We start from the raw sequence: 72,089 nt of genomic DNA, 5'->3' as shown, positions 1-72,089 counted from the left end.
ACAGGAATCACTGTTTAGTCTCCATTGTGTCCCTTCCTGGTCAACAAAGGAAATCAGTCTGTTTAATATCCCTGCTCAGTGGCTTAGGGCTAGATCAGGGGTCGGCAACCTTTCAGAAGTGCTGTGCCAAGTCTTCATTTAGTCACTCTAATTTAAGGTTTCACATGCCAGAAATACATTTTAATGTGCTTAGAAGGTCTCTCTCTATAAGTCTATAATATATAACTAAACTATTGTTGTATGTAAGTAAATACGATTTTTTTAAATGTTTAAGAAGCTTAATTTAAAATTAAATTAAAATGCAGAGCCCCCCGAACTGGTGGCCAGGACCTGGGCAGTGTGAGTGCCACTGAAAATCAGCTCGTGCGCCGCCTTCGGCATGCGTGCCATAGATTGCCTACCCCTGGGCTAGATATTTAAAGGTTTTTTGGGCACCTAAAGTTGCAGAGAGGTGATTGGTGGGATTTTCAAAAGTGCCTTGGAATCAATAGGAGTTAGGTGCTTAGATGCTTTTGAAAAACATCACTAGGCACCTATGTGTTTTGGGCACCAAACTACCTTAAAAAATCTGGTCCTTAGTCATTTAGCTCAAGCCATAGAGGTTGTGGGTTCCTTCTCTACTGACAACCAAGATGAGAGATGTTCTATATTTAGCTATGTGTAGCCTTCTAAAGCTGCTCTCTTGTGCCTGAGATCTGCCAAAAGTGAAAACATTTTGACCAATCCTTCCCCCCTGTGCCCCAGTTTTTGGTTTTCAGTTTACCAGGAACAGCTGAGGAAAGCAGATAATTTCTATGAGAAATGTTGTTTAGTTTAAAATCCAATTTTCAACCAAAACCCCAATTTTCCACCAATGTTTGTCACTTCTGTCTCTTTTCCTGTTTCCCATTTTCGGTTTCCATTTTTCCTTGTCTTCTTTCCTTCCACCCTTCCTACCCTTCCTCCTTCCCTCTCTTCCCCCTTCTCCCACTGCATTCTGTAACCTCTCATGTCTTTCCCCACCCTGTGCTTTCCCTTTATCCCCTGCCCTTTGTTTCCATCACTCTGCCCCTCAAATATTAAAATCCCCAAACATTCTATATTTTAGGCAACAGTGGGGTAGAGATGCAAAATGTAGATCCAGATTTGGAAGACCCCAAAATTCAGAGGTGTTCAATTTGATCCTGCGAGAGAGCTGGGTAGTTGAATAATACAGTTATTCTTTAGTTTATTGAAGGGTCTAGCAGTCCTTCAGGGCCCCACCATGTTGGATGCTTTGCACACACAGGGCTGGCCCTAAAGGAAAAATGGATATACATATATATAGATTCACGTGAGAAACGAATATGACGAAGTGAGTAATCTATATATATTATCCACCACCCCTCACGGCCCGGCGGGATCGATGTCCGGCTCTCTGTCGTCCGCGCCCGCCGCGCCGGTGGTGTGTGGTGGAATCGTTCGAGAGGAGGAGGGGGATATATATCGCTATCTAGATGAGAGATATATATATCCCTGAAAAAAAATCGCGCGCCCTACCATACGGACGGGGTAGTGAAGACGTAGCCACATAGTAAAAGACAGTACTTGCTGTGAAGAGCTTTCAGTTTACATAGATAAAACAGACAGAGTGTTAGAAAAGGAAGCGTTCTTACTCCTGTGTTACAGATGAGAAACTGAGGGAAAAGAGATCGAGTGACTTGCCCTCGGTCACACAGCTAGTTGGATCCTAGATCATCCTAGATTTCCTGAATCTTGTTTAGTACCTTATCCAAATCTTTTCTTTCCTTAATGTGGATTCTGCTTAGATTTGGGGCTTTGATGCATACCCATATCTCCACTCAGGGCACCCTGTCCCTATTAATTGGCCAAACATGCTGCGGGGAGAGCTCTTCATGGTGCTTCCAAACAGCTAGTTCCACCCCTCGAGCACTCTTTCGTACTGCTCTTCCACTCTGGATGCTGCAGGGAAATCCTAGCCTCACGGAAATCAATGGCAAAACTCCCACTGTCTTCATTAGGTCCAGGATTTCACTCTGCATATCCCATCAGAATAGTGGGGAGCTCGAAGAGCCCACTGCCAACGAGAGCAGGGTCTTCTCGGGAGACCCTCCCACAAGAGATAGAACCAGACCATTGCTCTAACTTGTCTATACTGACTTTTGTGCCTAAAATGCACTCCACATTAACGATTCACTGGGCAAAGCCTTCTGCCCACGTTAATGTCTGAATCAGACAATTATTCCTCCACAGATTACAAATTTAAAATCAGAGAAGCAGGCATTCTGTCAATGGTTTAAATGACTTGACTTGACAGTAGGCTATTCTTTCAAGATTAAAATGCTCCGAGAGAAATCAGTGGGTTCAAAGGGAGACAAAGGCTACACTCTATGCCAAGAACTAGACGTGTCTCTCACATAAATATGTTACTCTATTAACTATGTTAATAGTTACTCTTAATACTTGGTTGATAGGTCATGAACTTCCGACAGTAAAAGAGCAGAGATAATGAAACAAAGGAGGGTTTTAGAAATGGAAAGCCAGGGCATTTTTCCACTTTTTTTTTTTTTTCAATTTACAGACCTATATTTCTCTTTCTCTTTGTTCAAGTTCTCAAGCTTGCCAGATTTCTGAATGAAAACTTTTTGTCCACATCCAGTAAATATCTTGATAGTTCAGTAATATGTAAAAGGGGCAGAAGTGGAAAACATCAACACAGTTAGATATTCCCTGTGCCCCTCCACTGGAAACGGATTCAGCTATGGGATAACACAGAGACAGGATGGGACTATTTAAACACAGATCTCAAGTGTCAAGTAACAAAGGGCGCAGTACCTTTTTAGATAGGGATTTTACTGTAATAGTAAGGGAGAATGGTTCCATTCATGTGTTATCTGTTATATATTAGTTCTCCCTTACTATTACACTAAAATCCCTATCTAAAAAGGCATATATAATATGGTATTTAAGGAGCCAGATTTTCAAAAGAGCTCAGCACATTGTGTGTTGAGTTCTCTTGACAAACTGCCCATCGGTGTCACAATGGGGTTTGGAAATCTGACCCTTATTTAGGTGCCTAAAAGGGAGCTGAGCGCTTTTGAAAACCTAGCTCTAACACTATATTATAAAAGGGCCCGAACCACAAATTTAGATCCAGATCCAGATCTTTCAGAGACGATAATGTTGGGATCTGTTGGATCCAGGGTTTGGATTTAGGCCCATCCGTATGGTATTACTAAATTTTAGGGCATATATAGGCAAATTAAACTTCTGAGATGCATTGGCTTGCACTGTCTTATAGGTAAGGCCTTTTGTTCTCAGTGTTTACTGATTTTTACTAAAAATGTCCTAGGTGTTACAAAAGCTACCAATTTTGGGGTTTTACTGATTTTTTTTTCTTTTCACCTCAGCTTTGGCTGTGGCTTGAAAACTGTGACAGACCCTGTGGGACCTGAAGGGGCTTCCCTTGACCAGCTGAAAAGGAGAGATGTTGGATAGGGAACCTTGGCCACTCAGGTTACTGAGCTACCATCTCTTCTTCCGGCGTGGGCCTGGAAGCGGAAGACATGGAGGAGGCAGTGTGAAGAGATGGTGCCCTCACCTCTTTATTTAACCTTACTTTTCTCTATGTTTTGCTTTTTTTTTCCATCTTCCCCATCCCCCCAGTATTCACTCCAGGATTTACTCAGAAAACTGTGAAGTTAATTTTTTGCACCTACTTTAATCTGTTTTAAAATGTTTGTAATAAACACTGATAAATTCCTGGTAGATTTTAAACACCATAAAACAATAATGATAGCAAGCTGGCAAGTTCTGGCATTGATCTACCTGAAGTATTGCCAGCCCCCTAAATCTTGACTCAGACTCCCCAAAGATAGAGATTTAAAAATAAATAAATATTGGATTCTTTTTATTTGCATACTGGTTTCTATGCCTTTAGGAGACCCAAGTGGGTCATGTTGTCAAGCTTTTCTCCACAGCTGTGTGGGCTAGAAACGTTGGATGAAAACTGAGATTCTAAAATAATCATTGAGCTCCAGGAGTTGAGGTTTAAGATAAACACTCAGGGTGAAATCCTGGCCCTATTGAAGTTGATGGCAAAACTTCCACTGATTTCAACAGGGTCAGGATTTCACCCTCAATTTACTGAGACTCACCACAAGATTTGGTAAAAATGTATTAGCATTTTTTCTATGATGTATATGTATTAACAAAGAAATAAAACAACTGTCTATGCTGTCTCTAAGGAGAGTGAATACATTTAAAGAATCAGAGCTGCTGCTATGTCAGAAAGCATTTGCAACTGGCACGGTGCTGTCCCTCAGCCTAATATAGTTCCAGGAGCTCATAAGAACAGGGATGAATTATTTCCAGGACTCTTGCTAGTCTAATCACTTTAAAAAACATGAATTACTGCTTGGTGCATTTTTCGAATGAGCTATAATGCAGGCTGTTCCTTGCTGGGATACATTTCTCTTAACAGCAGCGGAAAGATTATGAATGGGCTTTTCTAGAGAAAATAATTGAGTTAGATGTCCAAGTCTCACTGAAAGTCCATGAGAGTTGGGAACTCGCAGGAACACCTTCTAAAAAATCTCATTGTTTATTTTTTTAAACTGGTGATTTGAGACACTTCTAATTAGCCTGGCACTTTGATTTCTTGGTAAGCATATGGAACCAGTAATTTCTGAGCTGGGAGGGAGCATGCTCTAGTGGTAGGAGAGTCTACAAGGGACTCAAGAAGCTTGGGTTCTAGTCCCAGCTCCAACACTGACTCTTTCTGAGTCTGGGCAATTCACACACAGCCTGAGTGCTCAGTACTTTTGAACATTAGGCCCTTAATATCAGGTGCCGTACTTCCCTGTCTATATAATGGGGACAATAATACTTATCTACCTGTAGAATACTATGAGATTTTTGCACCGAAAATGCTTTATGTATAAGTGTAAAGTATTGTTCATGTTTTCAAAAGTGACTGTGATTTTGGATTTCTTACTTTTTGGGTGCCCAGTCAGAGAAACCTTAAAGGAGTCCGATTATCAGAATGTGGTGGTTCAATAGCTTCAGAAAATCAGGTCCTAGGAGTCTAAATTCCACTGACTTTCAATGATGTTTAGGCTTCTAAATTCCTAACTGACTTTTGAAAATGGGATGTAGGCTCCTAAGAGACGTAGGCACTTTTGCAAATGTTATCCTTGGACTGTCTTCGAAAGCCCGTCCCAAAAGGTTTTCAGGCTTGACAGAGAATCTGTTCTAAGGCTACAAAGAGTTTTGGTAATGACTATGGGACTTTGCAAAATTACAGATAATCCCACATCGAATTTAACGAACTTTTCCACCACATTTTAAAACCAGAACTGCACGGAATTCTAACAGGTGCAGTTGAAGTTTAAGCACTTCACAGATGGCTATTAAACCACTCAGCCAAAGCCACAAACTCCCCAAAACAGCTATAAATACAGAAATGCATTCCAGTACTTTGTCTCTTGGCACTAAGAAAAGATTTCCAAATTCTTCTGATTATGCTGCAGTCTGTTGTTTTTTAATTTCTTTGCAGAGTCCTTCTGAGCAAGTCTGAATGTTTCCAGCATGAGGACACTGGTCTTGGATCTCAGTTGAGTTTATCTTTGTAAGCCCACACCCTGAGCACAAATTAGTGTTGAAGATCACTCCCCTGTTTCATCCTGCCAAACGTTAACATTAAAGAGATTTGGGATGTAGATGTTCTTTTGTCCTGCTCAACAGACCCCTGCCTGCGATAATATCCTTGGGGTTATGAAGTATTATTCAAAGGCCGCACAGGAAGGAACACTATGCTCTAGTTCTCCTGCATGTGGCTTTAGTTACAGATTCTGATGAATCCTTTCTTTTCATACCTGTTAAGTTTATATACTGCAAGTTCTTCTCGATAAAATGAGTTGATAAGATCCTGTAGGAACAAAATTAACAGAAACAATTGGTCCAATGCTTTATCTGCTTGTTTCTAATGTGACCTGCCAACTTTTTCTGCCTGTGCAGAACATCTTGTAGGATCAGGGCTTCTTTCAGCTTCTGTCGGTTGATGCTGTTCCCTGTAAAGCCATTATATCAGCAGCACTGGGGTTTCCTGCCCTTAGCAAACCATGGATGCCCAATCGCTGAATTTTCATGTTGCACATCCTGTGCACTCATATTCTTTAGCACGATCACGCTTTGGGAACTTGTATCCTTGTGGTTTATTTAAAGGAAGTAAGTAACAGCCTCCTTTCCATTTTAAAATAAACAGTTATATCAATGCATGCTGCATAACAAACTAGCTTATTGTTTGGCAGCTCTCGAACGGAAGCGTCTCTAGTTTCCATGATGAATTCTTTACCATGCAGTTTGGTAAAAAAAAACTACCAAGGTAGTTAATGTTCAGGAACTTTAAAAGTCTGTGGGTTAATTTTTCCCCTCAAATGGTCTGCAGATGTGATTTTATTCAATGAGAACTACATACAAGCATCTGAGGGCAGAATTTTTGCCTCCTGTAGAAGGCAGAGGTAAATTAAGCACTAAGACAGAACAGAGTGTCCATTACCAGGCATGCTGGAGGCCAGATTAAACTATGGAGTAACTTACACTAAGGATTACTTTGATCCCAGTAAGCTAGTACAGCGTGAGCAGGCAACATCTTGGGCACCTAAAGACAAGGGAGGGAGGGCAAAATATGTTTCAAATACTACACGAGACAATTTGAGATGCTAACTACACATTAGCTTGAAGGCAAAAAATCACACTCTTTTTTATTGAAAAATACTTGTTTGGAGGATAAGATTGTTTGTTTTAAAAACACTACCTTGCATCCAATTGTTACACGATGGATTGAGCTAAGAGTTTGAAAGGTGATTAGTGATTCTGAGTGCCTTAATTTTGGAGTGCTCAGCACAGGACAACTTGAGGGGGTCTGACATGTCAAAGATCCTGTGGTCAGCAATTTCTGAAAATCAGGCCCCCTTTACGGTGTCTTCTTTCAGGCAATGAAAAATTGAGACAGCCAGAATCACTAGTTGCTTTTGAAAATATTAGCCTCATTAAAAAGCAGGTGACTTGTTAGTTCTTTTTGGGGCAAAGCAGCTGTTGCCAAAGGTGTCTCTGAAGATCAGCGGGGAACTCCGTCCTCCTGGAAGCTACCCGGACACACAATTATATCTGGATTGTTTTAATCTCTTTTCAGTGATGAGGTTCCATTAATGAACCATGGCTTTTGCTTTGCCAGAATAGCTGGACAGTCAGAACAAAGGCTATCACCACATTACAACCCACATTTCTCCATGTAAATCATGGTGCATTCAGCTCCTGTTCTTGTCATTATTCCGTTGGCTTTTGAATCATAGGGCAAATTCTTCAGCATTAATGATGGGATTTTCTAAGGAAGTTAAGTGCTCACTTCCCATGGAATTGGGCATCTGTCTCCCAGAATCACTTTTAAAAACCCCAGTCTAAATCGTTTTCTGAGGACAAATCCAAGCAGTTGACCACCCAAATAATACATGCAGGCCCTCTTAGGAGTGGATGACTGGTCCAGTAATTAGGGCATTAGCCTATGACTTGAGAGACTGGGCTCAATTCCTTGCTCAACCACAGACTTCCTGTATCACCTTAGACAAGTTAGTTGGCCTCTCTGTGCCTCAGTTCACCATCTGTAAAATGGGGATAAAAGCACTGCCCAGCCTCACAGGGGCATTGTGAGGATAAATATATTAAAGGTCCTGAAATAACAGGGGCCATAGAAGTACCTAACAGAGTCATTGTGATGATAATAATACTCCCGATCCCCATGAAACTTTCCTTTGCTCTCAGCTGGGTTGTAAACCAGTTGTAGCAAGATGGCAGCCCAGACCCTCCTCAGGGAATTAATTGTTTTGGTTCATTGGAGTATTCCATCCTCATTCATGTCTGGATACCCCTACTGTTGAAGGCAGAATCCCATTTGGCTGTTCTCCTAGAATGAACACTCCTTTAATTTCAGACACCTATATTTCAAAAAGTGAAAAAATCCCACGAGACTTTTGACTGTTTTTTTAATCAGTTCTGTTCTAAAAGATTGTACTGCTGTAAGTAATAACCCAGGTGGGTAGCTTCTTTACCTGCATACTTTGAAAGTAAAGTAAATCCTTGTTGAGAGGATTTTTTTCTTGGTTCGTTGTAATTGCTATTTTTATTTATTACAATAACACCTAAAAACCCCGGTTGAGATCAGAGCCCTGTTGTGCCTGGCATTGTACAGACCATCCTCTTAAAAGCTTATCCTATCTAAATAAACAAGACAGACATAGGATGGGAGAAATGAAGCATTATGATGTCATATTTGCAGATGGGGAACTGAGGCATGAATCCTTTTGAAATCAATGGAGTTACGGGCCTAATATCTCTGGCCAGGCCAGAGCGAAACTTAAGTGACTTGTTCAAGATCACACAGGAACTGTGTGGCATAGCTGAGCACTGATCACAAACCTGCTGGACTGTGGACCAGTGGTTTAACCACAAGGCTATCCTTCCGAGTGGTGGTGTGCTAGTTACCTGGACTCTTTGGGAACACTACAGACAACAATTGCTTTCTTACAGTGTGATTACCAAAGAAGAGATGGGTGTTGGGGCAAAACCTTATGGTTGTATTCTATAGTTGTTTGGGAATGGAATTCCCATTGGATCCGGTCTGAGATCTTGTACAAAAATTAAGGGCCATGCACAGCTCTGTGTCTCTAACGATGTATCTGCTGCTGTTAGACATTTAAGGGAATTAAATTGTCAACTTTGGAAAAGTATTAATTATCCTTAAATTAGAATGTGTTCCTGGAGTACAGCATAACTGAACATGCGGACTTGTCAGATTGCAATAGACTCTTTATCCAGGTTGCCTACTGATGGTTAGGAAATAATGCTATGAAGTAGAATATAAGTGGCGAGGTGTGTAGCAATATGAAGGTATAACTTGCTTGCTTGCTGCTTTTTTGCCTTTGAATGGGTAAATCACATTAGTATTGACGCTTTGGGTAGTGGGAGAATAGTATTTCCAATTTGTTTGCTTATACTAAAAGGCACCCACTTTTTGACCTATTCTATTCTATTCTATTCTACCCTCCTCCTCGCTGTAGTATCTGAACACCCTCCAGTAGTGCATTATAAGTGCTATATAAAAGCTAGATGGTGTTAGGATGATGACTATCATGCAGCATGACTATAATCTGTCATGTGAAATTTGTGCACTCTCATTCTCTTGACCAAATTGACTACATTTGGTTTTACAAGATCTTAACTCAATTTAGGGTTTAGTCCCCACTGTCACAGCTATAAATCTCTAAAGTTGTTTATCTCTTGCTAAACTGCAACCAGTATATTTTGGATTACCTGCAATTCCAACTTCCCTACGGGTGGATTGGCCTATATGCAGATGTAGCATAGCCTGTTGGTTGGTACATAGGATACAAAGTGTACACTCAGTAGTATCACTGACTATAACCAGGTCATAATTCTACAGGGAAAAAACCCAGACAAACATGTTGAATCCTAAAAAATATATGGTTTTTGTACTCATTTAAGAAATTCTTCATCTGCAGTGAATTGCAATATGCACAATGCTACATCTATAGCTCCTGGGTGAGGAATAAGGACTAAATTAGTGCATTCAGAATGGAGTAGTATATCCACTGTGAACAGTCAAAACATCAAACCAGCAGAGCTGTGTAGAATCTGGCACCTTTTAGTTGGCAGGATTTACATGTACATTCTCTTCAGTTTTGATCTGGGTTGTGGTTTTGACTCAGTTTAGCTCTGGGCTTGATCCACAACCCGGGACCCAAACACCCAAGAAACCTGGTCCAAATCTAATTTTTTCATCTTGAGCTCATCTCTAATTCAAACAATCCCCAAAACTCAAGGCAAAATTTTATCAAAACCACCCAATTTCACTGTTTCAATGCCAAACCACAACTCAACTCAGGTTTGTTTGAAACTGGCCCTAAATTCATTCAAAACAGGTCCCAGATTGACTTGAACTTGGTCCAAAGTTGGCTCATAACGTTTACAAACTTTAGAAAATCTGGGCTGAGCTTAATGTTTTCAAGAAAACCTGAAATTGAGAGCGAGCTTTGGGAGATTCAGGTTTTATTGTGGCCATTTCACACAGTTCTGCAAACCAGTCATGAGAGCTGTGCTGGTTCAGAGCAATTGTTCAGAGAACTGTTCTGTTTCAGAGCAATTCTGAAAAAGCTGAAAGATCTCCTGCAAACTTATAAGTTTTCCTTTCTTAGACTTGTTCCATTTTTAGTGGAGTTGCTAGAGCTCTGTTCTGCATTTTGCACAATTAAAATAAAAGCCTTTGAAGTGTCTGAATTTGCATATTTTATTTTTTTCTGCAGACTTTGTCATAGTCTCTTATGTAAGTGATAGCATCAAACTGGGGCAGCAGAATGGATTCTAGGGACACTGTAATCTTCATTAAGCTTGTTTATTTGCAGGAGCGCCATTAAATTAAAAATTCCTTATCAGGATACCTCTCCACTGATGAAACCAGCCTGGTTGTTTGAAGGAGAGGAGGCAGGAGTGGTGCTATATCCTTGCACCCTAGGGTACTTGGATCTTAATCATGCCTTTGGGGAGCACACAATGCACCACTAGTCTCCAAGATCACATTAAATCTATCCGTCATGTGGCAGCTATTTCTGTTGTAACTGAGGCCCAGATCCCAGACTCTGCTCAACGTTGTGATGACTAACTGCTCGGTGCCTTGCTGCCTAGCAAATCCTCAGCCCCAAGCTGGGTGACTAAGCTCCCCATGCAATGCCCGGGGAGAGTTAGGTGCCTAAGAAAGATCCTTAGAAGACAGCAAGCAGAGCAGGGAGCTGCCTAAGCTAGCCAGGAGTGAAATGCTGAGGGAAGGTATGTGGGGGAGGAGAGGGGCATAGGTGCCTAAGCGGATGACCTGGTACGCCTGGCTAAGGTAGGCACCTTCCTCCACTCAGGATCCTCAGCTGTAAATCCTCCACTCAGGATCCTCAGCTGTGAATTCTCTCTGAGAGTCAGGCACCTGGGCTTAGGCATTCCGACCCCTAACTTTTAGGTACCTTGAAAATCCCAGAATCCACAAATGTGGTGAGAGAGGTTCCTGAGACTTCATCCACAAAAGCCAGCATGCTAGGCAGCCACCTAAGCTAGTCCATGGGAGACGCCAACAAGAGGTGTGCGTCCTCTGTCCTGCCTCCCCCTCCATTTTGTGTGGAGTTAGGCATTGTCATGTGGCGGAGTGGGGGCGGGGGAGGAGCTGGAGTGGAGGAGGAGGAGGAAGAGGAGGCCATGGGGGCTTTTGTCCAGTTTTGGCTTAGGATGCTCTGGGGCTCGAGGCTTTCTGGAGCCACTCAGGTCCAGAGACTGTGAAAAGGGAAGAGGGACTGGGGAAGCAGAACTGAATCCCCTTGCTCTGGGAGACTGGAGAGGGATAGCCCAGTCAGCTACATTGGCAATACTGGGGAGAAACTAGGAGTTCAGGGTGTGTGTGTGGTGCCTGGGAGGATGCAAGGGCTGGGTGGTGGGTGTCTGTGGGTGGCAGGGGAGGATTTATATGGGAGGCAGGCGCTGATGGGTGGTGGGTGTCTCTGGGAGACAGGCAGTGGAGGGTGGATGCCTGCAGGAGGCAGGGGGTGGTGGGTTCTGGGAGAGGCAAAGGGGGGGGTTCTGGGTGCCTATGGGAAGTGGAGAGGAAGGGGCATCCCTGATTCACTATAACCCCCTCCCTCAGCCATACCCCTGGTAGGAGGAGGTACCAGCTGCTGCCACCTCTTACTTGGAGAGCCCAGTGACTCAGCAAGACTACTTGCAGCCAGGAGGCTCCTTCGAGCTGCTGTAGCCTGCTTCCTGACAGCAACTGTGACACCCTCCCTCGCAGTGCCAAACCTGGCACCCCTGCCCGCCCTAAGCCACCTCATCCTGCTCTATATGGATTGCTGCACGTGTGTGCAGTTCCCAGAATGTGTGCGTGGGGATGGAAACATAAATGACCCCCCTACAATATTTCCACTGAGGCGGCACTAGTCCCCGCTGCTCTCCCAGTTCTGCCACCCCTGAGATAGGATCCCACACCTAGTTGAGAATCCTACTTTGGGGCTGCCGGGGCCGTGAGCTGCTCATTAGCTGGGGTGGCATTGGGGCTTAGATGGCTTTGGGAATACAAACTGGCAGCTAGGGGATGCAGGTGATTATGGAGTTAGGTGGCAGCTGAGCGGTGGTTTTGATAACGGCAGTGACACCTAAATAGTGGCTGTAGGTGCCTAAAGAGGCAGATAGATGGCTAAATACCGTTGAGGATCTGGGCCTGGGTGCCTCTGTATCATTGTCCCTGTGTTCCAGATGGAGGCACAGACAGACTTGGTGAAGTGTCACACACAGCTTGTGTCAGAGCTGGGAAGTGAATGCAGATCTCCTGAGTCCCAGTCCACTGACTTCACCCCGTGGCCCTGATGTAATTAAACCAGCAAGCATCATTGCTGCTCGGGAATGCGGTTCACTGGCAGAGCGATGTGGGTGGGGAAGCTTGCATAGCACCTGGCTGCCACGTGCTTTGTTCTGGTTGGTGCGCTAACTTTTTTACTTTCTGTTGGTACCCAGTGCACAAATTGTACCTGTGTGACTTGCAGTAGGTGGATATTAAAAAAACGACCACAGATGTTTTTTTGAACTCAGAAAGGTTCCTGGGCTCATTTGTGGGCAAAGGCTTATCAATTACTTATTTTATCTAAATTTGTTTTCTAGTCACAACCAAGTGGGCACAATGAACAAAATACAGTTTCACTGAGGTCAGCAGCAAAACTCCCACTTATTTCAATGAAGCCGGAGTTCAGTCAGATATATCAATCATCCAATAAATGATATTAAATAAATCTGTTGCATTATTTAATTTATGCTCTAGCCAAGATGGGGGACCCAGTAAAAGTGGCCTGGGGTTCGATGGCAGGCCAGACTGGTACTTCTGTTTCCCATTGTGCTGACGTGGCTAAAAAGAAGACTTTTTAATCCAGGACTTTCAGCCAACAGCTGAAACTCCTGTTGTACTCAGATAGGAGCAGTGCACATCAGACATTTACCAGATTCTGCCCCTAGTATTTCTTTGCTGGCAGTCTGACACCTGGCACTAAAATTGGAAGGTGTGGGAGAAAGAGAGAGAGACCCTCGCATGCCTGGCTATTTTTAGTTCTACACTGTTGGTTCCAAAATGGTAACATTACAGCTTGGTTAACAGGTGCTGTCTTTACATATTTGATAGAGATCCAAAGTGTACTAAACTATATTAGAGATGTCTGCCTTCAGCAATCAATAGCAAAATAAAATTACATCTCATTTACACAATCCTTTTAGATACACGGTAGGTCAGTTATATTGAGAGGTCCCTTTCCCCAGTAAGTTTCCAAACAGAAGACTTATTTTGCTCATTAAATTTTTACGTTAAGCATTAGCTAAAACATCTATGAGTTGTGAAAAGCTCTAAGCATTGAGCCACTTAGGTAAATCAATGTGTTCTAATGTCAAGTTTTTCAAATGTTATGAAGGTTTCTAGTTATGAAATCTTAGCTAATGGTGGTGGATCAGTGAAACTTCCTTGCCTGCTGTTTTATCTTGACCTGATTTGCTGTGTTCTACCACTTTAAGAGCTATTACAGTTATGAAACAGAAGAAAAATATGTTGTCAGCCTCTGTGAACAGGTGGAGAATGAAACCTTTAAAATCACACTCAACTATGAAAGATGAATAAATTCTTGATGAAGCAAATCAAAACCACTCCATGTCAGAGTTCCAGGGATAATGCCTAGAAAAGGAACTAATAAAATAGGTAGCCAAACTTCATTTCCCACTAACAGTTTTAAATGATGCCAATAGGTCATTGGTTGAACCTTCATTTTCCTTCAGTTGATTATGGCAGAATCAGACATTTGCCCTTCTCCAAAATACCCAAGGAATTGTTTTGATATAGTTAAACTAAGCTTCATGACCATACAAATAACCAGAAATAGTCACCCCCAAATGGTAATTGTTGCGGTGAGAAGGACACTTTAGCAGCCAGATACAAGAAGCCCTCAAAACCAGGAACCCACTTAAAAGGCATTTCTGCTCTCACTTAATTAACCAAGTGACATCTGGTGCCAGTGTAGCTATCCTGCTGAATAACAAGAAGAAAAATGAGATATTAGTAAGGCAGAGATGACCGCACATCTGCTTACATTTGCCTTCCTGGCATGACCCATCATGTCGGCGTTTAGGGCTCAAGATAAAAATGCAGGGAGCTGAAAAAAGCACAGCATTCTCCTAACAGAAAATGTATAAGGCTTAATAGAGAGAGATTGAACTCTCAGATACCTGGGTGTTTGCATTCTGATCACAGAAGCTGTGTGTGTATATCCCTCTTACAATTTAGGGGTATTTTAAGGCAGACTCAAGAGCAATTTTTGGTACCAAACTGCTTGAGCATAAATGCATAGAAAACAGTGACAGAAAGGTCAAACAATCAGATTCGATTCACATGTTAGGTTGCTATTCCTGCTATATACAATATAGAGTGACTGCAAATGAAGGCTTAGCCAAGTTCAGAATGAAAACTGCAGGCTCTAGAAGGGAAGGGTTATCTGCTGCTGCACAAGTTTAAAAATGGTACTGAAACAACTTCCAAAGGGGCTTATTATATCTGAATTGTTGAAGGATTTGTAAGGCTTGATTTTTAGCAAGAATTGCCTAAGGCAATATTAATTTGATATGCATCTTCTTTCTGATAAACACACTGTACTTCTAAAATTGTTGTCATCAGCATGGTAACAAATAAGCATGGAGGAATAAATTTCTAAGCAGGAAGCATGCTAGCTGAAAACGTACTGAGAAGGGCAGAATTTAGCCACTGTTTTGCAAACAACTAAGCCCATGTGACCACATCAAATGGGCATTGCTAATGTGTAATATTTATGGGATCTCTATTTGTGTCATAATAAAAGATGTAAGAAGATTAAAAATGAAGGGAACAAATGAAGGTACAAGAAAGAAGGAATTTGAATCCACGGGAGGGCAGTAAGTCCAGGAACTTGATGTGTTTTGTGGGATGTGCTTCTGCCTTTTCAGAGGTACTTGGGTAGCTATGCTGCTAAATCACCTGATGTGAGCACTCAACAATATGGACATATCTTACTTACGGGGAAATCTAATACCTCAGTACAAAATAAAAATATCTGTTCCTTGAGAACCTGGTTTTGCAAACTTCCTGTGGAGAAACTCAACAGCAGACTAAAACACAACAGGAAGTGTTCATAGAATAGCAGGGTTGGAAGGGATCTCAGGAGGTAATAGAGTCCAACCCCCAAACAGATTTTTGCCTTGGATCCCTAAATGGCCCCCTCAAGAATTGAACTCACATCCCTGGGTTTAGCAGGCTAATGCGCAAACCACTGAACTATCCCTCCCCCCACATATGTTCTAGAATATGGCCCCATCTCATAAATTACAATGAATATACTAAAGCAGCAGCTAACCTATCCAAAGCTTTAATCTCTCATTCTTCCTCTGTCTCCAATTTTTCTACTGTGCCTACCACCATAATATTAAGTCTCCAGAATCTTTCTACCCTATTAACAGATGCTTTGCAGTACCAGGAATTATTTGTCCCTCTCATGGCTGTTGGATTCTGTGTTCAAATACTAAAGCAACCAGTACTCATGGGGGAGAAACTATTCCTAACACTCACCCACCCTGTTCATTATTTGCATGCAGTGCTGTTGGGCACATTTTGAGCATGTCTCAAAGACAGCCTCCAAAATTGTATCAGCAAGTTTTGCACACATCAACTCTGGATTTCTGGGTGTTTCACTGCATGTGCAAATGTGAGGTTTGAGCAAGCAACTGCCTTATTGTCCCAGGCTTACATGTTCCATCGAGGAAGACAACCAAAGAAAATGTTGCTCCTGTGGGCCTGTGAATGCCATGCAGTAAAGCACAAAATATATTTTCTTTCTTTGTTTCTTTTTTAGCTTAATGGATCCTTTTCATTTTTAGTCCAGGCCTTCAATGGCACATGTGTGTGCAACTGTTACTAGAGCTGAGCTAACTTTTGGAGAGCAAGTTTCCATTTGGATGAAAGCTGGTAATGCTGGATTCTGGTAGCTATTCATAAAGTCACTGACAACAACAACCTAATCCAAATGAGGAAAAAAGCCTCATCCTTCAAGCTCTGTAAAATGTATTAGTGTGGCCTTTACAGACCTGAGGCCTTTTCTCATTTAGAGTAGGCACTGCTCTGGCAATTTGAAAGTTTAAAGGGGTCTGTGGGTTAATGAGAAGCCAGTCCCTACAGTTTAGGTGTATCTGAAACTGGGGCAAGTGAAATTTGCATATTAAAAAACCAGGCTTTTTTTTTTTAAATTGAAATTCTGCTTGAAACAGAATATTGCCTCCTTATAACCTCTTAGGAGAAACTGTCACACCCATAAAAGGAGAGATAATGTTTGACTTGTCTCTGAATTGATTTAGTGGGAGAAATCTAGTTCTTTCAGTGGTGGTTTTCATTGGCTGAGACAAAGCCTGAAAGTTTAGTCCAGGCAGAGTTAAACTCCCTGGAGCTGAGCTATCTTTTCACCCACTGTTTGCTGGGGTATGGTGGGTCAGGCCCTGCTAATTGGATAGGGTGAAGTTGAAGGGCTTTGCAAATGGAACAGGTGAGAATACACCTGGTTATTAAGGAAGGCCATGATCTTCAGCTGCTGATTGGTCACCTGGGATATGAGCCACATAAGAAGGAGAGACTAGGAAAGCAAATGGATGGAGGGATAGGGTTTGTCTATGTTTTAAGCTTAGTAGAAGTCTTTCTAGGGTTTGTTCTATTTAACTTAGGTAAAAGCAAATGGGTGAAGGTTTGGGGGGTTTCCTAGGAGAGTTCTTCCTAGAGTCTGTTCTATTTTATTTGTTTAGTTCAGGAAAAAGCAGATAATGGGCTATTTGAGGGGTGGAGAATGTTCTTATTTGCATTCTAAGCCCAGGAGAATTCTTTTTAGAGTCTGTTTGATTTTATTTTCACTTAACTCAGAACTTGAGGAGTTTTCCTGAAGTGACTATACTCAGGAGAACAGCATCATTTGCAACCTTTTCTATTGTCTTCACGTAGCATAACTGATGTCATCTGTTAGACATCCCCTTTCCTTTTATCTCCCGGTGAAGATGTTCCTCTGTTAGTGCTTTACCATCACTGATACTTTTTCCCTTCCAGTATGGATCTCAAATCTTCTTTCATCAAGGCTATAAAGAGCCACATGAAATACTGTAGCTGAGCAAACCACTCTTATAAAGGCTTAGATTTCATGCTCCACTGATACTTTTCAAGGATTTGGTTGAGCTGAGGGTCCACGTCCTTGTGATTGTCTGGAAAATGTATGATCTATTGGAAAGAAGATAGAGAAATACAAGACTCAACATTTTAGTTGAATGATGGCTATATTGAGTAACCTCATGATAACCGGAATGAATTAAAATGATGTATTTCTCCCTTTTCCACCTCCATGCAGATGGGTGTGCTGTAAATGTTATTTATAGGATTCATTTAAATTCCACAATTTTCCCCCAACACATTTTCCACCTTCTTTTTACAGTACGTACATGTAGAATCAATGCTCTCAAACAGCTTCCTCTCTCCCTGCCTCTAAAAACTGCCTCATGAGGCTTAATGTGCTTCTATGGAGCCACTTTTTAAATACTTCTAGACAAACAAGCACAGAACTGCATTTAAAAAGAGCTTAGTGCCATTACATACCACAGTGGGTGCCTAATCATAGTGAGATGTCTCCTAAATCTTTGAAGTTTTAAATAAAAAAAAAATGAGTAATCCAAATGTCCTTAGCATTATTTCACCCTCAAAAAATCATTATGTGGCTGCAATGATTTATTTATTTATTTACAGTACAAGTAAAATAGTGTGGAAAAAGTGCTTTAAATTACACTGCAGAATTTTTTCATATTCCCCTAGTTTCTTAACATATCTGTACTCACCAGAGTCTCAACAACTATCATAATTATTATTAATAATGAAGTAGCGAGGCACACTTTAATCCTGCAGTTCCAAATTTTGGAAAATGGATACTTAAAAATAGGTTCATAGATCCAATAGGTTCATAGATCCAAATTTAGGCACCTAAATACGTGTTCAGATTTTTCAAAAGTGCTGAGCACCCAGCAGCAAACAGTGTATGTATACTTGATTGCTTTATTGTTGATGTATTAGGATGATTGGGGCTTTGCATAGGTGTCTTTTTTATTTTAAATCTAAGCATATATATATATATATACAGAGAGAGAGAGAGATCCTGCAGACCTTACTAATGCAACCCCCCCAGTTACTTAACTCTGCAGGATGAGCCCTACAGATTAAAAGGTTAACACTATGTATAACATACAATACCATGCAGTGATGCAAAACGTTACAATGAGTCAGTTGCAGTGTCTGTGGGAAGTATAATTTGCCTTGATTGACCTTTTGTGTATTTGAAATCTCAATCATCCCATTCCATTTGTGTTGAATATTGTCTTTAATGATAGACTAGCAAGCAAGCATTACACCGAATTCTAACAATGTTTCTTTCTGACTTCACCTAACTAAGCTTCATTATGCCCCTGTTTATAACTCTCATGCTTTTGTGGGCTTCCTGAATTTTAATTGCGTCCCTCTTGGTTCTAGGACTCTTCCTGTTATTATCTAAACAGGTTGGGCACCACCAACAGGACGTGACGTTATCATTTCATAGTGCCAGGAGAATGCCGGATGCCATTGTGCTGAGCCTGCTGAGTTAGGTTTTGTTATGAAATTTTTGGCTCAGCTCTTAAAAAGGAAACAATTAACATGATGCAGTTTTGTGTTTTCATTTAGCAATACAGCCACTGTCTTTCACTGTTTTTGTGTTTTGCAGTTCTATAGCATCTTTTATGTAGGATCTCAGAGTGCTTTGCAAACATCAGTGAATTAAACCTTACAGCAACTCTGTGATGTAGGTAAAAATTAGATCCATGTTAGTTTTGACCAAACAGGTATGCCTTAGAGATTGCACAAAACAACACCCCCCCCCAGATCCAAATACCTTAGATCAGATGCTACAGATGGGTAAACTGAGGCACAGAGTTTGGGGTTTATTCCAATGTCATACAACAAACCAGAGGCTGATCCAGAAATAAATTATGAGCTTCCTTATAAAGAACATAGTATTTGCTTTATCACATCAGACTATTGGTTCAGCAAGCCTGGTATTCTGTTTTCAAAAGCAGCCAGTGCCTAATGCTTTAGAGAAAGGAAAAAATATTTCATAATGTACCTAGTTAATAATACAGCCTGGTCTCTACCAGCAAACACTCTAACAAATAATCTTCCTTTTACATAACAATTCCAATCCATTACACAAAGGCAGCATTGTACCCTGACCCTCAAGCCATTAGTTTTCATGATGAAGCTTGAAATTCGATTATTTTTATATTAATGCCATGAGGAGCTATTGATGATAAAGCCAGTGTGCAATAAGAGAGCCTTGAATATTTTTAACCTCTCTCTCTAATTCATGGGGCCTGGGTGTTGTAGCTTTGTTTTATTCTAATTATTATTTGACCACAGCACAGATGCTTTCAACATGCAGCACCTTGTGTTGTCAGGTACAACTGACTTAAGCAAAGTATGTTTTGCAATTGAGAATTTTTTAGAGCAACCCCATTTTGTCCTGCAAATAATACCTTTTTTTAAAAATCAGCTAAGGTTGAGAAAATAAATTTTAAAACACTCCCCCACTGAGATCACAGGGATTTTCTATAAACATCGTGCAGCTAACATTCTGAGAAACAAAAAAGTGCTCTCATGACAAAATGTTCAGAAATCCCCTTTTCCCATTAGCTTGACAATCAAATCCATTCTCTAGCAGCAAACACTCTAACAAATAATCTTGCTTTTATACAACAATTCCAATCCATTACACAAAGCAGCCAATATTACAAGGAGCCTGGAGAGTGTTGCTAGGAGTGGGTTAATTCTGTCAATTTCGTGAACGTGTGGCATAAACAAAAGCAATTTATTCAGCAGCTCATTCACTGTCTGGCAGTCTGGGTTTTTCTTACACCTTTTCAGGCCACTGGTGGGGAAAACAAGCATGTGGAGCCAGATTTCCAGAAGAGTTCAGCTTTCACTTAAGTACCAGAATAAGTCACCATTAATGTCACAATGGCATGTTCTGAGTGCAGAACAGTTTTGAAAATCTGGTCGTTATATAAGAGCCTAAACAGGAGCTTAACTCGTTTAAAAATCCCCACGCGTCCAAAAGGATCTGAGCACAAAAGCCATGAGGTAGACAGAGCATTCATTAAAACAACATGAAGATTAATTATGAAGCCTAAATGACATTTAGGAGTCTGTTTGTGGGGAGAGCTGGTCCAAACCCAGTGGGCCAGATCCTCAGCTGGTGTAAATCAGTGAGAAGATAGTGGATCTGGGCTGATTTATACCCACTGGGGATCTGTCCCATTTTATTCAGAGATGCACATGATCTATATTATTTTCTATGATGGAGATGAGATTGTAAAGTTGAGGTTGTCTCAAGCCAGAAAACTGAGATCCAGATGTAGTTTTCATGCTAGCCAAAGTTTGGGTTTGGACATTTGGTTCAGTCCACTATAAATATATGGGCCATGTTCATAGTTCATCTCCGGATGTGGACTGGGATTTTGAACAATCCTGAGGATTGGAGCTGCTCAGGTGTGATCTCCAAATTTAGGCCTGTTCTCCATAATGAACTGAAACAGAGCAAGGAACAAGAATCCCTCTGCAACTGTCTCTTTCCTCCCCTTTCACAGGAGGAATTTTGTAAGGTTTTATCCTACATGCCTGATTTGCTCCAAAACCTTTGAAATTTGTCAGGTTTGAGACTTGTGGCTTTAAACTCCACACAGTGCCCTCACCCAACAGCTCTTCAACGAGCCCAGTGGTGGGTTTAAAAAAAACAAACTGTATATAACACACAGCACTGGGAAAACTCAACGCACAGAGAAATGATCAATCTTGGTTGCTGGGGTTTTGGGGTTTTTTTTGCAAATCATCTTTATTATTTGCTTCTGAGTCTCATGTTAATTCCCTCTTCACACTGCCAAGGTTTTTCCATTGGAGTGGCTGGGGCTGGAGATTAAATAGCAGGACAGACATCAGAGAGCTACATTTTCAACATAGACTCAAACTTGGGGCTTGTCTACATGGTCCCACAGTGCAGGCTATGGGGTGTGTGACTTGCAGTGCACATTAAAGTGCTGCATTGTAACTGTCCTGTATAGACCCTGCTAGTGTGCACTAAAAGGTACCCATAGTCCACACTGCGGGGCCATGTAAACAAGCCCTTGCCTCTAATTTTGGGGGCAATATTTTGCATGCATAATTATTTGTGCTCACAGTTCTGTATTTGTTATTACTTGCACAGTGTAGCCTCTGGTTGTAGAGCATGGATGTATGTGGATTTTGGACCACTCTCTTGCATATGGTGCAGAAGGGAAAAGGGGATGTGGGCAGACAAAAGGGGGTGATGCTAGAACACCCCTGTATCATGCTGATCCTGGGCTGTATTTTCAGTCCCTTTGGCTTGCTGCAGCCCGGCGTAAGTCAGAGCACAGCAGAGCAGAGTTTAGGCGGAGATGAGAGCCTTCAACCAAACAGAACCAGGATCATAGGGGCACCAAGAAGAGCTTTGAGTCCTGTGGGCTATGCTCTGTACAGATCAGCCCAAAGCATTCTGAGATTTGGGGATTTTCATGCCCATGGAAACTATGTGAGACAGCCGCCATCACTGAACTGCTTTCATGGATTAAAGGACCAACTGAACAGAATAATAAAAAGGAGGGGTAAAGAGGAAGAGGAAAAAAATGGGGGAGGGAAAGATGGGTTTCTTTGGGTTGAAACATGCTTGTCACGTTCTTGGCATCCAAGCAAAAAGGCACAGCTGCTTTACATCTGCTGCAGCACACTGGAACCAAATAAGCATTAATGTAACTATTCTGAACCCGCTCTGATTGTTTTGTTTGCTCTGCTATGGATGCAATATTTGTTGTAATTATTAGCACAGAAAGCTATTTTCTAATGCCATTGCAATAAATAATTTGACTTATAAACATTTTCTTTCAAAGGTGAGGCCTATAGGGACTTCCAGAGAAGAATTTTGTCACTGGTAAAGATTGTGTATGTCAGAACTAATGTCTGCCCTAGGAGACTGGGTGACCATTGAATTACTCAACTGAAATGTTGCCACTGATAGCATGCACAGCACCGATCAACAAATTGTTCTTTGAAGTAAAATCCCATACTGACTATATTTCATCTGATAAATCTTCCTGAGCATTTTGGGGCATGGTGTGTTTGCACAGAGCTTAGAAAAGGGCTGACCCACAGGCATCACTGCAATGCAAAGATAGCAACAACAATAATAATATATAATGTATTTACTTCCCCAGATATTTTAACATATATTCCAAATAGGACAATGAAACACTAATCCCCGAGTGTCTTCATTTAAACTAACACTGTGAAAGCTCAAATCCAAGTTCAAAATCTCTGTTGGTTCTTCCGCGCCCCCAGGAAGATGCACAAGAAAGCAGACTTTTAGATGAATCTTGCATTCAAATATTGCCAGCAGGTGGTAATAATTAATATCAAATATTTTGCACTTGTAGAGTGTTTTGTAACTAGGGAACTCACAGTAGAGGAGTCCATCTCCCATATCATAAAACATCAGGGTTGGAAGGGAGCTCATCTAGTCCCACCTGCTGCTGCTCAAAGCAGGACCAATCCCCACACAGATTTTTGTCCCAGATGCCTAAATGGTCCCCTCAAGGATTAAGCTCACAACACCGGGTTTAGCAGGCTAATGCGCAAACCACTGAGCTATAGTGCTGTATTCACTTCTGGTCATCCTGTCTCCAAAAGAAAATAGCAGTAAAAAAGTGGCGTTTAGTGATCGGAAACAAAAGTGAAGAGAGCCTGAAAAAGTTGGGACATTTGATTTGTGGAGGAGAAGACAGAGCTGTAAAGAATGATTGGTCCAGAGAAGGAATAGTGGGTGCTCCTCTTTCACCTTTCTCCTAATACATGAACCAGGGGACAGTCAAGGAAATGGAAAGGCAATACATTTTAAAATGGAAAAAACCAACAACCTTATTTTACAAAATGCATAGTTAACTTGTGGAACTCACTGTCATAAGATCAAGCTACAGTTTGCTCCTTAAATCAAAGCACTGAGACTCAACAGTGAATTCCGTAAACTGAGAGCTTCATTGATTGTATGTGTCTATGGTTTATAAGTATTCACACAGCAGCAACTGACCTCAAGGGTATCCTTCCCACACTATGTTATTGAAATATTTGGCAAAGATTCTCTGGGAACAATCGCTTGTTTATTCCACAGTTCTGGTCAGGAATTTGGAGGGGATGTTCCAGACTATTATGAGCTGTTTCGTTCTTTAATTCCATGCAGTTTGGGGCTCTTCTAGTGCCTCATTTCAAATCTTCTCCAGCTTGTTTAATCAATTCCTTTCTGTCTTCCTGGAAACTTTTATTTATGACTCTGCTACTGAATGTCTTAATTCCAGAGCTTGGGGCGTTTGCTGTGGTCAGGCACTATAACTTACTGAGCCAATTAGTGGACTTCTCCATTTTGCTGGTTTGATTACTACTTTGTGTCCTGGCCGTTCCTGTGGCCAGATCCACATTGGAAGCTCTGTCCAGGGAGCCACATGGCAGCCTGTCTTCTAGATGGATGAGACATGAACCTGTGCTAAGCTGAGCTCAGCTGGATGTTGCTCTTTACCCCAGTTTTTCCAAGGCTGGATATAGTTCTGTGCTCCTGGGCGGGGGGGAAGAATGCTGCTCTCCAGCAACTAGCTGGTGTTGTGCTTTCTTTTCTGTGTCCCATTCTCCCTGTGAGCTTTGTTTTTCTTTCTGGCTGCACATCTGGAAGGGGTTCCATTCCCTGATCCCTTTCTTTCATCCTGAGCAGCTTCATATCATTGTAGATTATCTTGGGTCTTCTCAATTCCATGTTCCAGCCTGTGGCAGAAGCGGGGGTTATTTTGTTCAGTAGATTCCCCCCCAAACCTGCTTCTGCTAAGGACATAGGGTCCTTTCTTTTTATCTCCCACATTTCTGATTTCCTGAGTTACAGATTTGGAGCTTCTAGCTAGGTGCGATTGGCTTCCCTGACAACAGCAATTAACCCAAGAGAGGCAGCAAATTCACAACCGATTAAAATATAAAGACAGACGAGATACACGCTACCACAATCAGCCACAAAATCAACCCACAGGTTGGCACTCCACCTGGGTAGGGTATCGATAATTTGATCTCAGTCTTGTACTCCTTAGGAAACTTTCACTGGAGTCAGTGAGGGATATGGATTGGGATTTATAACGACAAACTCAATTCTAAAGCGCAGAGAGGCCAGAGTTACACAATTCGTTGCCAGAGACAGCGAGTTTGGGAGGAAAGGGGAGCACACTATTGTTTTTGGATCTGGAGTTTTGCTTCAATTTTCCTTCCTTCCTGTTAGATTAAAGACATCTGCTTTTATCATTTGGTAAGAGTCCTGCTTCATTTAGCTTCACATTACATTAGCATGCACCTATGGAGGCAACTGGAGCTGCATCTTTGATAATCAGGACAGCGCACAGCAGCATCATGTTTCTCTGTGAATCTCTATATTAGGTGTGTGTGTCATATGGCTGTCTACATTGCTTAGTCACAAGCATTGGTGAATGCCTGAGTCTTTCAGACAAGCATATGAAAAACATTTGACATTTCCCAGTGGTCTTAAGGAATAATAAACTGTGGCAGACCATAATGTTAATAGGAAAATATAGCCTGGGTGCAGCTTTTGTGTATTTTTAGGCTTCATGTCTCCTAATGGGGCCATATTTTTGGTCCATCTATTGCAAACAGGTAGAGCTGTAAAGAGTGATTTTAATTTGGGACGTGACTATGTAATTGGTGTGTCTCTAAGCACACGTCAGCCATGTGCCTCATGCGGTGTCTGGTACAAATGGATTTTTTTACAATTCCGGTGTCTCGGGGGAAATACTGAAGAGGCCATGGCAAATCCCTCATTCAAGGAGATGCTGGCGGAAACGAGGTTGCTGCAGATCAGACTTTTGGAAAACATTCAACGCTGCTGTCTAGACAGAGTCAAGATGCAAGGCTCCCCTCCCCCCTCCCCCAGGCCCCTGGAGCCTCATCACAGAGTTGTATATGTCTGCTAATTAAACTGGAGTTTTGCATTTCACCCTTAGGAGTTTCTTTCTCTGGAAATGTAGGTCATTTGATTGACGTGTATTCTTCAACATCTTAACTTCTAGTGAGAAATTTATGAAAAACAAGCTGTGCTAGACCCAGGCAAGACTGGAAGCTGAATGCAAATTGGATGTTTTATTATATAAAGGATGTAGGAAGCCACAACTGTCTTGCCACCCCTCCCCCCATCAGCAGTAGGATTGTAACTGCCTGGCCAGTGAGCGTAGTGAGGCATATTTATTTTGTGGCTAGCAGGCACGGCTGCATGTCTAACTACTGAAATTATAGATTTCTATTATTGAGATTTCATGACATCAGACAGGCAGGAAAAGGAGGAGAAAAATGCAAGAATATGGTGATTGCGAATACAAATTCAGAGTTCAATATGCTTCCTAAGGGCTCGATTGCAATCTAAGGTGTGCAGGAAAGTAAGAGGGAATAAGAACTCTGGAGTAGGGAGGGGTGTTTTCAGATGCTGACCCCCAAGTAATTCTATCTAAAAATTGATTAAAATGTACAGACTAGAGAAACAAGCGCTGGCAGGCTGAATCTTAATAATTATCTCTTAATTTTTCAGGGATGTGACTCCCACTATTTAATCCCATGGGGTACTTTGGCTGTAGTTTCTTCTGTATGTGTCTCAATGGACAGCTTTCAACTGAGATTATAACTTCACAGTGGGTCCACCTTTGGTATGGACACTGATCTCTAGGTGAGCTAGGATCAAAGTACATTTTCTCCCTCATCAGTAGTGAGTCCCATCTTAGAGTATCAGAAATCAGTAAAACAACTTATAGATGCGCCATTCAAGAAACAGTCTTGATTATTAAGACTCTTAAATTCATATTAAATCACACAATTTCCTCTCTGTTTAATGAAGTTTGCTTATGTCTTTAAACTTAAATGGTTATTTATCATTTGTTGTACATTTACAATTTGTAATTAAAGGCTCCAGCAAATATTCTCTAAAAGGCACAAATCACACTAACACTTATTTACCTCTTTCAGACATAGCATAAAAGAAAACAATATTGAAAGGAGACGTTGTAAAGCTGCATCCCAGAGTCTGTGTAAACATACGTGGAGGTAATAACTATAGCTAAGGAGGTGCCCTCTTTGACACTCTTGGTGCCTGTCACTAGGTGACAGAAAGCAAAGATTTCCTAGGAATTCCCGTATTTCATTTAACTAAATAAGCCCCAAAAACATAAGCATGTGGGCTATTCTCCAAGCACCATGTAGATGAAAATCATCGTATCTCCTAAATTCAGTAAAGGCAAAGTAAAAATTGCAATAACCTAAAAATCTTAGAATAAATAATAATTTTACTAATAACCATGTTGGGATCAATATTAAGATCTATTCCCTATGGAAGCCACACTCCTAAACTCTAGGCTGGATTATCTGCACTTCTGGTGCAGGTACGCAGGGGTAAGCGAGGCTACCATATCTGTTTACACGCTCCCTGGAACAGGTGGGCAGGGAATGAGTGGAGAGAAATGGGAGAATAGGAAGAGGCTCATGCCCACTTCGCTTGCCAGAGTAGCTGAGTGTGTGTGGAGAGGATGGGAGTGCATAGGCCAGCAAGAAATTACATCACCCTTTCCAGGAGGATGAGGAATAATTGTGACTCAGGTGCGTCTTTGAGGACAGCACCTGCTGCTACTCCTTGCCCAGGGACTCCAGTTTTGCACCCACAACAATTTTTTCATGTGCATCTGACTGTGCCTGTAAAAGCTGATGTGAAGCCTTTACATGCAAAGGTCAGGAAGCTGGCTGCTGCTGATCAATTGTATAGTCAATTGCTTGACCACATTTTGGCTCTTTATGAAATATATTCAAGAGACCAAATAAGCAATATCCATCAGGTTTATTGCTATAAGCCAATAATAATATAGTACAGGAGAAAGGTTCAATACGATACTAGTCGTCAGGAAGCCGTCTCGTGCAGCGTTGTTACATTCCTTAACTTGTTGTTCTGTTCCTTTCTTTATCTTTTGTCTTGGATACTAGCATTCCAAGTACTGGCCTGTGAAGGTACCTCCCTAGCTTGTTCTATAACACAGAACAAATGTATCTTGATTTTGACAAGTTTCCTATCTGCTTATGCCAAATGCAGAGTTGTACTATTGCAGGGTATTGTGGGATATAGCTTAGCATGAGTGAACAGAACTCTTGGAAAAACATAGGCCAGTTCATCTCTCAGAACTACCAGGCATTTGTATAATGTGCTATATAGTTATCTAATATATATATATATGTTCACTGCCACTGCCCAGCCATTTTTTGCACATGCAAATGCTAGCTTAATTTGTTTGAAATGGGGGCGTGACGTTCTCTTTTGCGGATTAAAAAAATCAACCCGTTCATGCAAAAAGTGTGTGCATAAAATCAGAGAGCTTGAGAATGGTTTCAGATTTGGAGGGAATATGGTTTTAATTAAGGTAATTATTTACAATACCCTAGTTGCTCAGGAAGAACTCTATCCTACTGTGCTGAAAAACATAAATTCTCTCACATCTGAACATTACAAGGACAGACCGTATCTGCTTTTTCATGGTGTATATTGGGTAGAATCCATCCAATTTTGAAACACGCCCTTGATTTCTAGGGTTACTTAATACCTTGTTTAGTCTGTGTATATCGTTGTATAACGACAGGCCTAGCACTACTATTGTTATATAGTCAATGGAAGATTTCCCATTGACTTATTGGGAGTCAGAGCCCCCAGTAGGCAGATCATCTGTTTAAGGTGTTTGGAATCTACTGCTGCCTGCCATGTAATGTGAGTGTTTGGAGATGGACATGCTGCAAAGGTTGCGGGGAACATTTTTGAGTAGTTTGAATTTAGCCAGGAGACCAATTTCCACCTCCTCTTGGATTAAGCCATACAGCAAACTGGGGACATGAAGGTTCCTGACAGAACCCTAACCATGAAGCATCTTCATCCATAAGTGCTGAAGGCAGAACACACTTGTCTTCTCCCTCATTTCTTCCCCAGCAGCTAATTATAAACTTACACAATCTCTCTTATGCACACACAGTAAATCTGTGCATCCCAGGGGCGGGGGAAAGTGGAGACTGTAATGTACACTGTAGTTGAGCTGTGACACATCTCTCTCAGAGAGGGAAATACAATCAGGAGTAAACCAATATTATTCACTTTTTTGTCACAGGAGTATTAATTGCCTGGATGCTAAATAAGCAGTAATACATTAAATCAAAGACCCAAAAGACTCATTGAGCTACTTCAGTCTTTTCAAGGATGTTTGAGGAAAGTATCTAGGACAATGCTCAGGGAGTAAGAAATGCAGATCCCATTAGTGCTAGGGAAATTTTGCAGATATAGTTCAATGTATATCACAGTGTGGGCCCAGATTTTGAAAAGTAGGTGGGCAAAAATGCTTGTGAATCTCCATTTTAATTTGCAATTTCAGAACTTGTGATCACATGTGCTGTACTTAAGCTCCTTGGGACAGGGATCATTATTTTGTTCAGTGTTTGTGCAGTGCGTAGCACAGTGGGGTGCAGGGCTATGCCTTGAGGCTCTTAGGTGCTACAGCAATACAAATTAATAATAATAAGAGACACAGAAATGCCTTTGATGTTAGTCTATAAACTAATGAACGTCTGTGTTTTTCATGGTGGTGGGAAAGCAGCAGCAGAAAACCCCGTAGAAGCAAGACAATTCACAGTTAAGAATTAAATGTCCTATTGTCAGGGTTTCCTTGACTACTTCCTACCCTGAGTGTCAGATGTTTAATACCTAACTGTGAATTCCCTTCATTTGTTGAGTTCATTGCAAGACATAACATTTGCTTTGAGGTAGATTTTATTCAGTGAATGTGTTTTTAAGACTGGTTTTTAAGGTAATAACATTGTATAAGTTACTGCAATTGCTTACAGTGGCTGCTAGATTCTGCGTGGGAATCAGCACTGATGCTGCACGAACTCTGGTTATGTTGTATGTGCTGGTTTGGAATTCTTAGGGAATGAGCAAGTGCTTTGAGATACTTGATTGAAAGGTCATCAGTGCAAAGGGCTGAGCTTCCCTGAATTAATTACAGCAACAATATCAGAAAATAACAAATGGTAGCTAATATGACACAGCTAGAAATAGAAAAGAACATTTCCCTCCACTCAAAAGCAGTATAAAGGTCTACATAAGTAATATAAGTCTGAGTCTACATTAACTTGTGTGAAGAGAAATGGATATTTGGCTACAAATAAGGATGTTTACTTAACACGGGAAGCATTGTGTTAATTTTGTTCTTTTCCAGAACTGAAGCTACATTTGAAAGCTGCTGGAAGCATTTTCTTCTTGGAATAATCCACACGTGCCCATGGACAGATCCAAACGCATGTGCACACTCGGCTGTATCCACTTCATTTTTCCAACTCAGCCCCAAGACAAAAGGGTCTAACAAAGAATACTACAAAAGTTCTTCCCACCAGCAATCCCAGACAGAGTTCCAGCAGTGAAAGGATTAATCCTCCTGTTCTAATATTTTAACAGGGCTTTCCTTGGTGGCCTGCAAGTCCTCTTTGTCAGGAACTTTCATTGACATCGATGGTCGTTCCATGCATGGAGGACTTCCAGGAAATCGGTGCTGTTGTGGTTCAGAAAACTCCTGCCTTTTGTGGGTAGATGAGCATCTCCCTGATTCAGGACTCATCTGCTCATACACACCCACATGCACGCCCACACACAAATATGTATGTAGGCTGTTCCCTGCTCTAAAACTAGCAGCTATGGGAGAAGACATATGCAATAACTTGATCCTCCTAGTGTCTCTGTGAGGAAGGAAATACGTTTGTGCTACAGTAATGACATGTGTTAGCTTCTTAGCTGACAGAATGGTGAGTGATTTTTGCGTGGCAAGTCATGAGGGACTGAGGTCTAGTAAGTCAGACCATCTAAAAATGCTCCATTCACTGATTCATTACCAGCTTGTACATCCAGCTCATTGTTCTAGAGAGTGTTTTTGGAGGCCTTGAGTAGGAAACGTGCTCTAAAGTACTCTAATTCCTTCCTGCACCATCAGATGTCGCTAAGGGAGTGACCAAGGCTCCACCATCCCTGTCTACCATGCAGTTTGCTGGAATAGCTATCTTTCTGTCTTTCTGTAATGTATCTATCTCTCAAACCACAAACTGGAGGAGCAATGAACTTCTTTTTATCTGGTCCCTACTCTTTGACCTGTCCAGGTTGGGTGGCCCTACCAGGAGTTAAAACTCCACCCAGCATAGCTTTCAGGGTCATTGGAAAACATAGACCTTCCCACCACTTCAAGGTGCAGTCTCCAGGGAAGGAGCTAAGACATTGGGGAAGACAAATTTCTTGGAGTAGAACTTCACATTAATCAGCCAAGGTCAGTCCACGGCTGACTTTTGCTAACTGTATGGAGTCTGGTTTATGTAATCCTTATGAACTGTTTTTTACAGGCTTTGTTCAGCACCAGTCTGTATATAATTTGTGTCTGGACTTCAGTCCAAACTACAGTCAGACAAAATCTTTTTTCACTACCCAGTTTATTCCCCCTGCAAAACTGCATCAGATTCCTGATTCTGCCTATCCCATCCCCCCTCCATTCATTATGGGATTTTTTTATGGTTTAGGACTAGATCTATAAAAAGATGATAATTTACTCAGTGTCCATGAATAGTTTTCATATGTCATTCACTTTTCCTGTCCATCTTTTGTGACATCCCCTTTCATTGCTGCATTAGATTGGCCACAATACAGAGCAATTTATGCTTGTCATATGTTATGTATCAGGCTTAATTGTTCGTCCTGCCTTTCATCATCTCATCGTATTTCACAGACCATGATTAACTATAATTCTTGTGAGGCGCACAGTTTGCCTTCACTTGCTACTTAGCCTTGCACATCCATATGGTTCAGTTGAGTTTTCAAAGTTCTCTGTCATTTTGCTACTTTATTTAACATGACAAACCCAAAATTATTTTGTAGGGTTTCTTTACTGTAATAGTGAGATTTTTGAGAATTAATATAAAAGAACAAAATATATCTGGTAAATGTGGAGGTTAGTGAAAAGCAAGGCTGGAAAAGACTGGCCTGAAATCCCTGAATTTGGAGTTATTAATGACGTTATTAATTAATGATGTTATTCCTGTTTGATGTCTTATCTCTCCTTTTCTCAAACCTCTGCAGTGATGATTCCCGCCTTGGGGGAATTCTGCTACCCAATCTCTCTCCGCTAAGAATATTTTCTTAATATGAAATTTTCTGCCTTAATTTTGGGCCATCACTCTTTGTGCTATCTATTGTCTTCTGGGACTATGAATGATTCTCAGAGCTGCATTTTTCTCTCATTTTCAGCTTCATCAAAGCCAGTAGAGTCATACCAGTGAGACTGAGAGGAGAATGTTGCCTCTTACCTTTATCTTATATTGTTACTCTGAAGGTATTTATAGAATGTGATCACCACACCTCCATTGTCTGTCTAGATTTTCTCTTTTCTAAACTGCATATACTTAGCTGCCTCCATCGCTCTGCACACCTTACATCCTCCAAGCTTTGTACCACTTTCATTGCACTCCTTTGTATTTTCCTCTATCCTTCCAAAACTATGGGGACTAAAACTGCATACAGGACTCTAGATGCAAGTACATTAGGTTTCTGTAGAGAGGCAATGTTACCAACTGAGTTTTACACATGATCCCCCAGGATACACATTCAGGAAAAGAGCCTTTTACATTATTTCTCACTGCGAGTTCATATTTGACCCCAGAGTGATAAATATTGAAGATGGAAAAGACCTATCTACCATCACCGTTCCATCTAATCCTTCTGCCACAGGGTGACTGGCTCCTTTAAGATGAAGGGCGTCCAGTATACTTGTGACTTGTAAGCTGCCTCCCAACTGAGCTTAAAAGAAAGCACCTGGGCCATATCAAGGAGAAGCTGAGTCAGACGCAGGTGTGAGCTGCCTGAAAGAGACAGAGACGGGCAGGTGAGAGCAGAGACAGAAGGAGCAGCAAAGAGTTGCTCAGGGGAAAAAGCTGCAGGAGGGGTAGTAATTGTGTGAGTTGCCAATGATAAGTTCTGTGGAAAACTGGTGATCAGAGCTGGAGAATCCCTGCTCAGTTACAGAAGAGCTTGTGCAGAGGCCACTAGGAACACCGGGAAGAACTGGCCTGCGTAAGAGGACGAAACAAGGGGATTGATGTTGGAGGGAGGATCTCGGAAGCTGGGGTAGGACTCACAGGTGAGGATGCCTGGGGGAGTGAAACACTGCAGAGAGCCCTCTCATGGGAGACCTGATTTTAGGCTACAGGAGAAGGCTTATGGGAAGAAGCAGGTGTTGGAACTCTCAGGCGGGTGCCCGAGAACAGGGGATGGAGACCGCGTGGTTAATGGCTCTCAGACGGATGACCTGGGAATGGTGACCTTTGACTGGGATTGAAGAGCTGCTGCGTATATCCCTTGTTTTGCTTTGGGGGCCAACTGTTTTTACCACGAGGGATCTGTGGACTGTGCCACTTTTTATGAATAAAAGGGTTTGAAATATGCTGCTGAGAGACAGTTTTCCTTTGCATGGGCGGGGATGAAATGGAGGCAGGTGCATCCATCATCCCACAGGCTGACACTGTCCTTGCTGGGTAGGTGTAGGGAAGCATGCAGGAGTGAAAGTGACGTCAAGGACTTGCCCGTACTAGAGTCGTGGCCTCTACCAGACGAGGCGGGGCCTTTAAAGCCCCAGGCCCTTTAAATCAGGATTTAAAGGACCCGTGGCTGGGGCTGTGGTAGCAGCAGCTGGGAGCCCCTGGCCCTTTAAATCACCACCAGAGCCCCACCGCCGCTACCCCAGGGCTCCAGCAGCGGGGCTTGGGTGGCGATTTAAAGGGCCCTGGAGGGTAGCGGCAGTGGGAGCCCCAAGCCCTTTAAATTGCCACCCGAGCCCTGCTGCCAGAGCCCCAGAGTAGCAGCAGCAGCCGGGGACTTGGGCGGTGATTTAAAGGGCCCAGAGCTCTGGCTGTCGCTACCACCCAGGGCCCTTTAAATCATTCCTGGAGCCGCTACCCCAGGGCTCTGGGGACGATTTAAAGGGCCCAGGGCGGTAGCTGCAGCAAGAGCCCTGGACCCTTTAAATCCCTGCCCGAGCCCGACCTCCGCTTCCCCAGGGCCCTGCTGCTGGGAGCCCCAGGCCCTTTAAATTGCCACCAGGGGAAGCCTATCCGCCCGATATGGTGCACTGGCTCTTGCCGGTATGCCGTACCAGGGCGTACCGGCTTACTTTCACCTCTGGAAGCATATGATCAGAATCAGTCTGCAGAAAACCAGCCGAGAGTGAAGTAGGTGAATTATGCCTCTCTGTTTTAGGGAGCAGCCTGCTTTTTCTCCCTCTGTTTTTGGTTCTTGTGTGTTATCATTCTGAATTCTAGGAAATAAGGTAGTGTTATATTGCAACCACCCAGCAAGAATATTTTGTCCTTAGGTAACTTCTCTGTTTATGGCTTTTTAAAATTTGTTCCATAGATTTTTAAGGCCAGAAGGGACCCTTACAACTAATCCAATTTGACCTCCTGCATGATACAGACCTTAGAATCCCTTTAGCATCTCTTTTCAAAGTGAATTGTCAGCAAAGCCAGGTGTGTTGGGATGCAGGGTGTGTAAAAGTAATGCTAGAGGAAGTGCATGATGTTAAATACAAGCCAAGCTTTCTCAGGTGTACGAAGCCTAGAGAAATATGAGGGGTTAGAGGGAGCTGGAGATTCCAAGTGTTGGTTTTATGCTGTACATGTTGCCAGCAGCACTGGGTGCAACATTTGCCGTACTGCACAGGTTTAAAGATGTGGGAGCCCTACTCATTGTTTATTTAATTAAATCACCTGATTTCTTCACAGAGCTGTTCCTCAGGTCTGGAGCAGGTAACCAGAGTGTCCGAGCTAAATACAAGGTGGGACCGATGAAGTATAAGGGGTTCACACATGCTGTAGAAGTCTGCTTAAAATGAAGAGGACAATTAAGGGTTAGCAGGCAGTAGGGTGTTACAAATAGTTGTAATAAGCCATAAAGCCAGTGTCTCTACTAAGTTCAAGTTTTTAAGGTCCAGCAGAGTTATTAGATTAAGTTTCCAGACTCGTCTTTTGAAGATGGTGTGCAGGTTTCCTTTGAGGACAAGGACTGCGAGGTCATATGTGGAATGAGACCTTTGTGGTAGCACTTTACTATTTATTGACTGTAGCACCTATCTGGCTATTCCCAAACTCTTGGCAAACCTGCTGTTGGTGAAACATTTGTTTTATTTGGATGTGATATAACCAGGAGGTAAAAAATTCCCAATGACATGGAGAAGAGGAGAATACGGGGGGTTATAATTTAATTAATTTCCTAGGGAAATCTGGAAAACAGCTGCCTCCCTTGCTTTGTTCTTTTGTCGCTTTGCTTTTAATTACTCCCACCTCTGGTTAATGGGACATAAGCTACCCTTTCACAACTGCATATGATGGACCAATCCTGTAGCAATTCTATCCAGAAACAACAGTTGTGACATTTGCAGGATTCTGAACTTGGCCTTTCTTTCTGCCAGATGTCTTCTGTGCAAACAAATTGATTAAAAACAGCTTAAGGAACAAACACAAACAGTTTCAATGAGCAAGGCCCATGAAATACATTTGTGGAGGTCAAAGTAGGGCTTGTTTAATTTCTGTATGCATGTGCACTCTCGCGAAAGGTGGTGGAATTAAGACCTGATTCTTGTCCAGTGCCATTGGGTAGAGGAGCATATACATTTGGTGATCACCCGAGCCACATTTTTTATAGTCAGGCAGAAAGCAGTGTCGTGGGGTCTTTTCTCTTTGTAACATGGAGGTATGCAACATTTGGGACAAATCTTCCCAAGAGTGGGCAGGACCCACAAGTCCAAAATACAGCTGGACAAAAGTCGTGCTGCTGAGCCAGGGGTGCTGTTCACTGGGACTGAACAAGTCTGCCAAGCCAAACTATAGGTCACAATATATTGGAGGCCTCTGAATCAGGCCAGGGGAAGAGCGACTGAGGGGCATGGAGAGTAGATCTGTGACTGTGAGGATCCACTGATCAAAACCCTGCAGGTAGGGTCCTTAGACACTACTGCAGCTCAACCAAGATGGTTCTGTGCCATTGATCCACACCCTGTCCTGGTTGTGGAGAAAATTGTCCAACTCGACTACACCTAAATCAAGCCATTTACTTTGAGTCTGTGCAGAGACCAGGAGTTGGGAGCAGTATTACATAGGAAATAGTAGTGTTCCTAACAAATTCCTGCCCAGAACTACATGTATGTAAATAACTGTATATGTAGAAAAATCAGCTCAGACACTTCTATTATGCTTATGCATGGAGACCTTTGCGTGCAAATTACCTCTTGCATTGTTACCAGAGGCAACCTATTGCTCATCCAGCATAAGAATGAATGGCACTGCATTGCAGCAATGGTGAGAATAGCGGCATAAAGCCATAGACGTCAGATATACAGTTACCACAACAGAGTGGAGACCATGAATGAGGATGGATGAGTGATTAAAGTAATGTTAACCTGGGTGGAAGATATAACATTTAAGATATTGTGGGCCAAATCCTTCCCTCTATGTGCCATAGATTGCAGTGGGTTAGCATGGACGTAACTATGAAATATAAGGCACAATTCAGCCCTATATTTTTACAATTATTTTTCACTAGGATAGTATATGTTCTCATGCAAGTGACTTAAAACATTCACACAGACGCCAAAGATTGCTCAGACGCCTCTCTTACTTAGTCAGATACCCAGTTTTTTGACCTTATAACCTGCATCTGCATTTTGAGAGGTAAAATGTTGATTTGATTCAGGGAACATTTTTAACAATAGCAGCAGAGGGGAAGCACCCAGGTCTGTCTGGACCCTTCTGGTTTAAATTGGGTGTGGTGAAAGGAAGCGGGGGAGTCATATCTCTGCCGAGGTCCCAATATGTGCAAACACAGTGCATAACGAGGACCTAGAATGGGGAACACCAGAATATTACTCATGCAGGAAAAAGACAATGCTATGGGATTCCTTCCTTCAGTATAAATAATTCTATCTATAGTCTCACTCTCATTATTCTATATTTGTGACTGTAAATAATTTTCAATAATAAAAATGAGAGAGGCACCAAATTTCTGTGGAACCTAGATACAATTGGGATTAAAATTAGAGTCATGAGTTGAGGGGAACATATGGGCACAGAAATACACTGATGAAGCTGAACAGAACTTCTAAGGCCCTCTAGGTACATGCATTTGTGCATGTCTGACTCAAGGGTGCAAATACTGTAATATGCATGAATAAAATGCGGACTCAATCTTGACAGGATATCCTTAGTTGAACAAAAGATACGAAGGTAGTATGTGGGGAGAAACACACTTCCTTGTGCAGAAGGGCCAAAGGCGAGAGGAAATATTTTCACAGCTGGACGAAAGGAACGGGAAAACAGATTTTTTTTTTAAAGGCCGAATAAAATTAAACTACGTAAATCAGGTCAAAAGAGGAAAATGGAAGAATATGAAGGAAGCCAGTCAGATTCCTATGGAAAGGAGATGCACAAGAAGACACAAAGTGATCAGGACTTGAAGTCCATCAACTGCTGCATGGTTTCTCAAGTGCTACACTGCTCCTGTAGCGCATCTCCTCTGTATGGCATGTAGATTTGACTGTAAGTGAACTAAAATAAAACACATTTATTCCATTGCAAATTATTTCTTGCCAAATTTCTCTTAAAACCTGAGTGTTTCCAGAAGTGGGGATCTGAATTCTAATAGAATATAGGGCTAAGACAATGTCCTCTTGTTGATAAGTCCCAACAGATGTTCCAGATGAGCAGAGAGTTAAGTATCTGAAACAGGGATATTCCCAAAATCCAGAATGTACATTTACATCTACCTCACCCTGGAGTATCACTTTTCTTGAATCAGCTCTTCCTATGTGTCTAGGATTGATTTAATTGTGTTTTTGGCGCTGCTTAAAAGCTTAAAGTGTTTTTAATGGATAAAATATGTTGTGTCTGTTATTTATGTCAGCATTCCACGGGGAATCTTATTATTCTGAATGTGTTCTTAGACACTCATACATATACAACTCCCTGAAGACATCAGTTCAAGCACTGTACCTGGGGAACAATGACTAACAGGCTTACTAAAATGAAGGGCCCAATTTAAGGTCCAGAACTGGATTATAAAAACTATTCTTTGTAGATTTCCTTTAACAAATGCACTCTGCTTGCATTTCTAAACATCTAATTATATTCATATTTACGTGGGTCCGTCCAAACATCCCCAAGACCACAAGCAGAGGAGAGTGGAAAGGAAGATGGAAAACATACAGTTCAAATCCGATCAAAATTTTTAAATTCTGACATTTGCATAGCATGAAGAAACATGTTTAAAAAAAACTAGTTTGAGTAGCTTAGATCTTTGCCATGTGTTTTACATGAGAGCATTTTTGGAGTTGCTAGAGATTTTGCTTTTAAGGCTAAACATTGCAATGGGCAGTAGTATTTGAGAAATATTTAAATATTATGATTGAGGCTATTGTTTCTGGTACAAAGCGCGATTGATTCATGGAAATCTATGGCTTTTTAAAGTTTGTTCAAGAAAACATTTTGGAGACAAAAATAAAGTGCCATTTGTTTTCACCATAATTTTATTTTCCTTGTTTATCCCCATCCCCCTTAATCCTCTTTCACTAAAAATTAATAAACTTGTTTATACACTTTGCTTTAATAGCCCATCCCTGTTTTATGTCAGATATCTTGTCGTAGGACAGGCCTGGCCGATGTTTCTCTATATGTCACTGGAAAATTATTACTATACCTTTGCCATAGTCGTACCCTTTCCATATCAGTAACAGATTATCATTACGGTATCATTCCTTTTTAACATGACTAGAACATGTCTGTAGGACACACATACTTCCTGTCGAGCCTCCAGTAGCCTTTGCTTTTAGCCAGTCTGTGCAAACTCACAAGTGGCCACATCAGAATGGCATTGAAGAAGAGATCCAAAAGGACCAGTGCCAGCATTCGGCCGTGTTTCATCCCATTAGATATGGGGGTGGTTTAGAAAGGACATTGGTCAAAGTACTCGCCGATAATCATATCTTCGTGGAATTGCCATGTAAAGTTAACAAATTTGGTGGGGTGGTCAGACTTTTCTAGAATTTTCCACAGGCCATTTCTGGTCACAGAGTTGAATGCTTTTTTTAGATCAGCAAAGGCAGCATACAGTTCCATGTTTTGCAGTGCATTTTTCCTGAGTCTGTCTCACAATGAAAATCATGTTGTGTTGCTCTGACTTGATCTAAAGCCACATTGGGTCTCTGGTAGAAGGTTCTCTGACTATCTGGGCAAGTTGATTGAGGAAAATATCAGATAGCCGGGAGATACCCCAATAGTTGCCACAGTCAGACTTGTTGCATTTATTTTTATATAGTGTAACCGTGGTAGCATCTTTGAAATCCTGAGGAATTTTCTCAGTTGCCCACGTAGCCTTAACACTTTTGTTTAGTATCAGAGGGGTAGCCGTGTTAGTCTGGATCTGTAAAAGCAGCAAAGAGTCTTGTGGCACCTTATAGACTAACAGACGTTTTGGAGCATGAGCTTTTGTGGGTGAATACCCACTTCATCAGACGCATGTGGTGGAAATTTCCACTACATGCATCCGACGAAGTGGGTATTCACCCACGAAAGCTCATGCTCCAAAACGTCTGTTAGTCTATAAGGTGCCACAAGACTCTTTGCTACTTTTACTTTTGTTTAGATATTCAACAGTTTTGAGGTCTGAAAATGTACAGGTTTCTGCAGGTTTTGTGTCTTTGCCTGGTGATTGACCTGACTTATTTGATAGCTTTCTGCGTTTCATCAATGGTAGATAACTGGACGGTTTCTCCATGCATGGGGTGCTTTGCTAGCTCCTCTAATACCTGAGGGTTTCCAGTAGAGGGATTGTTTAATAGCTCGGTAAAGTGCTGCACCCATCTTTCAGAGACTCCTCACTTCTCCTGGTTTAGGATAGATCCATCATGGGTGACCAGATGTCCTGATATTTAATCCTTTGTCCCGCATCCTGACCGATGTACAATTGAGATGCCATTTGTCCCGATAGTGAGGTGAGGAGGTGAGCGGCGGGCGGGGGAGGGAGGCGGGATGCAGTAAGCCGGCAGTGGGCGGAGGGAGTCGGTCTGGCGAAGGAGTGAAGAGGCAAGCAACAGGTAGGCTTGGGAGTGAGGAGGCTGGCGGGAGGGGTGTCTCCTCCCCCACCCCCCAAGCCAGGACACTTCCAGACTCCTGACTCTTGGTGATCGCTGAGCAGATCAGAAGGGACGGGAAAGGGGTGCTGGGAACAAAAGCCAGGCTTCAGTTCAGCTGTCACCTGCCAGCTCTTTGTGACTAGGCTTAGAGCTGTGCCAGACCCAAACCTGCTCTTGGCAAATGAGCTTTGGGATCCGATCCAAAGTGAACTAAAGTCGCCCATTTATTTTAAGGGGCGGGGGCAGCACTCCCAGAAAGCTCTGCTGTCCGGGAGACTCACTCTGCAGCGACAACGGAGAAAAATCCATCCCAGCCAACTGAGTCCAGGGGGCCAAGAAGGGAGAAGGGGGCCTGAGGCCAAGTGGGACCAGGAGCTGGGGCGGAGCTGGGGTGAATTGGGGGCAGGACCAACAGTGCCCCCAATGTGCCCTGATATTTTACTGTTGTGATCTGGTCACCCTAAATCCATTTCTACTCTTCATTGGCGCTAATCCCAATTCCAGTGGCCCATAAATGGCCTTCAGGGAGTCATAAAACAGCTTTGTGTTGTTAGTATTAGCACAGTGCTGTATTTCTTCTGCTTTCTTTCCCCTCAGTTATCCTGTACAATGCAAAGCCATCTTTGAGCCTTGGCTTGCAGGTTCATGAATTTGTTGTTGTTGTTGCTTTGTCATTTTGCCAAGACATAAGCTCATCATTCTTTTCCTTAAGGATCTTTTTGATTTCATTACCATTTTCATCAAATCAATCCTGGTGTGGTCTTTGATTTTTTGCCTAGAGTTTTTTATGAGTCTTGAAGAACAGCCAATTTGAATATACGCCACTTTTCAAGTGTGATGATATAATGCTCTCAAACTTTCCCCTAAGATTTTCCTCAGTTTTTCTTGATAAAAATCCTATCCTTTGGAGGATAGGATTAAAATTCAAACTGATCTGGACAAACTGGAGAAATGGTTTGAAATAAATAGAATGAAATTCAGTAAGGACAAATGTAAAGTTCTCCACTTAGGAAGGAACAATCAGCTGCACACATACAAAATGGGAAATGACTGCTTAGGAAAGAGTACTGTGGAAAGGGATCTGGGGTCATAGTGGACCGCAAGCTAAATATGACTCAACAGTGTAACGCTTTTGCAAAAAAAAGCAAACATAATTCTGGGCTGTATTAGCAGGAGTGTTGTAAGCAAGACATGAGAAGGAATTCTTCTGCTCTACTCTGCGCTGATTAGGCCTCAACTGGAGTATTGTGTCCAGTTTAGGAAAGATGTGAACAAATTGGAGAAAGTTTTTTCCAATTGAAAAAATTGGGTTTGTTTAGTCTGGAGAAGAGATGACCGAGAAGAGACATGATAACAGTTTTCAAGTACATGAAAGGTTGTTACAAGGAGGAGGGAGAAAAATTGTTCTTCTTAACCTCTGAGGATAGGACAAGAAAATATGAGCTTAAATTGCAACATGGGCAGTGTAGATTGGACATGAGGAAAAACTTCCTAACTGTCAGAGTGGTTAAGCACTGGGAATAAATTAACTTGTGCACTGAATGAGGCAGGGGTCCTGTGGAAAAATCGTATGTGATCATGTAATTAAAGACAATATTGTAATGCATGTGCACAAGGGAGTTGAATTAAGGTTGCACAGGCAGCTATAGTAATGGCATTTCCCAACTTTTGAGTGCTTTACTTTGCAAGCTTAATGCTCTTTTAATGCAGGTTTTTTTGTGTTTAATATATTTAGAAGCCAATCTACAGGGGTGTGTGTGTTTGACCATGTGATATCCATGATGGATAAGAGCAGGATTACTCAGAACAGTATGATACTGCGGTCACAATGACCCTTATGCAGTGAAAGGCTTAAATTACCCAAAGCGAGGTCTCTAGACATGAGCTTGTTAGATCAGGAATCTTGACAACCGCTCCTTTGTGCTTAGGGGTCATTTTACTTGGTGCCACACGAAGCAGGTGCTTGCGGGAAAAGGCAGCCATAAACAGGTATAATATACTAAAGAACATAAAAGCTGGGATGGAGACAGGAAGAAAGCAGTTAGCTCTGGTCAATCTGAATTATTCCACCTCAAGTCAGTGCTCCCATGCTGCCCATTCCCCACAGCACTTTTCTATAATACATGATTTCGCTTTTTCTTGGCATATTTTTTTTTAACAAGGCCTAACACCTTTTTAAGAAACTGACCACTTTGACATGGTTGCTGTTTGTCTGTTAACGTAGTGCTAATGAAAAGTACTAGACGGACAGCCCAAGAAACTGAAGTCATTTGCTTTTTCACTGACCGGGCATGGCAGAGGCAGCAGCAACACCTACGTTCTCCCATACATTTCCCCAGCAGTGTACCTCAGCTCTGACCTGAGAGTACAAATTCTGATCTGAGTTACACCAGCTTAAATCTAGAATGACTCCATTAGCTTTTAGATCGGGACCTAACAGACGATCACTCAGCTCAAACTTTTACATGGGCTGCTAAACGCTCAAGCTATTAAAGGTGAGCCTGTGCTTTGGGGAACGTTGGATCCACATCCACACTGAGCAGTTGGCTGGCCCCAGTCTCTGCAGTATACAACGATGGGTCCCAATGGGTGGACCAAAATCTGAGATGTGAAAACTTCCTGAACTTCAGGCCAGTTGAGAACTGGACAAACAGCAGGATTTGAACTGTACAGCTCCAGGCCATCTCTCCCATACTATATAGGGATATTTAGGGTTGCAAAGCTTTAACCATGTTAATGCATCCCCACAATGGGATCCCTGTTCTGTCACCCTGAGTAATGCCTTGCTGTCCAAGTAGTCCCGCTGATTCCACTGGGCTAAGTTCTAGGACCCTTACTCAGAGCAAGAAAACTCTTCTTCTTGAATACTCCCATTGATCCTTCTGTGACACTCACTTTACTAGGGAAAAATATAGCCTACCGGGGCTACTTGTAAATGTGGGTGAATTGGGCCCTAAGTATCAGGTGGTGTCAGACTTGCGCTTTTTGACATTTTTTTTCCCTGGGTGTATTACGTTTTGGCCTTTGTCTTTTAAATCATTTTAATTTTTGTTTAAATCATGGACATTTTTCTAATGCGATTCCCTGTTGTTTATTTACCATATATATTCACTTTAAAGGTTTTTATTGTGTCACAGCCTGAGAATAAAGTTTGAAACTAAATCAAAATATCAAAAAGTTATAGTTTTGTCGTAAAACCCTGGTTGAACTATAGTTATGGCAAAGATATGCAAACTATACAGATGCTAACATAAAAATATATCTCAGCATGATTACCACAATTGCTGGAGAATGCTGTGGCCTGACAGATTTAACTTAATAAACTATGGCTCCATTAATGTTATAGGATCTGCAAGCTTCCCCCCCCCCAACTTTTAATACATTATCTACCAATCATTTATGGCTTTATTATACAGAGAGTATTTATTTCTCCAGCCACAGCATCACCCCTGATGCTTATTATAGATGTAACAAAATATCCAGGTTACACACACTTTTCATAGCCTGACTTGGGAACTGGTTGCTGAACTGAGATATGTAAAATTCACCAACTTCTGTGAGTTCATGTGAACATCTTTCTGCTCCATTGGAACCGCTCTGCTTGACCAGGATTGCCAGAGCAAACCAAACCATCTAACACATTCGCTATGGTGGAGCATCTCGTAAAGCCTGAGGGTTTTTTCTCAGGTCACCTTGACCTGCTCTGGCAGTGAACAGACATTAACAATAGCCAAGGATCTGCCTATAGAGGTTCACGATGCACTGAAGTGACCAGCATTTATGAGAAAGGAGAAAGTTGCCCTTGGACTTCAGCTGACTGGACAACTTGGCAAACACATAATAAAACAAGTAAGGAAAATAGGATTGTCTGGGAAAATGCAGGGAATTCTCAGAAAAGCATCAGCAGAACAACAAGCAGTGATTCATTGTAGGCCAGATCCTCAGCTGGCACGAAGTTGCCATAACTCAATTGACTTCAGTGGAGCTACTTCACTTTACAGTGGCTGTGGAGCTGGCCCCTCTGAATGCATTTGCGGATACTTCCTGCGTACTCTGCTGACACAGTCAATGGATGTTTTGCCTCAGCGTAGGCTGGTTTCTTTTTCTATTGCAACTGGGCTTTTTGTATGGCGAAAGGCGGCCATTGCGCTTTTCCCACTGATCTTCTCATATCCATTTAATTTTGTTTCTGTGTTTTAGAGTTTTCTCATGTCACTTTATTCCCCTGGTTATTTTCAATATTATTCTTCCAGCTATTTGTAATCTGTGTGTTCTGACCTTTCTTCTCTCTTTGTGTCCCCTCTTTCTGCTTTGGGTTTGTTATGCAAAGCTCTTCCTTTAGTTGCTTCTCTGCCTCCCTCTCCTCTCTGCAATGACTTAACTGGCCTGTTTTCCTGTGGCACCAAGGGTGCTCAGCATACAATAGGAAAGAACCCTTCCCCCAACACCCTGCCTCTGAAGCTGACAATGAGCAAAGCTGTTTTTATCATGCAGGTGCAGAAAACCAGAGTCTAGTTAAAAGAACAGGAGTACTTGTGGCACCATAGAGACTAACAAATTTATTTGAGCATAAGCTTTCGAGGGCTACAGCCCACTTCATCGGATGCATAGAATGGAACAAATAATAGGAAGATATATATACATACAGAGAACATGAAAAGGTGGAAGTTGCCATACCAACTCTAAGAGGCTAATTAATTAAGATGAGCTATTATCAGCAGGAGAAAAAAAAACTTTTGTAGTGATAATCAAGATGGCCCATTTCAGACAGTTGACAAAAAGGTGTGAGGATACTTAACATGGGGAAATAGATTCAATTTGTGTAATAATTTTTTTCTCTTGCTGATAATAGCTCATCTTAATTAATTAGCCTCTTAGAGTTGGTATGGCAACTTCTACCTTTTCATGTTCTCTGTACATGTGTGTATGTATATATATATATATATATATATTTCCTTACTATATGTTCCATTCTATGCATCTGATGAAGTGGGCTGTAGCCCATGAAAGCTTATGCTCAAATAAATGTGTTAGTCTCTAAGGTGCCACAAGTCCTCCTGTTCTTTTTGCGGATACAGACTAATACGGCTGCTACTCTGAAAAGAGTCTAGTTAGAAACTTACTAAGACAAGGGATCTGAGTCTCACTTATACTATGGGCTCCATTACACTAGTCTGGGAGGGTACGGTGTAAAGGAGCCTTAAAGATAGGTTCAGATCTCTGTACACTTCCTGAGTGGCAAAGAAGGGCTTTCCTGTGAATGAGAATAAGGTCCAAGTACTTCTATCTTTTCCTAGCAATGATTCATTTGTAGAGGAGGCCAGGGAAATCCCTCTCTTGCCCTGCTCTGTCTATTCTCTGGCAGTGAAAATGAGATTTTCAGCCAGCATTTGAGTTTGCATGCTCCTTGTTAGCGCACACAGCTTACTGACCGTGTCTATGGACTATACAGAGTTGAACGAAGTTATGTTCTTTCAGGAGCTAGAGAACAAGCATTCTTTGTTATGAGTCCAACAGGAGTAAGGATGGTAGAGTTATCACAGAAATTAATGGATCTATTGCTCTCACAACATTACTTTTGGTGGCTGCAAAAACCACAGCTGCTGCTTATTTGCTTTTAATAAGCATTATGGCATCTGCTATTACTGTGAGTTTAATGTGGCCTATATGGAAAATAAATTAGTGCTGACAATGCTTCGTTTGGCAGGTGATCGTGCACGTTGGGCTAGGATATCTTTTTCTGATGAGATACTCATTAACCTGATTTGATAGAAGATATTGCCGTCTACCATCTTGTTTCAGTGGGACTTGTAAGAGGAATGGGATGGTCTGCTCCTTATTCATTACAAACTCCTTACTTCCAAGAGTGCTAATTTTACCCAAGAAAGCCAGAAAGAAAAATATTGCATTTTAAAACCCACTTCCTTTGTTCATAGTGCATTTCTGGTGCATTTTGATTCTGTGCATTTTATTTCTCAGTCATGCTGGAACTGACCAAGTAAAGATGAATCTGGATTGGAAAGACTTGTAAGATGGAAATCTGAGGCACAAGTTCATCCAATTTAGGCTTAATCAATTTTTCACCTTTATATTTTTCAGACAGAATCATTGTCACTTATAGTTTCTGATCATATACATATATCAGACAATAAGACAGATAAAATGGATCAGATAGGGGCCCAAGTTACTGAATTACAGAGTACCAGAAGTTTCTCCACTTTATGATACTCCTCTCAGTCTCTGGTTTGGTGTTCTCCATTTTGGGCCCTTGGCCACTTGATTTTTATACACTAACTTGTTTTCTACATCATCTATCATTCCACATCCCAGTTATACATTTACCCAAGTTGTTTTTTATTCTCCATTCTATGTTATAAATCATCAACATTACATCAACCCAACTCAAGAATTCTTTTACCATTCAACACACATTGTCATAAACTATTAACATTAAACTAACATGACATACCCTATATATTTACCATTCAGCTATTTTCCAACTTTTGCATCATAGTTCAATACATGTGAAGCATCCCAAATTATTCATTAACATAATCTTATTTTTTCTCTTATTTGAGTAGGAAAGTTATGGGGAACACTTGCTCTAATACTAGCACATTCTTACATTTTCCAAACATGGGTTTTCAAGCGACTTTTGCTCAAAGCTTAGTCTCTGTTTGTACAGCAGTAGAAAGCTGTGTCAGCAATTTTGCCTGTTGTATTTTAAGGTGCTTATTCATTTAGGGACTAGGTGTTTTAGCTGTTCCCCAACAGAATGTTACCTGTGGAACCCACTTTCTCCTCTTCACACTCATGCCTGAGCTTTGGGGAAGTTCAGATCTGAATCCTAATTCAATGTCTATAGCAGGCCTAATTGAAACACTAGATCTGAGCTCAAACTCTGGGGAAATTCAGTCCCAAATCTTCCAAAAAACAATTTGGTGAATGTGCCCGACTTGCAACCACGCATCCCGCAATGCAAAAGGCACATATGAAGATTACATCTGGAGAGCCAGACCAAAGTCCAAATTTCATGACTCAGGCCCATCTCTGTGAAAGTGTTTCTTGTTAGAATGATAGTAATATGCAAACATCCTAAGAAAGGAGTCCTTAAGGCCTTTAAAAAGTAGAGGCTAGGATATAATGCGGTAGGTGCAGTGCATGGCTTACTATGGTCCACCCTGGCTGTAATGCGATGAAGATTTGGTTGAGGAGAGCAGCAAAGCCTGGACTATTACCCTGAGCTAAGAAAAACCCACAAGATTCACTGAAATCCAGAATATTGGACTTCATATATAACAACCCTCAATTGTGCTATGTCCATAGCACAAGCTGGAGACAATACAGAACAATCAGAGAGTTCTTCACAGCAGGGCAACGGCTCAGTTTCAGCAAGGACAGAACTCAAAGCATCTCTATGACTATGGCCGTGCCTTTTCCAAATTGTTTCTTCTGCTGATTTTGTTTTGGTTATGGGAAGGGTACAGGAAAGGACTAGTGAGAAAGATCCAGCATTGTTATTTCAGCTGTAGGGGAAAATACCTAATAAAATGATTTGAAAAGAAAAGTCCTGAGAATTCACATGGCAATCATTTTAAGTATGTGAAATATTTTTACTAGCATGAGTTTGTTTTTATTTCCTGCTTCAGATGTTTAGATTTGGAGGAGCATTGTTGAACCTACTACAATCCATAGTGTCTGAGAATTTAAATATTGCCAGATTGTAGTACTGTAATTTTTTTTTACCCTTAAAAGATTGAGGGGGAGGGAAGTTTGGGTGATAGGATTAGAACCTTTCACCCCTGTTTCAAATCTGCCCAGGTTGGAAGTGACCTGAAGTTACCATCAATTATCGTTAATATTATTGTGGTAGTGCCTAGAAGCTCCAGGCATGGACCCAGGACTTCACTGTGCTTGGCACTGTACAGACACAGAAAAAAAAGATGGACCCTGCCCTAACGACATAATCATCTGGTGTATGTTTGATGGCTTGTAACTCTGTTCAGTTTCTGTCGTTTGCTGGTCAATAGAGCTGGTTGGAAAATCAGGGTGGGGTTTCCTGCTGAGAATTTTGAGAGCATCTGATTTTTTAACCTGTCTGCATTAAAATTTGATATGGATAAATGCCAACTTATGGTGAAATATCAAAGCTGAAATATTTCAGCCAAAACCAGAACATTTCTCATTTTGGTGTGTTGAGTTTTTTGACAAAATTTTGACATTTTCCATGGAAAGCAGGCACTTCTTGTGGGAAAATGTGTTGGATCAACCCCCCAATTTTCCATCAAAAATCTGTTTTCATGGGAATTTTTTGGCCAGTCCCACTGGTCACCTTCATTGGCAGCCTTTGGGAGAACAGTAAATGAATAAGTTCCGAGTCTGAATTTTAAATGCACACTGTATATCCCTACAGGTAAAGTATCAGTCCCCAGAGGGTTACATGATGGTCTGTGGCTTGGTGTGGTATAAATCTGAGTTTGTGATGACTGCAATACTCAGACGAGGTAAAGTACCTATTTTCCAGACAGAAACAAACTGTATTTAGGAATGTTGTAGAGAGTGAAAAAAGCTGTTCCTAAATGTCATGATCTGTACACTCGCTATGAACTGCTACAATGTATTATGTTTAGGGCCTGAGCCTGCATTTGTTACCCAGGCAAAACTCCCATTGAGTTCACTATCCCTGCCTGAATAACGAGCAATGGATCTGGCTCAGAGTGTTCCATTCTTTGGCCCAATTTCATTGCTCACTTTGGGCTAACTTACACATGCCACTCATTCTTTGTCTGTCTACAGCCTCCCCGCTGTTTGTTTTGTGGATATGTTTTCTAGCCACCCTCTCCACCTTCAGCAGGTGGAATGGGCTTTCAATTTAATTTAATTATCCAAGGTGTTTCCAAAATTAATTTGATGTTAGGGCTAAAAATTGTACTATGAATTATAAATCAAAACATGCTGTAGTTTACAGAGAACCTGCAAATTAATATTCAGCTCATGTTCTGGATAGAGAGAGAAGGTTTCACAAATGCAGGGTATTTTCATATTGATTGGGTCATTTTGTGACCATTTGAAAGAGTTTTTGTACAGTCAAGTGACATGCTATCAATAATAATTCCACTCACTTTTGGAATAAGCTATGAAGTCAGGTGACAGTTCTGATTATTTTTGGATGGTTATTGGAGATACTAAAAATGTTTCCTTGAAATTTAAACATTTCAGGGATGCAAAGCAGCATGGTGAAAAGCAGGGAGCCTTTTTTAATGTACAGTAGAGATAACACTTAGGAATGAACATGTCCAAACATAAAAATTACTTCACCATTAAATAGCTTCTCACACATCTCAAACACTCCTCTTAAGAAATATCAAGAATATTAACGGGACAAATAACAGTACACAGATAAATGACCCATATACTATTCAAACACCTATGCATGCTGGGTCAAAGCATGGTCATTAAGGTGACACTGAGTTGTCTTGCTGTATTGGGGGATATGAGAACTGTAGCTGTCTTTGGGAAATACCAAATATCTAATAATACTAATACCTAGCACTTATAAGGTCAGATGTTCAAAGCTGCATATAGACTTTTGCCCATGTTTAACTTGCACATGCTCATTGGAGTTTGCACGGGTACAAGCCTTGCTTCGTGAGAGCACGTTCATACAGAAATCAGGGTTTGCATGAGCTTTGAAGCCAATGGAGTTCCAGTGCTGTACCAGCAGGAGAGGAAAATCATGCCCTGTGTGTGATCAGGGGGAACTGAATGTAGGTCAGACTAACAAATCTTTGCCACGCTCCTGAAATTGGTAAGAATTATCAACACCAAATTCTGGATATGGAAAGATGTTTCTGACTTCCAGGCCCTATTCTCAACAAACAGTGCTTGCCAATATTGTTCTCTTGAAAGACAGACCTTGTTTCCCAGTACCATTGATGTTTATGTAGGCATGATGGAATTACATAACCAGTGTAGATTTTATACATTCAACAGAGACTGTTAAATAGGGAGTTCCTTCAAAGCCATCACGTATCTGAAAGGTGGAGTAAAACGCATCCCGATCCCAACTCCATGCAAGGTGCTATCATTGAGACTCATCGGTGTGCAACACATAGGGTAGAATACTCACCTCGGTGACTAACTGGATCGTACACTATGGGCTGGATTCTTCTCTTATGTCTACCAGTACGACTCCACTGGATTTAATGGAGAGGCACTGGTATAAATAGGAGCAGAATTTTCCCTGTCAACATGCAGCATATGTGGGAAATGGATACAGCTCATTAGGAACAGCTCTGCTTCACATACATACTTTTTGACTGCTTGTTTGTTTTAGGGAAGAATCCTTCTCTTTGTTTTTCCTCAAAGTCTTCCCCTTTGGGGTAGAGCACAGCCCCCTTGCATAAAGTATCATTGCTTGAAATGTGTGTGATAATTCAGAGAGGAAAGTACCAAGTTAAACCACTTTTCATCAGCTTTTCCACCTCCAGTCAACCAATTGTATTCCTTTAACAAGAGCCTTGGCCCTGATAGAGTTAAATAAAGGGAGCCATTCATTTGTAATCAAAATTAGAAGTAAGGTTATGGGTGAGAGTAGCTACTGGAGAAGACATTGCAGGGACACTCTAAAAGCCAAAATATCTAGTATAGTCAGCCTGGAAATAAGGTACAGAATTTTAAATAGTGAGGTAATTAACCATTGAAACAACTTACCAAGGGTTGTGTTGAATACTCCACTGCTGGAAGTCAGACAGGAATTAATTCAGGGAAGTCCAATGGCCTGTGTCATGCAGGAGGTCAGACTAACTGATCATAATGGTCCTTTCTAGATGTATAATCTATGACTTTATCTAGCCTTGGGTTTACTACAGTCTGGATGAGGGGCAGGTTGAGCGGATATGATGGGAAGATGTAAAGCAAAATCAAAGCAGACTGAGATGGTTTCCTTTGCCTATGTGTTCCATGATTGACAGCAGTTTGTAGCTGGACATCTGAAAAATCTAAGCACCGGGAGGGGAAAATACTTTTGCTCCCGATTATTACCAACAAAAGTGATTTCCAACAAAAGTCCGGATGTGTGAATGGTTTACAGTACTGGGAAGATGGGAATTTGTCAGCAGAACATTTTAAAATACTTGGCAGGATTAATATTCTATATTGAATAGATCAAGGTGTTTGACAAAATGCATTTAGTCCTAAGCATTTTTTGACAGAATATATTTTATCCATATAAGGGGTTTAGTGGAGCTGTCAGTGATGTCTCATGACGGATGGCAATATGAAGCTCTCTGAGAGCCCAAATGTAGAAAGCACCGGAGGAATGAGTGTGTGGCAGTCTGTCTGACTCATAGTTGAGGGGAAAAAAATCTTCTAATGGCAATTTTAGCATTCGCCTTCTAAAAATAATGGGAATCCGGAGACGATTAAGAAAAGGACTGGGCAGTAAAACATTATGGAGGAATTTCTTTACAGAGAGGGTGATTTATTTGTGAAGGGGCTATCAAAGGATGCTCTTAGACACTGCAGCTATGGATGTATTAAATAAAGAGTCAAGCGGGTACTTAAGTGGAGAGAAAATTATGGAATGCATATAAGCATAGCCGGGAGTGGGATGGATCCACTGGGCCAGCTTTGATCTCAGTTAGGCTGGAGTAAATTAGTTACTCTGTATTTGCATTGGCATAACACAGGAGTTCTCAGTTTGGGCATCATGACTGCCATGAAGTATCATGAGCAGATGTCAGAGAGGCTACAATCATCCATTCCTTCCTCCTAAATGAGAGGAGGGGTCCCAGCTAGGTCCTGGCTAGATGGGAGGGAGGTCTTAGCAGGGCCGGTCGAGGGCTGTTTCAGAATGGAAAGGTAGAGAATCACTGGTACAACAGAAAGCAAACTTTGGCCCACATCTGTATCCTACCACATTACTATGTATCCTGGTGGTAAGAATCTCCTGTATGCTGCAGTACATCAAAACAGCAGCTGCATGGTGTCACCTTTTGGAGATCTTGGGATGAACTTCGAAGACCTTGGGCAATGGGGAGGCAAGGCATTTGAGGGAGATTAATGTCCTGAATAACAGACAGGGATATGAGGAAAGCGTCATTTAGGGTGGGTGAAGCTTATGGGAAGGCCCATAGCATTTAGGAAGGACAGGAAGAGTAGCTGAGAGGGAACAGATATTAAAGAGGGGTGGCCCCTTGGCCCTGTACAGACCTTTTGTGTTACTCCAGTTTCAGCTGAGTGCTTGAATTTGTTGAAACCCAGGTTCAGAGTCACACTCGAAGGGTGTCATTTTCACATTGACTGAGACTGAAGGCGAAGTTTCGAAGAGCCTCAGTCCTGAATTTCACATAGTTCTAATGCTGATAATGTTCCTTTTTCTTTCTTTCATGATTGGTCTTCGTTTCAGTGGAGTCACTCCTCCTTATACCAGACTGGAATATGGTGCAAAATGAAGAGTGAAGGAAAATGTTACTAATCATCAGGAGAGACAAAACAAGAACTGAAACTGCTGGGAATATTTTCATTGCTTCCCTCATGCACCTCAGAGGTGACTCATTTGAATACAGGACTCAAGGAGCATGTCTGGCTGTCTCTCTCTGTCATATTTCTAAGGCACCTTGTAGCTTCTCCACCTCCAGGTTACTCTCTGGTATCCTGTCAATACACCAAGCCAGCACCAGGAGGACATTTACTAAATACAGCTGTAATGATAAAACAGATTATTTTCAAATTCTGTGAGCCAGATCCTGAAATGTTGCAAATTAATGTAGGTCTGTCAACGTCAATGGCAGGACACCAATGTACACTAGCTGAGGATCTGGCCTTGAGATTCTTTATGCACAGGGAACAAGAAGGCTTTCTGGAGAGAGTGAGGAGGGAAACTTTTGTTTTGAAAATTCCTGTTTTCTTAGGGAGATTGTTAAACTTTTTTCTAGTTAAAATGTCAAGCAACGACATGGTATCACCTCAGTTCTGGGAATATGATGGCTCAGTTAAAAAACCCCACATCTGCTCTTCAGTTCACATGCACCTCTTTCAAAACATGTCCAAGCTACCTACCTAAAAGCTTCCATAAAAATAGGTTTCAATTACTTATGTTTCATTGTGTACGGCATGTTTCCATGGCACATAGGGTTGCCAAATAAAGCAATCTGCAGCCCATTTAGTTTATCTTGAAGTCTTTTAAATCTGTCTCCTTTAAGCTTGAAATTTTCTCATTCAGGCATCCAATGTTGTTGAAATCCCTATGCCAATAATTCTTAATGACGTGTGTGTCTAGCCAGAGTAATTCTCCTCATTCAATTTGCAGTTTTCCAAGTCAATCTTTTCAGCATTCTGACTGTAGCAGTTTATTTTTCATTCTGAGACATGCAGGTTCTCTCATTCAAAATGACCCCAAGTCTAGAGTCGAAGCAATGCATTTTAATTTAGGTCTGGCTGCCCTTAATGTCTGGTTGGGAAACCTAGGGGAGCCATATCCTGTGCTTGCCTGCTTTTCTGGGTTCCAAGTTCATTATCTCTCTCTCTCTCTCTCTCTCTGACACATACACGCGCATTCGTACATGCACACACGCACACACACGCACTCACTCACTCAGAGAGAAGGTTTTATATAAAGGACCAAAGGCAGAGCCTTGCGCCATTCCTCCAAATGGAGGAATAATGTAGTCTTTGCTCACCCACAAATGACCACACATGGTTGAGGGATACATCTTGTTCAGGAATTAATACCTGTAGTGACCAAACGGAACTCTACAGCTAAAGCAAAGAACCCTTTTGGGGGAGAGGGAGTTTTATGGAGGTAGGAAGCTCAGGCCCATACAGAGGACAGCATAGGACCACTTTGCAGCTTTCAATGAGTGATCTCTCAGCATTATATTAGGGTAGGTTGACAGACTCAAGAAGAAAACCTCCCGTCAGTATAACACAAAATCCAAGAAAAAATACGCACACTTCGTTTCAGTGGCCATTGTGACTTGTTTTATCCTGCACACTAAAAGCTTTGTTGAGCACTGAATGAGCAGGATTTGTGTGACCCTTGGAGGTTTTTCCTTGGCCACTGTGCAAGAAGGATTTAGCCTCAATGCCTCCCATGATTATTTCATGCATTTAGTTTTGACTGTTCTTTAACATCCATTCAAGGAACAGCTTCATTTAAAGATGTTTGTTTAAGTCAGTCCTGGAGACTGGAAAGGTTTTGTTATCTGTTTCTGCCCCATACTGGATATAACACTTTGCACATGGCAGCACTTAACAGAATCCCACTTCAGACCACTGGCTTTCTGCTTTAGGAAAGAAAAATAAATGGGCCAGATTCATCCCAGTGCATTTCCATTGAAATCAGTGGAATTACACCCAGAATATATCTGACCTAAGATCACAAGTGAGGAGAAGCAGTAAAGTGCTTCCTGCAAGTTACTAGTATAATACAAGGATGAGGCACCATGACTCTATCTGTGTTGACAGTTTCAATGTAAATATATTGAATTGTGTTTATTTTTCATGATTATTGAAAATTATTGGTTTGCTTTAACCACTTCGCTGCGCCTCTCCTGGTCTATGGGTGATTTAGGCCCAACTTTCACAAGTGCCTTCTCAAATTCCAGCCACAGAAACTTAGATTTGGGAATATGAGCTGCATCTCTATGCAGAAATTGGGAAAGCGACTGGTCTATTTTGGTTGAAGCAATGAAGCAGATGGCTCAGCTGGATTAAACTGGATTTTTTTTATTTAAGCCCTCCCACAAAACATAACTTATCCACCATCTTAATAGTCAGTGCTCTCTCTTTACCTAAAAACTTTCTAGTGTTCCCACATATGGACTGCATTTAGTCACTCCATGCACTAGTCCAAGATTCTGCCCATGATTTCATTGAGAAGCACCTTACACCACAGGATAGCACTGCTGACATCAGTGGAACTAGTCATGGAAGAAGGTACTACCCACCTGAACTACGGGCTGACAGAATCTGGCCCTTTATTAGTTTTCATACAATAAGGTCCAGCTACCATAGCTCCATGCTTACGTTGTAAGAAGCAATTCCATTCTCCAGCCCTATTTTTCACTCCCCTCTAAGTTTATTTTTCCTCTGTTTTATTCTCCTGCAGTTTGATTTGTATGCTTCAGTTATCGAACAGTACAGAGTAGAGAGCTGGAAGTAGCACAGGCCATCAGGCCAAAATGATCACGATTGGTTACGGAAGGAATGTTTTCATGTTTTTAGTGTTTGGGGGAAGGAGGAGGAAGAAACTATTTGGGATGAAGTTTCTCAAACTGATTCTCAGCCCAAATGTCATCTGTTTTGGAAAATGTGATGAAACTTGGTTCGAACCTCACTTGAGTTAAGGGAGGATGTGGGGATGGAGAAGCAGCAGTTTGACATTTTATATTTTTCCCTCCCCGTCCTCTTACACAGAAGGAGAGGTCAGGAATAAAACAGAATTTCCCTTTTGAAGTGTTTACCACTGAAGGCCTGCAGAGCATGCTGTGTTTGTGCAGCACTACTAAGAAGAATCTAATCTCAGTCAGTCTGCAGCCTTAAGGGAAATCAGAAAAATAGCTCGCCTTTGCATGCTTTTGTTTCCTCTCCTACCATTTGCCTATCTTGTTTATTTAGACTGTAAACTCTTTGGGGTAGGGACTGTTTCTCACCACGTCTGTACCATGCATAGCACAATGGGGCCCAGATACCTGATTGGGACCCAGCGGTGCAACAGTAGGCAAATAATAAGAATTTAATTGGATTGGCTAGCAGAGATCCCATTTGGTACAACTGCTGACACCGTAACCCCCTAGTGAATTATTGTGGTGGAACAAAGTAGAAATGTTCTAAACCTTGATCAACTGGGAACTAATCTTGATGATAGTGGCAGAGTTATTCTCAGAAATGACTGCAGGACGGGAAAGGCAGGAAGCCTAAAGATGCCCGTGTCATGACAAAGGCTGACACGGCCTTCTCAGTGGTTACACATCTGAGGCATCAGGCTGAAAAAAATGCTTCGGAGATTTGTAGGCTACTGGAAAAGTTCCAACTATTTAGCAAGGTTAATGCTGCACATCCTGAGCTTTTCTGGCTCACCGTATTATCAAGTCCCCCCAGTCAATCCCACCACTGAGATTAATCAATTAGCTCAGCACAACACCCACCCAGCCAGAATAACCTCCCTTCTTGTTCATTTTTAAATCCAGCAAACGGGTAGTGAAATGCTAATAGAAACGAGGTAACAATTACAGTACGACAGGATCCAAAGCAGTGGTCAAAATATTTAGCGCTAAGCTTTCAAGAGGACCTCAGCCTCACCAGTGGGGCTGCTCACATGCTTAAAGTTACATATCTGCTTAAGTGCCCTTCTGAATTGGGGCCTTAGATGCTTTCAGAAGTCTCAGCTCTTAAATCTACTCCATGGCCATTTGGCAGGGCTGCCCAGAGGATTCAGGGGGCCTGGGGTCTTCGGCGGTAATTCGGCGGTGGGGGTCCTGAATTGCCGCCGAAGACCCGGAGTGGAAGAAGCTCCCCATGAGAGTTTTCCGGGGCCACTGGAGCAAGTGAAGGACCCCGCTCCAGGGACCCCGAAAAACTCTTGTGGGGGCCCCTGTGGGGCCCAGAACCTGGGGCAAATTGCCCCACTTGCCCCCCCTCTGGCATTTGGGGCATTGCAATGGGAAAGTTATCTCCGAATATTTTTGGGGTGACAGTTCCCTGGCCCAGAAATTGCAGCTGTGACGGCTGCCGTCATGGATGACACACAGAATTAAACTAGGGACCCTCTAGAGCCAAAAACATAATCTGCTACCGTGTGAGCTAAAGAGGCAAGTCTCTCTAGCTGGGCTGTAGGAGACCTGTGCAGATCAGGCACAGAGCGACACCTGTACTATACACTCATCAGTGGATTTCACCTTAGTTTAGTGTTGTCTTATAGGAAATTCTTGGATTCACATTGCCTGCTGAACTGCATCCTCCACCTCCTGGTTCATTCCTATTCTGGCAGACAACCTCTGTGAAGTCTCTTGGGTCTCCCCTTGGTTCCTGCAGGGTTTTCTCCATGCAAATAGCTCTTGCAGGCATTCTCCAGCTTGGTAATCACTGCCACTATTTTTTATTGCTTTTTTTAAAGATTAATTAGTCAATGTTACCAAATTACCTTTTGCAATTAAAAGCATAATTTACTAAGAGTGATTAAGTAGATGGCTTTAATTTATCATTAAACCGCTTGTAACTGAGGCTATTGTGTGCTGGTAAAAACAACATCAATTAAAATAAAAAGCCTACCGGAGTGCTTAGAATGACTCAGATTTGTCCTTCAGTATTTAGGACAAAAAAGAGTTAGGTTTGCAACTGACATTGCTAATAAAGATTATTTGGCCTTTGGGAATTCTGAGCTGAGCTGTTATCCCATGGAGTTGAAAGGGCAATAGATGAAAATAACCATTATTTAAACTGTCACATAAAAAGGAATGGCAAATATGGTACCTCAAAAGTTGTGTCCTTTGTGAAAAAGGAAGGATGAATCAGTTCTGGCCAGTGTAATTGTTTAGTTATCCATCAAATTACTACAGACTGCATTTGTGTACCCTTTCAAAGTGCTCTGGTGTAGGCCGGCAGACCTTTGCTGCTGAGGAATCCGGTGATTTGCCCCCTGGGAGTGACTGGGCTTGCTGGAGTTCACTTAATGACACTGATGGGTCAATTCTCTGCCAGAACCAACAACTCATCTTCATCATCTTCTCAACTTCACATCCACTAACGATCAGTCCTCATAATGAAGGCATTTTTCACCCTGCTAGGAGTCGCAAGGAGAAAAATTGATTGACAGAGTTATCTGGATTGTAGTAATTAAATCAGGGTAGACAAATCCCTGTTCTCATTATATTTCAGGCATGTCTGAACCATGAAAAACAGAGGTGAAGTGTGATGATTTGCTTCCTCCAGTTCAAAATATAGCATTATGTGTCTGTATATACTGAGAAATTATATAGAAACATGAATGAATTATAAAAAGAGGATTATAAGTGATAAAAATGCTGGGTGTCCAATATAACCACCCTCATGGGAACTTGGGTCTCAAATCCTATATAAACAGTTTATATATATAATATAAAGCATTAACACAGTCTAGGAAATTAACCTGAAAGTACTTTAGTCATCTGATTCAAATGCATCTGAGAACAGTGTACAGGTGTTCTGCATGCATACAGTTTGTATATACCTCCAATAATACATGACACAAAGATTATAGAGGTAGATGGATAAGGGCATATACATATTGCATATACAGTATTAGATGTATTACAGTGATAGTACAGGGGTCGGCAACCTTTCTGAAGTGCTGTGCCGAGTCTTCATTTATTCACTCTAATTTAAGGTTTCGAGTGTCAGTAATACATTTTAACATTTTTAGAAGGTCTCTTTCTATAAGTCTATAATATAGAACTAAACTATTGTTGTATGTAAAGTAAATAAGGTTTTTAAAATGTTTAAGAAGCTTCATTTAAAATTAAATTAAAATGCAGAGCCCTCCGGACCGGTGGCCAGGACCCAGGCAGTGTGAGTGCCACTGAAAATCAGCTCGCGTGCCGCCTTTGGCACCTGTGCCACAGGTTGCCTACCCCTGTGATAGTAGTTTGAGCATCAACAGAAAATGGAACATATATATATTTTGCAAACTGGATTACAATTTGCAAATGACCATACAAATATACTGTATATAATCCAAAATGGAATTTCAGATGCTATTTGACTTCCTTTGTTGCTGAATCACTTGCAGTATGGTACCTGCCTTGAGGAAGAGTAGAAAATGATGAGTAGGTTAGTGAAGTCTTTCTTTGAGTAATGCTGCTATCTAAATTCAAGATTTTTCATTTAATACTCCCCCCCAATCATTTTCTTCCATTGTACTATGAAGTTGAGCCATCTTTTAGGTACTGAAATGTTGCATCTGCTTTTACACATGAATATACTAAAGTTACTTGAACTGCCATTAACCTTCTAATTAAGTTACTTAGGTACACAGGTGAACTTCGTTTATTTTGATTCTGAAAGACCTGCACACATGGGGCCAGATCCTCAGTGTAGCTTCACTGAGGTCAGGATACACCACTGACTTACACCAGCTGAGGATCTGACCCATGTACTACATTTGGAAACACCTTTCAGACATGGAGGTGAAGACTGGAAGTAGAATTTAGAGAACAGCAGCATCAATCTGTAAGAAATAATTTCAAAAGAAAATGAAGGCTTTGGGTAGCTAATGCCCATTCCCCTTGCTGGATGGGTTTCACCAGTCCTTCCATTTTAGCCCCCTGAAATATTACAAGTCCTCACGTTAAATCAAGATATGAGAGTACGTAAATAAATGCTTTGCCTCCGGTGTTGCTGCAGGCCGAGGGTAGAATCTGTACGACTACTTATGGTTTTCTGCATCTCCCCAGTGCCAGTCAGCATTTGAGCAGAGTCAGAGCTTCTTAAATAAGGATCAAAGAACATGCTGATAAAGATGGGTAATTAGAGAGAGGCTTTAAATGTAGTTCTTTTAAGTATTATTTTCCCAGGCCTCTGTTTTTTAATCATTTTTGACCTTCTGATTTTACAGAATGAGGCTGTGTTTTATAGGGCTATGATGTGGGACACCGATTTTTGAATTAGCTTCCTGGACCACCTTTCACACACAGTTTTTCCAATGCACCTTGCTCCTGACTGCCAAAATCTCTGCTTTTCCTGGGAGAGAAAATGTGGTCTAGTGCAGTGGTTCTCAAACTTGGGCCGCCGCTTGTTCAGGGAAAGCCCCTGGCTGGCCAGGCCGGTTTGTTTACCTGCTGCGTTGATCGCGGCTCCCGCTGGCCATGGTTCGCCGCCCCAGGCCAATGGGGGCTGCGGGAAGCAGAGGCCAGCACATCCCTCAGCTCGCGCCACTTCCCGCAGCCCCCATTGGCCTGGAACCGCGAACCGCAGCCAGCGGGAGCCGCGATCAGCCGAACCTGCAGACGCAGCAGGTAAAACAGGCCTGTCCCGTCAGGGGCTATCCCTGAACAAGTGGCAGCCCAAGTTTGAGAACCACTGCTCTAATGGATGAGACACTCAACTGGGATTCAGGATACCTGGGGTTCTATTGCTGGTCTCACTGATGTTAATGACAGCACTTACATTGGCTTTGATAGGACCAGTAATTTCTCTTTGGAGCCTGTCCCCTGCCTTGCACTGACCTGCTGCATGGCTGGGCAAGTCACTTCAAAAAGTCTTTGTGATTTAAGAGAAGGTTTTAGTCTCCTCCCTCCACTTCTGAGCTATCAACCTTTTGAAATGAAGAATCCATTTTGGATCTACTTAAACACCTGAGCAGTTCCTCTTTCTGATGGGTCTCTTGCATCGCAAAGACAAACGTGGTCTAAATGTGGTGGAGTGAGAGTGTGGGACTGGGAGTTGGTATCCAAAACCAGATGGCAATCCTGGTCTGATGTTGACCCCCTTTTGTGGCCTTGGACAATTCAAATGAATTCTCTGCATAAAATTCTCTCTCTTGGTGTGAGAGAGTAGGAGCTTCAGTGGGGACTGGTGGGGAGGTGAGATGGGGTGTACAAATCCGACACTTGGCAACAAGGAATTAAGGTGTTTGCCACACCTGCAGCAAATGCTCCATGTGCTGGAGGAATTAAAAAGCAGGAAATTAGTTTATTTTGGGATGGCAGAGCTGGAGGTGAGTGGACCTGCAGCCCACAAGTCCAGCAGTGTAGAGCAAAGGGAAGCCTAAAGTCTCTGACACAGCTGCCCAAAGGGGCCCGCCCTGAGGGAAGGGAGAACTTACCCCCGAGACAACCAGAGAGGGAAGTAGCCTGTGGACCTTGGACATTAGTGACACCCTCTTACTTATTTTGGTTTGGATTTCCCCACCACGGGAAAATCTTGGACTAAGCTGACCCTGGGGGCAGGAGTATGAGAGGAAGAGGCCTTGGTTGCCAAACTACTGGTAGCCCAAAGGGGCCTGGGTTGGAGCCTGGTGGAGTGAGAGGGCCAGGGCTCTCCTCCCCACAACCCCCTTGGCCACACTCTCCAACCAGACCCCGAGTGAGGACCATTATAGGAGGGCAAGGCTAAGATTCCAGGCACTGAGGTATAAAGCCCCCCCTTTTTACTATGCTTATTGTCCAAATATTCTAAACACAACTCAAGTGGAACCCAAGGTGAATGTTTGGGAAACAAAATGGAACTATGGAAAGTTCCTATTTCCATTTTAGATAGATTGGGCAGCTTCTCAGGGAATGACAGCAACATATCATGACAGCTTCTGTCCAGGAATCCCTAGAGCCGCATTAGTGTCTTCACTCGTTTCCAGGAGAGACCTGGGAAATCCATGAATCCCTCAGACATAGGTCTAAGATATGTGTACACTTGACTTCTACTGTCAATATGTGTATAAAGCAAATTATCTGCATTTGGTGAATTATCCAACCTCCTTCTTAGACAGGGTTTGGGGGTTTGCTATTCAGCAACGCTATCTGTGGCCGGTACCCAGAGTCTCAGGAGTGGAGACTGATGCAGGCTTATGCTGATGGTTGCAATTAAAAAATGCAGTAAATTAGCAAACTGTCCAAGTCTGATGAAAAACATAAGTTTGGACAATGTTCCACAATGAAGATAGAAAAATCCATTGAACTAGACAGACATCTGGCTCATAAAATAGGAGATCAAGTCAGAAATAAAAGGACGGAAAACAGATAGTAGAAGAGTAGCTAGATTACATAATGAAGAAATATATCATCTTTTTTTGATACATAAAGGTTGGTGTGTAAAGGGCCAATAAGTAGAAGATAAAGAGAGCAAAGAATCCTGTGGCACCTTATAGACTAACAGACCTTTTGCAGCATGAGCTTTCGTGGGTGAAAACCCACTTCTTCGGATGCAAGTAGTGGAAATTTCCAGGGGCAGGTATATATAAGCAAGCAAGAAGCAAGCTAGAGATAACGAGGTTAGATCAATCAGGGAGGATGAGGCCCTCTTCTAGCAGTTGAGGTGTGACAACCAAGGGAGGAGAAACCGGTTCTGTAATTGGCAAGCCATTCACAGTCTTTGTTTAGTCCTGAGCTGATGGTGTCAAATTTGCAGATGAACTGGAGCTCAGCAGTTTCTCTTTGAAGTCTGGTCCTAAAGTTTTTTTGCTGAAGGATGGCCACCTTAAGATCTGCTATAGTGTGGCCAGGGAGGTTGAAGTGTTCTACAGGTTTTTGTATATTGCCATTCCTAATGTCTGATTTGTGTCCATTTATCCTTTTCCTTAGAGACTGTCCAGTTTGGCCAATGTACACAGCAGAGGGGCATTGGTTAGGATCCTAACCAGATCAGCCACACCATCACTGGTTCATTCACCTGCACATCCACCAATGTAATATATGCCATCATATGCCAGCAATGCTTATATATACCTGCCCCTGGAAATTTCCACTACTTGCGTCCGAAGAAGTGGGTATTCACCCACGAAAGCTCATGCTGCAAAACGTCTGTTAGTCTATAAGGTGCCACAGGATTCTTTGCTGCTTTTACAGAACCAGACTAACACGGCTACCCCTCTGATACAAGATAAAGAGAATGATGGTTTCAGTTTGAGCTGCAAGTACTGAATGTGGTTTTCCATCCTCTTCAGATCAGCATTAAGGGTGTCTTCCGCTTCCTTGAGTGTTGCAGCCTGTGTCATTTGCGCCAGGTTGCTGGCATACATGACCTCGCGGCATGTTTTGGGCACATCAAGAAGGTAAAAAGGGATGGTGTTATTACTGATCCCTGCCTGACAGGGCCGGCTCAGACTTTTTTGCCGCCCCAAGCAGCGAAGGAGACGGGAAAAAAAATAAAAAGCTCTCGGCGGCAATTTGGCGGCGCGTCCTTCGGTCCGAGAGGGACTGAGGGACTTTCTGCCGAATTGCCGCCGAAGACGTGCCACCCCTTCCCATTGGCCACCCCAAGGACCTGCTTAGATAGCTGGTGCCTGGAGCCAGCCCTGCATCTGAGTTGTTCTGAGGTTTGGGCCATTGAGAGTAGCTCCATCATTGGATATACATAGTGTTGACTCTTTAGAAAATAGAGGCTATTGTATCAGACAAGGCTGTGCACATTAAATATGGATGAGTGAGTGTAAAATTATTGCATGACAAGTTTGTGTGTTCCATTAAATAGAAGGGAGAAGTGCTAGCAGCAAAGTTTGCTGCTGCAGAAAAAAGATGACTGGTTGAGCAGCTCAAAGCACAAGGAATTGGGATGTGGAGGATCAGTATAAATGAAAATCTGTCCTTAAAGAAATGGAGACTCATTCTTGTAACATCTGGGCCAGATCCTCGTCTGGAGTAAATCAATGGAGCTCCGCTGACATCAATAGAGCTATACTGATTTATGCCAGCTGCGAATCTGGCTCCGTGATTCTGACTGCCTAGGAGATTGTAAATAACCCTGATACTTGATAGATGGCTGCGAAAATTATAGCTGAAGAGACAGCACAGAGGATGAGTCAGAAGCTCATGAACGAAGGATCGGTGAATAATGAAACCAAAAGAAAGGCAGCAATAGGCAGGGAAAGATTCAGAGCATTTAAAAGCATAAAGATGATGATGACTTCTCAATGCAGAATAACGAGGACATTATCTTACAAGTCTTTGTGTGTTAAAATAATGAAATGGGGTGCTCAGGGTGGATGGGAATCAAGCTTGTTCAGATCTGTGTGTGTGTCAGTAATAAATGAGGAGAAACACAGGCAATGGTATTTGGTGGATGTGAGGGTTTTGTTTTGTTTTTCCTCACATGGCTGCAGGCAATATGAAGTAGAGCTGTGAGAACGCTGCAAAAATGGCCTATACATTTTCTTTCACATTTTTAAACCATCGCAACCAAGTTCATGACCTTTTAGTTTTCACCAGAAATCTGATCATTGATCTAATTCTGCAACATGCTGGATGCCTCCTGAGAAGCACTGAGTACTCTTAGTTCCTAATTTAAGCACCCTCAACTTTACTTTAATGGTGGTTGAGAGCACTCAGCATCTTCCCTACCTTGATGGATTAGCCTCCATGGCCCCCAGTCAGCAACACAGTTAAGCACCTGCTTAACTTTCACCACATGCTTAAGGACATGCCTCTTCAGCAAAGCATGTGACCTACGCTTAACTTTTGACTTCAGTGGAATGTAAGCACATGCCTAAGTACTTTGCTGAGTGGGAAGTGACTTAAGCATGTACTTTGCTCAGTGTTACTCTCATCCATCAGGGAAAAGTAGTAAAAACATATGACTTTTCTGACCAATTGCAACAGAGAAACACATACTGAATTGAAAGCAATGGAGTAAACAGAACTTAGAAAAAGTTCTCATCACATAGTTCGGAATGATGGATGCAGGGCACAGGTTCACAGTCCCACTGGTTTCAACTAATAACTGGATTAGCTGTTGCCTCAGCTGTGGTGCAAATCCTTCCAAACCTTAGGTGTTAAATAAAAATGATGAGCCAGAATGATACCTTATTTCATTCCAAATATGAATAGCACTTACTGAACTCAAAGATAAGAGATATTGGTTATTCAAGAGAAAAGAACATGAAATCGAATGTGTTGCAGCTATTGACTTAAAGCCCCTTGTGGAAAAGCAAAAGTAGAATTATATCACATAAAAACACCCCTCCCCTTCCCAAATCCACCGTTTCTCAGTTCTTGGGGACCGTCTGTAGGAAGAACAAGTTCCCGGGTCTTTCAAATAACCATCCATACTGGAAGAAACGGGAAGTGTCTTGAGGACTGACAGGGGAAACACAGCCTTGTGCTATCGCTCGGTGCCGGCAGCAGGTCTGCAGGCCACAAAGTGGCAAGCCAAACACAAAAACTGCTTTCTCAAAGACAGTTCTCAACTGACACCTTACCTCATCCACAGAGGTCCTCATACACCAAGACTCAGTCTATTATTGACCTTCTAGCTGCCATGGAGGGTTGGCTTTCATTCAACTGAGGATGCTCATTCTCCTAATCATGTTCATTCATTTGAGTGAATTTGCTCTAGTGGGAGTTGTCGCCAAACAACTTCCACTCCAGCTCAACACCGGGGAAGGGGTTGCATGGCGATCTATTGGTGTGCTTTTAGCCAAAAGGAAAAGAGGTGAATGTTTGCAAATAAATGATTCATGACAAATTGTTTGCTTAAAGAAAATATGTGCCTGAGTGTGTGATTAGTCCTTAGAAGGCAGGAGCTAGAATAAATTAAAAAAAAAAATTTTTTTTTGTAAAAATCAAGTGTCTGCTAAAAATAAAAAAAATGCCAACAAATCACTTTTTCACATAAAACTTGAGAATTTGTTTTCCAAGTAGATATTTCGCACGAAAATAATCAAAAATTTTTGCAAAAAAATGAAAAAAAAATCAGTATTTCCCTTTGCAAAATACACATCAGGAAATGAGAATGTTGCAAGTAGTTCCCTGTTGTTTACAAGGAATATCTTTTGGTGCTGTTTTGGTTGTCTTCCAGTTTGGTTTTCATTTCAGCTGAACTGCTTATGAAGGTTTTGGATCTCTCCCTAACAGTATGTGTTCCATTCTTCTCATTAACTAGATTCCTCTGCTTCTCCCATTCTTGATATATTGGCTCAGCTAAATTCACTGCCTCTGCTAGTCTGGAAAAATCAGCAAATTTGTAGGGCAATTCAGCTCTGCTTTTTTCAATGGTGCAATAAATAAGTAAGGGTTTATTTGTTTGTAGAGTTGGCACTCAGTTCTGAAATGAAGCGGGGTTGGCAGGAATATCATATCTGGGTGGTTTCAGTTGGAATTTTGATGTTCTGTAGCGTCAGGATATGAAACAGTTACCGTAAACTCATATATAGTTATCCTAATACCATGGAAATACTATAATGGATGCTGAACTAGAATGGAGTAGGTTACTCATTGTATGATGATGTTCGTCCATCGTTGTCTATGACGGCCTCAACAACTCATTCGTTCGATGACCAGACTCTGTGCGTCCGAAGATGACTGATCAGTCTGATTTGGGCGTGGAACGTCCTGTCACACATTGGGCAGACAAGTGATGGCACTGTCGATGATGTGCGGGCAGCTCTGGACTTGCGCAGCTCATGCTTTCTTTCAGCCTCAGCAGTACGCCTCGCCTCAGAGGTATTACTGCCTGTGTGAATGAGGCTGCGCCATGCTGGACGGTTCAGTGCGAGGGTTTCCCATGTGGCGGTGTTGATCTCAAGGGACTTCTGAAAGGTCTTCAGCGTGTCCTTGAACTGCTTTTGTCCTCCATGGGAGCGCTTTCCCTGGGTGATTTCTCCGTGGAAGAGCAGTTTAGGAAGGCGCTCGTCTGACATTCTCACGACATGTCCGGCCCATCTGGTCTGGGCTCTCATCAGCAGCGTGTGAACTGACGGCAGACTGGCTCTGATAAGGACTTCAGTATCGGGCACTTTGTCCTGCCATCTGATTTTTAGAAGCTTTCGCAGACAGAAAATGTGGAAGTGATTGAGCCTTTGTGCATGACTCCGATAGACAGTCCACGTCTTGCAGGCGTACAGCAGAGTTGGAAGCACCACTGCTCCGTAGACCTTCAGCTTCGTTGGTAGGCTGATCCCTTGACGTTCCCAGACGTTAGAGCGCAATCGGCCAAATGCAGAGCTGGCTTTAGCAATTCTGCAGTTTACTTCATCATCAATTGACACTGCTCGGGAAAGGGTACTGCCCAGGTACGTGAAGTGGTCCACTGCCTGAAGTCTCTGTCCATTTACAGTGATGGACGGTTCCGAGTACGGAGCGTGGGGAGCTGGCTGGTGCATGACCTCAGTCTTCTTGATGTTAATGGTGAGACCGAAGTTGTTGCATGCAGATGAAAACTTGTCCATACTGGCTTGCATTTCTGGCTCTGTACTAGCATTCAGAGCACAATCATCAGCAAAGAGAAAGTCTCGAAGTACAGTTTCCTTCACCTTGGTGATGGCACGCAGTCGCCTCAGATTGAATAGTTTCCCATCGGTTCTGTACTTCAGGCCTACTCCTTCAGTGCAGTGTTGAAAGGCATCAGTCAGAATGGCAGAGAATATCATGCTGAACAAAGTGGGTGCTAAAACACCCCCTTGCTTGACGTCGTTGGTGACTGGGAAGGCCTCAGATGTTTCACCGTCATCCAGGACACGAGCCATCATACCGTGATGAAATTGACGTACCATTCGTATGAATCGGTCTGGACAGATACTCATTGTATACAGTGTAGTTGTAGCTGCTCCACCAGAAAAGTACATCACATCATGGAATGGGGCACCTAAATACCCTGAGAGAACCTGCTTCAACACAGAAATAAAATCCTCTCCAACTGTACACCTCTATTTGTCACCTACCATCCCGCACTGGAACCCATATGTGGTATCATCAAACAACTACAATCTATACTCAATGGGGACCCCAGCCTGAAAAAAAATCTTTCCGGAACCCCCATTTCTGGCCTTCATACAACCCTCAACTTTCCATGCTCATCATCAGAAGCAAGCTCCCCACAGACAGACCAAGTCAAAGCTGCACCAGAACAAGATGCAAAACCTACAGACATATCTCCACTTCGACACAAATCAGCACCCCGAACAACACACATTTCAAGATCCCTGGGTCCTACACATGACTATCATGACATATGGGATACCTCACCCAGTACAATAAATGCTCCAATAACAATTATGAGGGTGAAACAAGACAATCACTATGCTCTCGAATTAACTCACAGAGGAAAATGATAAAAGACAAAAACACCCTGTCACCTGTGGGTGAACACTTCTCACAAACAACCGCTGTCTGACCTCTCAGTTCTCATCTTCAAAAGAAACCTGCACAACACTTTCCAAAGACAAGCCTGGAAGCTTAAATTCAGAGCTGTTAAGGCTAGTCTACATTGGCAGTGCTTTAACGTGGCTTGTGTGGTCACGGCAGAGAGCTCTCCCAGCACTCTAAAAAAGCCACCGCCGTGAGGGGCGTAGCTACCAGCGCTGGGGCACTGTCTACACTGGCACTTTACAGCACTGAAACTTGCTGCGCTCAGGGGGGTGTTTTTTCACACCCAGGCAAGAAAGTTGCAGTGCTGTAAATTGCCAGTGTAGACAAGCCCTCAGACACTAAAAATCATGAACTGAACAGAGACACTGGATTTATGGCTTATTACAACAATCTGTAACCCACCAACTCCCTCTTTTTGTCCTATGACTGCAGAGATGTTAAAGGGCCACTCTACCTTGAATGGTCCTTTAGAATATATGCTAACTACTTATGCTAAACAGGCATTTAGCTGTGACAGAGTACCTTTACCAGACCTGAAGAAGAGCTCTGTGTGGCTTGAAAGCTTGTCTCCTTCACCAACAGAAGTTGGTCCAATAAAAGATACTATCTTACTCACCTTGTCTCTCTAAGTTACTCATTAGCAGAGATGGGCTTGAAACAAAATTCCAGATGAGAGCCCCTCCACCCCCCAAACTTTGGAGTGTGAAGAAGGCAAATGAAATCCAGATGCAACACTGAAAGTGGCTACACAACCTTCTCCCCCCATCCAAGATATACACAACCACTAGATTTATTATTGCAGTACAAAAAGGAAGAGTAAGTGTACAGTACAGTGAGATGAAAAATAACATGTGGCTTACTCACAACCTTCTACATTTCAAAGAGCTTTCAGAGAGGGACCTCTCATTTGATGAAGATCCTTTTTTCTGTTTAGTCATAAACAGATGAATCCTATAATAGCCTCTGTTTCCTCTGCTACAGGAGGTCTGTATGATTAATAAGATCTCCCTGTAGTGAATGCCAAGCCAAACAGATGAATGCAAGACGCATCTGCTGTAGATTAAACATTTGGAAAAAACATTTTATAAATATTTTTTCCACAACATCATATCCATATGGCAGTTAACTAGGGTATATATTGAAAACCTTGCATGTACATTATATAGCCGTGCGTATGTATTTAATATACACAGTCTAATAAGTACTTATGTTGTCACTCAACAAATAGCTCTCTGATATGACTTCTAATTTATTTTAGATGTCACATCAGACTATCTGAAAGGACCACATGTGCCTTCACAGGGAAAACATGTGAATGTTTCTGAGTAGGTGGGATGATAGGAAGCAAACCTTTTATTAGTTCTCAGAAACCGAAATATGTAAGATGATCTCCCTGTTAGGAAGAGGTAAATGTAAAAGAAGATACAGTACAAGCTGTCCTGTGCTAAAGATGGTTAGAAATATAAGGCTGTCGTTGAGAAGAATGTAAACAGACTTCTCTGGGAGTTTTTAGAACCTCTGGGAGAAGACAAAAAGAAAGAAGGAAGGAGTTTTAACCAATTTTAGCTTCCAGAATAATTCAAACCTGTGGGCCTGATTCTCATGATAATTAAATACACCCCTTTTAAGGCCACTTTACACTGGTAGAGTGGTGTAAAGAGCTTTCGTGTAAATGAAAATGAGGCACATTTTACTACAACTATATTACATTACCTGCTAAAGGAAAGGTCTGCTGCTTTCTTTTTTTCTCTTTGGTGTCTGAGCATTCCGCATGCTTCTGAAGTCCCCATCAAGTTCAATGGCACTTTGGGGTGCATAAGGAGGACTGGACCATAATTTTGAAACTAGTAGAAAATGCAGGGGTTTGGACTAGATGATCTCCTGAGGTCCCTTCCAACCCTAATAATCTATGATTCTATGAAACGTGTGACAGCAAAGAAAAATCTTGTTCAACCCAGGTCTGTCTCAGACATTCCCCTCGCTCACCCATATGCATGTTGCCCTTGTAAGACATAGAAGTATTAGCTAGTGCCTCAGAATGTTATAGGCTTTTCTTGCTTGATAATCATGAGAGCCTAAGAACCTGGTGCATGAGTCAAATAACTTGATTCATGAAATGTTCTGTTGATCTCTTTCTACCTTTGGTAATTCTTCCAGTCTGCCTCAAAACACAAATATTCACCCCCACCCCTTCATCCCAGAGGCACTTGCTTGGATGGCTTGTAAAGATTAAAGTCTGACTTGAACGATGCTCATCCAAAGAGAAGGGCTCACTGAACTGACGTTCGCACTAGCAGGGACAAACCCCTCAAGGGAAAGTCTAACGCTTGTCAATTCATGTCTGTCTGGACTCTGAGAATATGGATTTCCAGACTTTACACCATGATAGTCACAATACATTGACATTTCCATTTATGACTTTACACAGGTTGCAGTGCAGAGGCAAATAATTGCTTATGCCTAATTTTGCTTGTGCCATACACCATTAGATATTTAGCGGACTCACAAAAGCGGCCTAGGCTTCTCACATTCAGGTTGGTTTTAATATTTATGTTATGTTATGTCTTTAGACTCTGCTAATTAAGCGATTTGTTTCGCTACGATTCCTATATCCTTGCTCAGAACCCCCCTGCTCCTGAGGGCTATGTCACTGAAGGGGCAAACTGAATTCTAGATTTGGTAAATTCTCTGGGCTATGACTTGGTAATATTCCTCTGGTGAGTCACCCCGTCTGTTTTAGGTCTTTCTTTTTCCCCAGCCTACTTGTCATTGTGTTGCTCCTTTACTGCAAGGCACTCCTTCAATTTTTTAAATGAAATTCATTTTTTTCTGAATTTGTATTGGAACACCAGCAAAGTTTTGGATTCAATGGCTGCACAAAAACGGCAGAACTGTCATGGTGATAACTGTGGGGGAAGAAGGCAGGTTTAGTGAGGGAGTTTCCAAACCTAGCACCTTAAAGTGGCTCATAAAGGTTTTGGATCAGATTTGGATACAGAACTCAGAAGCCTGGCCTAGTTTGAACATGACGCATTGCGACTCTTCAGCTCAGCAGTCTCAACCTTAGGTTCTGCTTCAACACAATTCATGTTGATTTCAATAGGAAATGCATCCACAGAAATTTGTGACACTGTCTTGCATTAGAGGCATATTCTTGTACAATGGACATCACTTCTGTGTTCTGAAGAACCTCCATCTAAAACCATTTATGTTGGCTCTTGTACACAACCCAAATCTTTGTATTTACTCCACTGCTGAAATGCAACCATCTCTGGGGTTGAATGTGGCAGCCATTCTACACTATTAACATCTCTCTCTCTCTCTCTCTCTCTCTCTCTCTCTCTAGGGTGGGAACTGAAAAATAGCTTCTCTAACTACAACTACTAGAGAGAGTTTAGTTAGGTCTAGATTTTAGGATTAGGTAGACAGAAAGGGCCAAATTAATCTTTGGTTTAATTCCATTGTCTTCAATTGGTTCACATCAGGGATGAAACTGAGCCAGAGTACCATAATTATCTGAGTTGAGCTAAAACACCAAAGCTAATCTCTTTCTTATTAACACATTTACTTGTGCAAAAAATGTCTTGAGACCTTTAATGACCATAGGGGACTGGGCTTTATTTCTCTTACAGCTAGTCTAAAAGAGAGCTAAAACTAGAGCTAATCAACAATTTTCCATTGAAACTTTTTTTTTCTGTGAAACTGAAATATTTATGTAAGTGTAATTTTTGTTGAAAATTTTTAGTTTTTCATAACCCCACCTCAAACTATTTTTTTCAGCTTTCGGTTGCTGAAAACTAATATTTTTCAGCTTTCCGGGGGTTTTTAAACAAAAATCCAAAACCTTTTAGAGGAAAAGTTTTGATGAAAACAGAGGACAAATATATTTGTCACAACTTTTTCATATAACAAATATTTCCTGACCAGCTGAAGTTAAAACAACAATGAATGCAAAGCTTTATGGCCCATGGCTACAGGCTTACCACATCTCTTCTCTAGCTCCATCCTCTTTTTACTCTCTGTAGAAGGCACCCACAGGTCTTTGCCAATGTGTTTCTGTCACTTGGCTCAATTTCCTGCCAGAGAACTCAGCTAGATACAGATCCCTGGCTTCTGTGGTGCGGAAATCTGAATAATAATTTCTGCTGCAGACAACCCCGGTGAATCACTGTCCTACTTTGGATTCCCAGGGGGAGATTGCATTTCTTTAATTTGGGAGCAACTGCTTCAGTAGATGTTTCCATTTATTCAACGAGCAGGTCAAGACAGAAAAAAATATCAAAATTTAACCCAAGAGCAGCCGATGAAGGGAGAACTTCTTGTTACTGTACCACAAGTCATTGTAATCTAAGCCCTCAAGGGGTATAATTATTTTTTTAAAGAAATTCACTCTGTGTTGGATTCTAATTAAATGAAAACAATACTCAGAAATCTATGATTAAAGAAAACTAATGATCATGTCATTATCTGTATGTCCTTGGTATGAGTCTATACATTTTATGTGTTTTCTTTACATTCTTTATATTATGTTGCCAAGTAAAAACTAGTAACAAGCAGCACTAATACCCCAGATCATAACAGCCCTGAGCTTTTGCAGAGTTTAGAATGTGAAGTCAGATCTGTATCTGAAGTTAGCAGCTCAGGCCTTTCACTAGAAATATCTTGAGAGGGGCATGAATTACAACGTTCATATACCCAATAGGGTATTCTGAATGCAAACTTCACTAAAGTTTGTGAGGCTGGGAG

At 41.9% G+C, this 72,089-nt stretch overlaps 1 long non-coding RNA gene across 1 annotated transcript; it reads left to right on the top strand.

The window, feature by feature from the left end:
- Positions 1 to 25,907: 25,907 nt before the first annotated feature.
- LOC120381109 lies at positions 25,908 to 29,704 on the top strand. The gene is made up of 3 exons (XR_005587940.1): positions 25,908 to 26,012; positions 26,309 to 26,386; positions 29,581 to 29,704. It is a non-coding gene; the product is annotated as an uncharacterized LOC120381109 (long non-coding RNA).
- The last annotated feature ends 42,385 nt before the right edge of the window (positions 29,705 to 72,089 follow it).

The sequence above is a fragment of the Mauremys reevesii genome, linkage group 13 (assembly GCF_016161935.1).
Source record: "Mauremys reevesii isolate NIE-2019 linkage group 13, ASM1616193v1, whole genome shotgun sequence".
Classification (NCBI taxonomy): domain Eukaryota; kingdom Metazoa; phylum Chordata; order Testudines; family Geoemydidae; genus Mauremys; species Mauremys reevesii.
The sequence above is the reverse complement of the archived record's forward strand: the minus strand, read 5'-3'. Positions and strand labels throughout refer to the sequence as shown.